Source organism: Balaenoptera borealis (assembly GCF_965194805.1).
Source record: "Balaenoptera borealis genome assembly, chromosome: 10".
Classification (NCBI taxonomy): domain Eukaryota; kingdom Metazoa; phylum Chordata; class Mammalia; order Artiodactyla; family Balaenopteridae; genus Balaenoptera; species Balaenoptera borealis.
In genome coordinates, this window is record NC_138874.1 from 102,683,912 (window position 1) to 102,744,859 (window position 60,948).

At 37.0% G+C, this 60,948-nt stretch overlaps 1 protein-coding gene across 1 annotated transcript; it reads right to left on the reverse strand.

The window, feature by feature from the left end:
* Positions 1 to 12,706: 12,706 nt before the first annotated feature.
* Positions 12,707 to 59,670, reverse strand: CCDC186 (coiled-coil domain containing 186). Its single transcript, XM_082407787.1, has 16 exons — positions 59,450 to 59,670; positions 50,104 to 50,799; positions 45,783 to 45,909; positions 39,279 to 39,407; positions 34,230 to 34,442; positions 33,197 to 33,316; positions 29,724 to 29,828; positions 29,159 to 29,257; positions 28,905 to 28,991; positions 27,168 to 27,310; positions 23,782 to 24,037; positions 22,946 to 23,135; positions 21,676 to 21,756; positions 19,459 to 19,669; positions 18,000 to 18,219; positions 12,707 to 17,315 (listed from the first exon to the last, which is right to left on the reverse strand). Exons 2-16 carry the CDS (start codon positions 50,736 to 50,738, stop codon positions 17,232 to 17,234), a joined length of 2,700 nt encoding a protein of 899 aa, XP_082263913.1. The 5' UTR covers positions 50,739 to 50,799; positions 59,450 to 59,670; the 3' UTR covers positions 12,707 to 17,231.
* Between the last annotated feature and the right edge of the window lie 1,278 nt (positions 59,671 to 60,948).

A 60,948-nucleotide genomic window follows, 5' to 3' on the forward strand; every position in this document is an offset into this window, starting at 1 on the left:
AAGAATGATTTCTGAGATTAAGAAGTTAAAGATTTAGATAGCAGTAGTGTTGTTGGCCCCTCCTGGGAGTGGGCAGTTTGAGAAGTGGATCCGCCAGCCGGAAACGAGATGGCTCGGCAGAGCATTGGGCTCATTCTCTCTAACAAACATCTGCAAAGTGCTGCAGGAATGGTGCCTTTCTTCCAAATGTCCAGCTCTAGGAGACCTGAAAATTCTTCAAAGGTTGGAAAGCTTTTGATATTTTCTGTTTAGGGGTTCGGGCAACAGTAGAGTCACACACTAGGTTATGCTAGTACCAGCCATCCAGGGTCACAGACTTCTCTGGGGGCTGAGTATATGCAAAGACAGGGACTAAAAGCCCAAGTTACAGGAAAGATCTCTCAGGATCCTGCAGACTGGGCTCCCGCCGGGTGATGAGAAAGAAAGGGAGATGCATGCTTCCTAGTGTGTGACGATTGGCTGGTTTCATAACGTTCCTCTGCCACCTAGTGGCAATTAGAGCCTACACGTAAGTCCCACAGAACCTTCTAGGAGTTCCTATGTCAGGGAGGATTATCTACAAGACTTTTATGAATTAACTTTATGTTTTACACAAACGCTTTTCAAAACATCCCTCCTGAGGCTCACCAGAGAGATCAATGAAAACTGACTTCGGGTCTATGCTGGTGTGTGGGGTGATGACCACTTTACCAGGGACACTTTGCCTAAGAACTTGTAGCAGGTAACAGCTTTTTCCTTCATAACAATGTGATCCACAGCACAAACACACACACACACACACACACACACACCATCCTTGCTCTCTTTATCACTAGACACAAGGAGTACCACCATAACTCCCTGACTGGCCTCTACTGTATGTACTGCTTTGGGGATTCTTTTATAAGGATAAGGCCAGTCTTTAATGACTTCATGCCAATTTGCATGACCGCAGTCTTTTGCCTGGTATCTATGACCTTGCACTGTTCTTCCTTGCCTGGAAGAGCCATGTTCAGTGCTGGCGTTCTGAACTCTCTACCACGACAACAGCTTGTTTTTATTCAGTGCTCACACTGCATGAAAGAGTAGATGGTATAGGCTTGTTATCTCTTTTGAATCTCAAGACAATACTACGAGCAAGGTACCTACTCTCACCATCATTGTACCTACGAAGAAACTGAAGCACAAAAAGGTTTGATCAAGTGATCAGACCCAGGTGGTCAGATTCCAAAATGTATACTCTTTAGCTATTTTGCCACAGCTTCCTTCAAGTTCATATCATATCCCCACTGTTGGACTTTTTGATGGTATGAAACTTACCGAATTTTTCAAGCTGATCAAATTGCTTGATTAATAGTCCAAGCTCATCACTACGCACAAATACAAGGTCTCTCAGCATAAAAAGCCTCAGCCTTATTCCAGGAGGTGGGTGTCATATTGGCGTTGCATGTCACATTATGTCGAGGACTTCTTAGCACAGAAGCAGAGGCCTGGAAGTGAATTACACATGTGAAAGATTTGTAGCATATTTCAGACTAGCAAATCTCAGTGTATATTTCCCAGAACCATTCCAAAGGAAGAACTTATAGATGGTGTGAAGGAGTGAAATGAGCCCAGATCCAAAGTCAGGCACCTGAGCCCCTCGTATGCAGTCACATGAATTGGGAAACTAATTTTATTAATCGCTAAAAATCATTTTCAACAAAGCTAAAAAGTAAAATAAACATTGAAATTTAAAATCTTAAGCAAAATGTGACAGCATAAAAAAATACTCCAATTTACACATTTTCAGGCAAACATAACATGGTCTTTTAGTGCTTCGACATGAATAAAATCATTCAGTTTTGTGCCTTTCAATTTTTAAAGCCACTGGAGGTTTTAAGGCCGAGTGTTGCTAACTCTGTCAGATGTTCTTGTCACCTCAGTGTGCTCCTAAATCATTTAAAACTAGTTTTCATTCAGAGAAAGGACATTCTGCTGAGGCTAGAGTAATGAGAATGGTCAAAATTCATAATATTAAAGGGGGCATACTCCACAAAAACTTATGCTCAAGTCATTTGAGGTTGCTTAAAGATTTTTTTTTTCAATTTTCCTTTTTAATAATGATGTACAAGACAGTAATTGATTGCACCCATATGATTAATTCTATAGATCTCTACTTGAATATTTCTATCTTCTCCACATCTTTTACAACAGACGTTTGATTCATGTCGATTAATTAGATCAGAATAAGAAATGTCAATAAGTCAGTGACTGGCAAACTAACTGTACTTGGCCTTGAAATCTTGGGTCTATCTGGGCCATATCTTTATTTTACAATATGTGATGGAATTTTACATGTTGTAATCCTTTCCCATCCAATAAACGTTGAAGCTCAAAGAGCTTTTACCTTGGCTGTTGGCAAATCAATCAACCAAAGTAGTTAATGCAAAAAAATTTTAATATATTGTTGGATTGTTAGCAAAATGTCTGCCAAAGGAGCTTTTCAGTACAGAAAACAAATATTTTTAAAATATAAAAATACATTTGTAAATAGAAGATATGTTTTAAAATATAATTTGAAGCGGTCCTAATACAATATTGTTTTCCATTACACATTAAAATGCAATGACAGGGACTTCCCTGGTGGCACAGTGGAGAAGACTCCGTGCTCCCAAAGCAGGCGGCCCAGGTTCGATCCCTGGTCAGGGAACCAAATCCCACATGCATGCCACAACTAAGAGTTCGCATGCCACAACTAAGGAGCCAGTGAGCCACAAATAAAGAGCCCGCCTGCTGCAACTAAGACCCTGCGCAACCAAATAAATAAATATTAAAAAAAAAAAATGTAGTTAAAAAAAAAATGCAATGACAAAGCTCTGTTTCCTTTCAACTAAAATGTGTCCAGATACCAAAGGGCAGTCCACTGCCTGGACAGCTCTTTGCCTCTGTTGAAGTCAATGTCTTCTCCCATATCCTGCTACAGAAAAAACCGGCAAAAAGCAAGAATCTTTCCTAGAGACTCTACCATTTCTCTAGCAAGAAATACATGCCATTTTTGTGTACTGTAATAATCCAGGAATGGCATATTCTTTTTCAATGACCTGCAGAGCAAACTGTACCTTGGGCTGCACAAATGAATCTGAATTACCCAGGGAAAATGTGACTGGTACAGAGATCTATTGTGATATTGCTTATATGCCTGTGTTAATTTTTCCTTGGCATTGTATAATTTGGTCTTGCAACTGCTTAGGTAAATAGTAGTTAAGAGAACACTGAATAATTTAGAATTCATTCACTTATTTGATAAGTGGTGATTGTGCATTCTCTAGGTGCTGGACTATGCTAGAGCTGAGGGTTCGGGTGACTAGGAATTTGGTGTCCTTGCTGAGAGCCAAAGCTCTGCAGTCAGCTGGCCTGGGTGCAGATTCTGACTCAGCCACTTACTAGCCAGGTGACCTCAAGCATGCTGCTTAAACTTACTTAGCTTATTCATCTCTAAAATTGATATTTTTGCAAGAATCAAACGAGTTAACAAAACAGTACCTGGTTTAGAGTAGGCATCTGCCATTTTCATTAATACAGCAATGGATTAGCACAGGCAGAGAGGAGGCATTCCAGAAAAGTTAGGTGTGAAGTCGCTCCCAGTCCTTGTCAGGGAGGCATTTGTTTGCTAGTTTTATCAGATTTATTGATTTTATTAAAATTTACCTGCTCAAGGCCACAATCAATACCACTGAAACTCTGATCTCTTACAATAGTCCATGTGCCCTGGTGTGATGCATCCACTGAATCGACCATTGTTTGCTCTGCCTGATATAATAGGTGTCTTCTCAAAATGCCATGAAGGACCACCACTTCCCTGGTGGTCCAGTGGTTAAGACTCCATGCTGCCAATGCAGGGGGCCCAGGTTCGATCCCTGGTCAGGGAACTAGATCCCGCATGCCACAACTAAAGAGCCCGCATGCTGCAACAAAGATCCCACATGTCGCCGCAACTAAGACCCGGCGCAGCCAAATAAATAAATGAATGAATAAATATTCAAATCCTCTCCCACAAAGACAAAGCAGAACAATTAAAGCTCTTGTGTTCCCAAAAATTCTAAAAAAAAAAAAAAAAAAAAAAAATGCCATGAAATGCTCCTTGTCCTATCTTACCCCCACTCCTTGCAGTGTCTTTGAGACACAGCAATTGCTCACCACCATAATCTCTCAAAACAGTTCTCCAATTAACTTGCTTGCTTCCTGGAATTACCTGAATTCTCATCATTGGCTCTCATGGTTTTGAGAAAACTATGAGGCCAAATGATGCTCAGAGAGATTGCCAGAAGAGTTTGGATGTGCTAACCAGGCCCTGGCGAGTCTCTTACTGCTCTGTAGGTCCCTGGAGCACAGGCTGGAGCCAATTTGTTGTCATCTTGTTTGCTGGTTTATTTATATTCTGTCCTCGTTTTTCCTCATCCCCACTTCCAACTATGTGCCACTTAAATTGTAGAAAAGCACTGAGTATTTACAGCTCACAGTTTCTTGGTACCGCCATTAGCAACTGAAAGCAGCTCAAGGAAGCACTCCACTTGACATAGGATGACAACTAGTTTGCCAACTAAATTTAAAAGAAAAAAGCTCCTCTCTTCGGGGCAAAATATTTTGAAATAATTTCTCAAACTATTTTGAAGTTACCCTTAATCTGAAGTTACTTGCTTTTTGCTAATATTTTAATCTTTACTAAAATGTTTACTGCTGGTATTCTCAGCACCTAAAACAGCACTGGACATGTGCTTTGTAAATTTTGCTGAATGAATTGAAGTACAATGGGCATGATTATCCATATAAGATTGTTCGGAAAATTATATGATGGGTCTCATGATATGAAGAGGATTCAGTGAACTATATCCAGAGTAGAATTTATTCATTTAATAAATATATATGGTACTTAGTATTTGCCAGGCACTATTATAAGTGATTTATACACAGTAACTAATTTAGCTAATATTTCCTCTCTATAGGGCTGAATAATCAGATCCTAGAAATAAAGTCTGAACAAAAAGAGGTGCATAGATTTCTATGGATATTTTGCAAGAAATGTGTAACATTTTTTCATAGTAATAACACCTTATTACTCATTCTAAAAGGCCCATGTTATATGCTTTATAAAATAAACCCCTTTCATCCTCACAACAAATGTTATGTTGTAAGTGTTCTTACAGGTATAAAAACTGAGGCTCAGAGAGAGCAGATATAGATAGATATAGGTCCAAAACCCAAAGTCACAATGTTAAGAATTTGAACCCAGCTCTGAATTCAAAATTTTTCCATATTTGGAAATCATCTTGTTCCCTTTTTTACTTTCTGCCCTCTTTCTTCCTCACTCCTACTCCCAAGTAGTTTGTAAGCTCTACGCATTGGCAGACAAAACCTGCTCTTTCATTGTAGTACCCCTGTGTCTAGATCGGGCCAGGCATTTATGCGCACTGGAGAAATATTTCTTTGATGGGTGAATAAATGGACTCCAGAGTCCTTGCAGAGGTGCTACACTGCCTTCTGAATACCACCAGTTTCCACTAAAGTAATTTATAACGATTTCCAGACTTATTTTTCCAACTGAAATGTTTATTAGCTAAAGCATATATAGTGTGTTAGGTACCTCCTCCAGACTTTTAGGAACCAGGTGTGCTGAAAGAACATGGGCTTTGAGAAGCCATGCAAAAGGCCAATGGGTACATGAAAAGGTGCTCAACATCACTGATCATCAAGGAAATGCAAATCAAAACCACAATGAGCTATCAACCCACACTTGTTAGAATGGCTTTTATTAAAAGGACAAAAGGGACTTCCCTGGTGGTCCAGTGGTAACGAATCCATTTTACAATGCAGGGGACTGGGTTCGATCCCTGGTCAGGGAACTAAGATCCCATGCTGCGGGGCAACTAAGCCCTTGCGCCGCAACTACTGAGCTCACATGCCTCAATAGAGAGCCTGCATGCAGCAAACTACAGAGCCCACGTGCTCTGGAGCCCGCGAGCCACAACTAGAGAGAGAAAACCCACACACCACAACTAGAGAGAAGCCCTTGCACCACAACAAAGAGCCCGCACGCCGCAACAAAAAGATCCCGCATGACTCAACGAAGATCCTGGGTGCCACAACAAGACCCGATGCAGCCAAAAATAAAAAATAAAATAAAATAATAAATAAATCTTTAAAAAAATTAAAAAAAAATAAAAGGACAAAAGATAAGTATTAGCAAGGATGTGGATGAAAGGGAACACTTGTGCACTGTTGGTGGGAACGTAAGTTGGTGCAGCTACTATGGAAAACAGTATGGAGGTTCCTCAAAAAATTAAAAATAGACCTACCATAGAATCCAGCAATCCCATTTCCGAGTATATATCCAAAGGAAATGAAATCGGCATCCCATGTTCATTGCAGCATTATTCACAAAGCCAAGATATGGAAATAACCCAAATATCCATCAATAGATGAATGGATAAAGAAAATGTAGTATATGTATTCAATGGGATAGTATTCAGCCTTAAAAAAGAAGGAAATCCTTTTCAGAAGGTCATACAACGTATTTCACTCTCACTTTCAGTAGCAGTCTGGGTCCAGTCAGGACACAGAAACAATACAGTACGCTAAACAAAAGCTTAATACAAAGAATTAGTGTGATAAAAGAGTTATTATAAGATATAAGGAAATTCTATATGATACCTTTGGCTGAGGAAGAGAACCCAAGGAAGCACAAACTTGGAAGGGGTTCAGACCACGCTGGAGAAGGTGTGGTTCAGCTAGCAGAGGTGTTAGCTGGTTTGGCCAGGATGGAGCTGGTCTGGAGCTGCTTGGCAAACAATAGGCAGGAGTGCCAGCAGGGGAGCAGGTGGTCAGCAACCAGTGGTGCGGATGTGCACGGGCTATTTTGTGTGTAACTCTCTGGACCACATGTAACTTTGTGTAGCCGTGCAGGGGCTTTGGTTTCCATATCGAGAAGGCCATGGAAAGGTTATCATAAAGTGCTGCAAAGTTGCAGAGGGATGCCTGAGGCAGGCTCCACTGGATGTCCTCTCATGCATAAGGCTGACACCCAGCCCCTGCCAGCAACTTCCAGAAACTTCTTCCTCCTGTAATTTGCTTCTATTGCTCTCTGCCGAGGAAGGTTAACACCATGCTTACTTTAAAGGAGAGATGGTTAAAGGAATTCTCTTGTTGATCACAGGGCAGATATTTCAGAGTGCATTTGGACCTGAGAGGCAATAAGTCAATAACCCACACAACTTCCATCTTCAGAGCTTCCTTAACTCATTTGGTTCCAAGGACCTGTAGAACCATAAGGTATTGGTATTAACTGTTTCGGGCACTATCAGGGTCATCAGTGCCTCTGGAGCAAAGAAAAGCCTGATGAGGTGTGACCTCAGGCAGATCACTTCCTCCCATGAGCCTTTTCCCTCATCTTATAATGAGTGACTGAAGTGAATCAGTGGTTTTCAAATACCAGGCTCCACTGAAGGAAGAAAACAGCGTTTTGCAGAACTAAACTCATGCAGTTGAAAAGTGGAATCTTTCAGCCTTTTTTGAAAAGTGTTAAAACATCCTGTCTTTCATGAAATTATGGTGATAAATTGCAGTTCTTTTTGATTCTCACTTAGCAAAATAAAAGTCTGCAAGCTCAGAATTTTGTTTTTGAAATTTCACTAGCCTGTAGGACCTGAAAGTCTGGTCACTCGGGCCTGGATGCTCTCTCTTGAGCCTTCCTTCATCTCTCAGACCTGAGGTTCCACAGAGCCCTGTGGTCTTTGCTTCTCATCATCCAACCCTAAAACAGGCAGAAGAAAATCTAGAAAAGGTGCTTGCTTCAGCAGCACGTGTTGTAAATTTGCATCCATCACAGAGATTCACATGGCCCCTGCACAGTGATGACTCACCAATAAGTGAAGCATTTCATATTTTTCAGATATTTTGTAAACCCCAGGGTAACCACCAAGACATTTTTTAAAAAAGGGTTAACTCCTAAGCCAGTACTGGAGATATAACTGAATCATACAAACGAATTAATCCAAAAGCAGGCAGAAATTCTAGAAAAGGATGGACAATTTATTTTACATGTGTATCTTGCTTAGCATAATGACTGAGTCTTAGTGGCAGCAAACAGAGCCTGAGTTCTATCAAAACACACATTGAGTCAGGAGCAATGCTTGAGTTATCTATATTGCTTTGAAAGCACCACAGAACCTAAACGAAATATTGACAATGAGCTTTCTTAAACTAAGAGAATGAGTGCCAACCACGTGGCGGGGGTGGCACGTGGTTAGGTGCCCGCTAACCGTCTGCCTTCCTATCTTCAACAGCCCACCAGTGCTTGTGTGTTAGCTAGGGGGTGGCTGGAATCAGAACCCGGGTTAGACCTCCTGACCTCCAGGGGCTACAGGAGGCAAGTCATGTGAACACCTCCCTTTGGCTGGTATTAGTAAAATTCTAAGCCCCACAGTGCTTTTTTTCCCTTTCCTTCCTTCTTCCTACAAAAGGGTGAAACACCCACAGTATGTTCACAGTAGAACCAGGCCCTCAGGACAAAGTCTATGTGACAATGTCAAACAAGTATTAATTTTAAAGCTCCAGCCGTCTGAACACTCCCCCTGCTGACACCTCAGTGGCTGTGCACAAGAGGATGGGGTTGGCTCGAAAATGAGTAACTTGCATTCTTCTCGTTACTTATTTTCATCATGCAGCTGCCGAACCCGCCATCCCACCTTCAGAAATGGCATCAGGCTGCAGGTGTCTGTAGGTTGCACAAAGGTCTGAAGCAAGAATTGAAGTATAGATCTTCTCAGGGAATGCTGCTCAAATGAACATTGGCAATATATCACCTTCTCCTACCTCTTTCCAAACTCAATCTTTTGCAAAAGAAAATTGAACAATAGCATCTTTCCAGATAGTAACTATGTGTGTGTGTGTGTGTGTGTGTGTATAATCTCCACCCCTCCCCCCTCCCTTTCTCTTACTATGCACTCCTATGGTACCAGCATGTGATATGATTCTTAGAATACAATTTTAAAAGTCAACTATAGCAAAAAAGAGTACATACTCATTGAAAAATATTTTGGAAACAAGAATTTAAAGTGAAATATGAAAGTATATCAATCACTCCTCAGGGGAAGCCACTGTTGAGTCTATGTATCCAATCAGAACTTCTCCTTTACATATACACATAGTTGTATATATAACAGTATTTTTTCACTTTGTTGTAAAGGTTATTCTATTAAAGCAACAATTTTTATAATCCACATATATATGCATCCTTCAACAATTTGAATAATAGTTTTTTAAAAAAAAAACAGGAATTACCCCTTTATTTTTAAAGACTTAGCTTATATGTCCACATCTCAGAGCTCTGCAGTTTACAAAGTTCTTCCGCATTCAGTATCCTATTTAGTCCTCAGAAAAATGTTTTATCATCCCCATTTTACAGGTGAGAAAACTGAAGCTCAAAGTGGTAAAGTGACGTGTTTAAGGTTTCACAATCAGTGGCGGGGCAGGGTTGTTCAAGTCCATGTCCAGATCATTTTACAGCCCTCAGCGTTCTCTGGTTCCTTAGATGGAGATGGGGCAGGGAAGGGAGGCTCGGTTACAGTCACCAACAGGGCAGCATGAAAAGGTATACCCGTAGGTAATTCAGAAGCTTAAGGAACACCTATTCATTGCCCAGACTGTCAAGAAAATTATAATATCATCTATCAACTGTGAGTCCCCTGCAAATCTTTACTGAGTTTAAAAGGGAACAAAATGACTGATTTTATTTGTTCTTCTCTGATTGCAGTTAGAGGAAGAGCTTAGTCAAAAGACAATCAGAAAGAGGAAGAAAAGAGGGGCACCAAGTCTCCAACTAAGAGTTTGCTAAATCACACAAACTTGCACATCCATCTTCTTTAATAGATTATTGGTCTTTTGTTTAAACCATATTAGTGCAAAGAAAAAGAATCTAAATATGACTTCAACCCACTCACTGAAGTATTAGTACTTTTGACGTTTGGGAGGCAGCAGAGGATAGTGAAAGGCACCCCAAAACCGGGTTCAAATTCCAGCTCAACAAATCCCTAGCAAGAAGATCCTCAGAACTACTGTGCACCTGTTTCCTACCTCATACGGTTGTCAGAGCCTCCCTCAAAGCAGTTAATTAGTATTTGTTCCCTGCCCCTGCCTTGATATGTTTGTCCTTTAGCTGTGTTCCTTATCATTTCAAAGGGAAAACAAACGTTCTCAAAATGCAAAAGCAATACAGTACATTGTATTTGATTTATTTCTGACCAGAGAGACTAGGTTCTAAATGCTACTGTGTTAAGTAAATACAGCATTGGGTAAACTCCTAAAACACATTAGAGCACCTCGCAGGACAAACCATGTTCATTTATGTAGCTACTTTTCTTATACTGACAAGTGTCCAGAACCAATCAGAGGGGCTTTTAACTTCATTGGGGGATGGATCATGTAGCCAGCTGTATCAGACCATGAGCTCCATGGCCCTCAGGCCATCACTGCAGACCTCACCTTCACTTGAACTTGGTCCTTACCCCAACTCTACCCATCCCCCCAAACCTGATAAGGTCTCTGCTTCTCATCTCCACAGCCTGCAATACAATATGACACCTATTTACCTGTTAATGAGCATTTAAGACAGAGGTTAATCTAGAAAAACATTTCAGTATACTCTGTTTCCTAGGATTGACTGGCGTTTTTTCTTTTTTTGGAAGCTTTAATAGAAGTCAACTTTAAATTACATAATACATTAATAAATTCTTTTAAAAACTGAAACAGTCCTTTAACCCGGCACCCCTACTCCATGCCCCCAACACACAATCACACAAAGTTAATTTCTACTAGGACTTCAGTGTTTAACTCTCTGGAATCCCCTCGTTCAACAAAAAAAATACATACACATATGTCAAGCTGGTACATCTCTAGTTCGACTTATAACTACAAAAAGGTACAAGGTAAGATCAGGAAATCACCATGGAACATCCTCTCTAAACAGCCACGTTACATGGGCCTTGCCTCCTGCAGTACATCATCCACAGCACAGGCAAGCCCGTCTCTGACATGGAGCACTTCCACCAGCGAAACAGTAATTTGACAAGGAACTGAACGTGACAAGGAATGTCGCTGAACTTTCTCTTTTCCCTTTAATCTCTTCCTCACTTGACTGACTTGGTAAATAAAAGCCCATCCAAGCAGGATGCTGAAGGAATCCATGAAGGCTGGAAACTCAGAGACAGCCAAACCAGCTCTGCACAGGTAGAGTTCTGGTTGTTGTTTTGGGTGTGTATAAGTTGTGTGTTGGGGGAGGCAGCAGGTGTGGGCAAAGACAAAAGGAAAGGTCCTCTTCCGCTTTATCCCAAAGCTGTTACTGATATGGAGCGACGTCATGCCTGCAGGTAGAGTGCGATCTTTAAAAACCATCAGCAACATTTGTGCTTCAGAGTATGCACTTTGCAAATAGGTTATTCAGATAGACTGCTTAAACTTCAGAACACCTTTGTGAGACTGTGATATTGGATCACGCAATTTCTCAGAAGGCACCTGGGGCTTGAGCATGTGGAGCACCGTTCTGCCATGAAGTTATGCTTCCAAGCCTCTGCTTTAACTTTTTTTGAAAGTTGGTGCCTTGGAGCTTAGAAGGCATTTAACCACATAAAGAAAAAAGGTAATAAATGTTACAGCCAAGCACACAAAGCCTTTTTACTCATAAATTTTGATAAGACTTAGTCAGTCACTGTTTCAAAATACGATTTCTATAAGAAAGTGGGTTCTGAATTTCAATTAGGAAAGCCAGGAACAGACTCTTCTTGGCCTGCAAGTCCCAGCAGGGTCTCCCTCCAACCCCTCCAGGCTTGCCCCAAATTAACCCAAAAACAAAACACAAAATCCAGGAAGAAGCCAGTTGAGAGCCCAAAGCAACAGCCTCCATTAGCATGGACTCCTAGGGACCTGTTTTTTGGGGGAGATGGGATCTATGGGGGCTCTGGTGGGAATAGAGCTGAAAGTGTTTCATGCGGGCGGGCAGACTAGATCAAGGGCATCAGAGGCAGTGGGCATTTGGGGGTATCTTCCCTGGTCAGACTTCATGAAGAAGAAACTGCCAAAGAAACAATAGCTACTGTGGCAGGTTTAACTGCTATTTCTTGGAACAAGTAAAGCATAAGGATGCTGAAAACACATACACACAATTTCCTGCCCTTGGGCCTCTAATTATTAAAAGCAAAAACTACACAGTGAAATGGATGATGTGGAAAGGTATTCTAGTATTTAATATAGTTCCCAAGTAAATGTAACTAGAAGTTGACTATCAACAAGCTAAGTTTTCTTATTTCAGTGAATCCTAAACTTTCAACAGAACTCTTTTTGCACTGGGTTAAATGGTAGAGATTTTCCTCTCAGGTCTAACATCCTATCCTTTTTTTTGAAGTACAATTAGGGGGCAGACTGGCAAGTCTGACTGGCAAGAAGTATGGCCTTTGGACAATTTAAAGGCTGAAAATTCCTCAGAAATAGAAAACTACTTAAGTGGATGCTTCTTTTAAAAAATAAGAATCAAGTCTCAAATGTAACTTAGGAATTAATGGTGCATCTCTGCAGGGGCAGGGACATCAAGTCTGGTCACACTGTTCTCAGAATCATTAAACCAGCATTAGCACTGGTCAGCCGGAGGCATCCTCCCAAGTTGCTGGTCCTGAAGAAGTGCGCATTCATGCTACACTCATTGATTGAAGCAGACTTTATTAAGAAAAAACAGACTTGGATTTAAGTTTGTTGGAACGGTCTTTTATGACTGCGGGTCACACTGAAGTTAAGAACCGTAAGCCAATACTCTTCCAATAACTCACCCTCTTCTTTTATATATTCCTTTCTCTTGCAAACAAATCTACAAGCCGCCGAACGCAGACTATTAAGGATGTCAGGAAAGCTTCCTCTGTTCTATTAATTTTACCTTTATTCCAAGGATCCTGATTTCAGGGGATTCTTTCCAATAGTAAACTCTTTAAGGAATGTTGCATAATCTGTGTACTTGAACTGTTAAGAGAAATGGAAAACAACACATTGTGATGTGAAATATCCATCATACACGTTACCTTCATGAAATTAATGCCATTTCAATATCTTTTTATTGAACGTATTAGATCTTTATTGTTAAAGCTGGATAATTTGGGCAAGTAAGTTCCATAATTTTGTGGAAAATCTGAATTTATTACTGGCTTGTCAAGTTCAATGAGAAATTTTCACATAGGCATGTATAAAAGGCCTTTTATAAAAGGCCAAATTTTGCTATCAATAATTTAAACAAAAATTTAAAATACAACGTGGCATTCAATTTGCTTACTATTGTTCACTGACTTTTAATGGTAATGAGTAAAGACAAAAATGGAAAGCAAAAATTCTTAATCTGGTTTAAAAAAGAAAATTCAAGCAATCTGAATCAGGTTTTGCCAAGTCTGGAGAATCAGTCTGTTAGCAAGTGGTGTGCGTAAATAAATAATCAAAGATGCCAGTAAAATACAACTTGGTAAATAGGCATTACCTATTTAATAAGTACAATATATACATAAAATTCTCTTGAAAAGATTCATTTTATACAGAAACATATTTACAAAATGAACAGTATAATCAAACTAAAGATTATCTGTACAATGCACACATATATATATATGAACTTTGGAAGGTAAACAAGTTTCATCATAGTCAAAATGGACAGCCATATGCATTTTAAAAAAGAATTTCATTCCAGAAGAAAAATACATCTTTAATATACAATTATATTTTTCATTTATTTTCCTGAAAATTCTTTGTTTGGATTCTCTTTTGATTATCTTCTCTTGTTCAGCCTTGAAAATTTTCAGGTTTCTAGTGCCACCAACTGGTGTTAAAAATTAACAATCTTAGTGTCAAAAAAGAATTGTTTTGTTTTAAAAAGGTTACTGGAAGATAGACCACTGGACTCAGCATCCATAAGGCAAATTAATGATATGGAATAACATGATTGATAAAAATATTTTCACCACGGTAGCATATATAACATTTACAATATTAATGGTTTCTAGTGCTTTTTTCCTTCTACTGGTAAATCTTGGCCTAAAATTATATGTAAAAGTCTTTAGAGTATACTGTAAAACAAAGTTTGGAAATATGCATGACAATGTGATTAGATTCATCTTTATGAGCATCAAGGAGGCATTAATAATTTACTAAAATGGCAAAAATCAAATACCATTTTATAGTCTTTGGATTTTTTTTTCCTTCTTCTTAAAGAATAATTAAACATCAAGCTGTGAAAAAAAGTTAGGAATGTGCAGAACCACCACGAAAACAGCAATCTGCTCTCAGTGTACCTCAGCAAGGATTCATTTCCCAAAGCTTCACGCCACAGTGAGACTTCTGGGTCACATACTTGCACAAGTGAATTAACCCTCTTCCAACATGGGCTGGTTGTGAGCTGCAGAGGCTTAAAGAGCTGCTCCTACTGCCTCCCAGCTGTTTTCACTAGACCATAAGCTCCGTAAAGACAGGAATTGCCCTGTCTGGTCTATCAGTATAATGATGATACCCTGTATGGTGCCTGGCAATAAGAGGTTTCTAATAACTGTGTTTATTACATGAATAAATAACATGTTGGTAGCCTGACAAAATTTAATTTCAAGATAATCTGCTTTAAATGGTTATGGATAGAAAGTTTAAAAAAAAAAAAAAAACCACTTTAAACTCATTCTTCTGCCCAAACCCACCATTTTCAATCCTTAAAACTTATCAGGCTAACGTTTGAAGTGGTATGGGAAAAAGGGAGTCACAGCAAGTATTCACTTTAAAATTAAAACCTAGTGAAGTGTATACATATATATACACACACACACAAAAATCACTTCCTGCTCAAAGAAACCAAAATAGTGCTAACAAAAACAGCATTTGATGTGTTCAATTAATAATAAACACATAAAACAAAATTTCTCCTAGATCTCAAGTTTATCCAGACTATTTTCCTTTTCTAGACACCCCATTCTTCTCTCCATATATTCAGTACAGTAAGGGTAGAAGGCCCTCTAAATGCTTACATCAGAATCTGTTTGTGAATCAGTTTAGAGAGAGGGAGCTGATAAATGCACATTTTTGTACACACTTTGCTCAGTCCTGATCCATATACAAAAGGATATAGTAGAAACTAAAGAGCAAAAGGAAAATAAAGCATTTTCTTCAAGTTTTCCACAGTTCCATACATTTATGGGTGCGAAAAGTAATAATAAGTCAAAATATGGTTTATAATTACATTCTTCTAAAATTGTTTAACCATTAAACTTCTCTAAATGAATGCTGGCACAAATGTTAATATTGGAATGTTTCATTTTCATATGTAATATATGTATGCAAAAAATGTATATTTTTAAGGTGTATAGACATAGAATACTATGGTTCTGACCACTATTTGGTCTCCATTAATAAATTTGTGTCTTGGGAGGAAAAAAACAAATACTGTAGTGTATGAATCTATATCACATAAGAAGCTGTAAAAATTTAGTTATGTTGACTACTCTAAATAGTCTTTGGGAGTATCAATAGTATTGTCAAAAACAACTAGGAAAATAATTCAGATGTGATTGCACTTACCCTCATTTCTTTATTTTGATAAATTATCACTGGTAAAAAGAACAAGATACATTATGGTAAGGCTAAAACTTTTATAGCTATTTTAAATATAAAATGTTTCTGGACTTGTATTTCCATTCTGAAGTGAAAAGATTTTGTTTTTGGATGACAACATATAACTCAATATACAGAAAAAATGCTGCATTGAATTATCTAATCCTTAGTAACTGATCTTTTAAAGCAATGTTGATTTTTAAAAAAAGTTAAAACACATTAAAGGGAAATTGCCACCATAAGCCCCGCCCAACTTTTAAAGCCACACAATTCTTTAAAGGCTTTTAATCCATCACCGCAAAGCTTACTTCTCTTAAGGGGAGAAAGAAGGTTGCGAAAATCCAAAATGAAAATGAGGCTTGCTGCAACATCTGTGTATGTGCCAAGGTATCTACTACAGAAATTATCTGAATATAATGAAATGTGAAAAACCACACACAGAAATTAAAATAAGTGAGAAATTACAAGAGGTGAGAAAAAAATTCAATGACAGAAATACTGATGCTATGACTGTCAACATTTAAGTGTACATCATAAATATTGTAAAAATCCAACAGGATACATAAATTTGGTTCTAAAATTCCTTTGGTTACGGAGATGTAATTATTTTGTATTTTAAATAAATATACCAAACACATCATATCTGGGGACTGTAAGATCACCTCACTATAATATATAATTATACCAACAGTAAAGAATGGTGCACAGATAAAATGGTTAACAGTGCCATATGCTGGATTCTCTTGGGAACTGGTTCTTTATAAATATCTTAAATTTATCTTTATACTTGATGTCAGTAAAACTAAAATATTTCAGTTTCAAAGAATTCATTATTCATCTCTCTGTTCTAATGAGACTAATCCATTTCACATTTTAAAAAATAACTGAAGTCCACAGGAATTCTCTAAATGAGCAGGTTATTTAAAATCATATTTTATGTAACTGGAGATTTAAAAAACTCAACTATTAACTCAATTCGAATCTGAAAAAAATGTACCTAGCACAAATAAGGAAACCTGACAGGGGCATACAATGCCTGATCATTGCTAGTTACCAAAAGCTAGCTTTCCTATTAGCTTCCATTAAAATCAAATGGTTTAAGAACTCACTGGCATCCCTAACACACAAGCAAATGTTATATTAGAATGTCAAAACAAGTTTTTATCACTTCTTTAGTTTTCTTCATGTTGGAGAAATAGCATATTACTGAATGATTAACACCTGTCCTTTCATGCATAATTTTAAAAAGTGAAATCATTTTTGACATTATATATTTTAAAGGGAAGAAATATGGAGAAGGGGTTTTCAAAAGCCCTTGTCATAATGTTCAGCACTTCATATGACTATCAGCAAATTAAATAAGTTGTTCTGATTCAATGACAGGCTGTCACCACACAAAAACAAGTTTCATCAATGCTTACATTCTTACAGTATACACAGCAATGCATTTGTATTGTAAAAAGGTACTTTTTTATACAGATGAAGCAAAACAAATTTTTTACTGGCTGACACACAAAGCAGGGAAAAGTTTCCAACAATACTGGGCAATGGCACCTGCTCCTTGTGTAGCTTTTGTCTGTTTACTGAGGAAGAACTTTGTGTTAGGTTTTCTTCGTCCTCTGTTCTAGCTCATGCTGGTGTTTAATAAGACGTTCTATTTCTGTTCCAAGTGTTTGCAGATTTTCCTTTAACAATTGGAAAAAGAGGGGAAAAAAAACAGAACTACTAAGTATAATAAGTAAAAAGATTCAGTTTGAACTATTTTTGCCTAAATTCTGAACTGAAACGGTGACAGTCTTAAATGCCATGTGAGATAAACTAGGCACATGGCTGTTTTCAGTAAAGTAATCCTGTACACTTCAGAGTCAGACACTCTTTTTACTGAAGCTATAGCAAATTTTAGTGCCTAAAAATATTACCAGATTAAAAAAATTATTTTTTAAATCCATTACTAACCATCAAGGCCCAAACAGCACAGATAGAATAACTGGGTCAGATAATAGCTGCAAAAAATAAAATAAAGCTGGAATACATTAGAAAATAAATGCCTCAATCTTAAAGTCTCAGTAATCAATTATAACTAATTGTAATATATGTCAAAGGCCACCCATTGCAAAGTAAATGACTCAGTAAATGACTCATCTTAGCGTCTATCCAACAGCTAAACTGATTTTCTTGCTGTTTCTTTCTTTCCTGCTAATTTTAAAAATTGTACTTTTCAAAAAGAGAAAAACACAAAATTTTATCTATGGAAAAAATGGCTACCCCGCATTACAGAAATAGTCCATCCATGTGTTGGATCGAACTATGAAAGAGGCACCATTTTTGCCATGTTTATTGGTTGGTAAGTGAATGAGAAATACAAATACCTTCAAAGTAATATTTTTCAATAACGTATCCTCCAAAACAGCCTGTAGTTTTCGGTTGATCTCCAAAGAGAGTTCCAATGTTAATCCACTATCAGCTGGATGGGATGTGTACAAAGATGCCATGATGCCACCCCGTCTACTTAAATGGACTTTGTTAAAATCAGATGCCTCTGAAGAAAGTGTGCCTGATTCTTCTCGTAAAATGTAACTCTGAATTATTCTGCAAAATAAAACGACACTATCAGTTATGGCCTTGCAGAATTACAAACACTGTAACTTGCAAGAGTCGAGTAATCATAAGCTTAAAGATGATTAGCATAAAGTAATTATCTATTAGTTAATAACAGAACTATATTAGAAAATAAAGGGGTTTTCCTTATTCAGATGGTTTCTTAATCCCATTTTTGTTCTAACACGGTATTTAGATTAAAGATACATAAACATTGCTTTTCTATTTTTTCCTTATTACTTTAAATCAAAATATGTGAGCAATTTATTGTTCCAGTTTCAGTTAATATTTTCTATTTTCCTGTCATTAAACTTAAAACTGTGTCTTACTCTTTTTCGTTTAAAAGTCATGGGCAAATTTTTCTCTAAGTCTAAAATTATTTCAAAATAAAAATTTTTAAGTCATGGGTAAAGACCCACAATATTACTTAAATGAATATGGTATCTGTGAGAGGAATTTGGCCCAGCACAGGCTCTGGAGTCAGTCAGAGCTGGGTTTGGATTTCCAACTCTTGGTCTGTCACTTACAGGATGAGTGGTGAGTCTGGAACATTTAGTAATTTGACCTGAGCCCCAGTTAATTAACCTGTCAAATTAGACACAGTGGTCCCCAACCTTTTTGGCACCAGGGACCAGTTTCGTGCAAGACAATTCTTCCACGGCCTGGGGGGGTGGGGTGGGCTGGTTCAGGCAGTAATGCGAGCGATGGGGAGCTTGCATTACCGGGTGTTGGGGACCCCTGAACTAGAGGATTCATTCTCTCCCTGGGTAGTTTTAAGAAATCAATGAGATATTAAGTCACAGGCACAGTGCCTTATATTTATATTTCTCTACTATATTTAGTAGATGCCCAATAATATCTCACTATGTCCTGCCCAACAGGAATGATAATCCACAACCCCATTATCTCTTAAAACCACCGTCTTGAAAATAAAAAGCTAAGTAGAGCACTGTTTTTAAGTCCAAAGGTATTTTAGTATCTTAAAAAATCAGTGTCTACTGAACTCTGTATCACCTTAAAGGAAAGACCTGTGTTTTCTTTCATGTCTGTAGTCCCAAAACCTAGAACATAAATAAGTGATCAACAAAAGATTGGGAACCGAATGTCTTTAGTTTTAAGAACTATTTTTTGAAAGAAAGGCTCTTGATATGATTAATTTTGAACACAATAACTTTACCATGTGAATAATGGTATTTTGAACACAGATTACAGTACCATAATAATACATACTTTGTTTTTTTCCTAATTTCTTCCACCAATTGTTTGATGTGATCCTCCATAAATTCTATCTTTTCATTTTTCCGAGCATGTGCCTTTTGCAGCCTTACTATCCTCTCAATCAGCATGGCCTTGTCTACTTCTGGAAAGTTATCCACAGCTACTGACGACCCAGTATTTTCTGGAGATCGATCTTCTGCACTGCTTCGAGCATTGAGGGACCCTGAAGACAAACAAAATCCACTTATTGTACTTAGTCTGGAGTCAACTCTAATCTCATATATTATTTCTTCTATTATCATTTTCATATATTCAATTTAACAGAGTTGGATACAGAACACAAGTCATACCTGACCTGAGTTCTTGTTTCTGAATACATTGATGATAGAAAAAAGGATCTAGGGCTTCCCTGGTGGCGCAGTGGTTAAGAATCTGCCTGCCAACGCAGGGGACATGGGTTCAAGCCCCGGTCCGGGAAGATCCCACATGCCGCAGAGCAACTAAGCCTGTGCGCCAAAACTACTGAAGCCCGCGCGCCTAGAGCCTGTGCTCCGCAACAAGAGAAGCCACCACAATGAGAAGCCAGTGCACCGCAACAATGAGTAGCCCCTACTCACCGCAACTAGAGAAAGCCTGTGCGCAAAAATGAAGACCCAACGCAGCCATAAATAAGGAAGGGAGGAAGGGAGGGAGGAAGGAAAGGAAGAAGGGTCTAGTATGTCTCTCAGGAATAGAATGAGTAAGTGCAATAGAGAAACGAGAAACTCCAGAAAAGTCAGAAAAACAAGTCTGAAGTGACACCAAAATTAAACTGAGACAGACACAGATAAAGACAGAAGACAGAATATAGCCAGTGGGTTAAGCTCTGGAGCCAGTCTGCCTAGGTTCAAATCTTACTTCTCCACTTTCTAGCTGTGTGACTTTGGACAAGTTAACTCTCTGTATCAAGGTCACTTCATCTCAAAATGTGAATCATAATATGATTTGCCTCATAGGACTGTTATCCTCATTTAAATTAGTTAACATGTCTGAAGTGCATGAACAGTATATATAGTATGCACTAAGTAAATGTTAGCTATTATTTTTACCAATATCATTTGAGAAGAATTTCTAATCCTTTTTAACCTACAAAGACACATTTTTTTCCCAACCCTATTGTGTAGATTTAAGACAAGTAATATATCTTATCCAAGGTCATGCACAAATAAATGGTAGAGCTGGGATCTAAATACCCATGTGTAACCTCAAACCCATGTTCTTTCTACTACACAATTTTCCCACTATTGTAACAGTTGATGATGTTTTTTCCCCTAATGTGCAACTCCTGGGAGGCAGTGTAATGTAGTGGCGTGCAGACTCAAGAGCCTGAGAGTTCTGTTACTGTGGATTTTGGAAAAGTCATGCAAACACTATGAATCTTAAGTTTCCCCATCTGTAAAATGGGAATACAACACTTATTTCACATGGCTGTTCTGTGAGTAAATGATATGTTTAAAACATTTAGCACGGTTCCTGGCATTCCAAAAATGGTAAATATGCTGATATTTTGCCAATTATCATTTTCACAGTGCTATCAATCATAATTTTATAGACTTAAGTTTTGCTTTAGACTATAGGTATATTTACCATGAGAAAAGCAAAAAGATTTAAAAATACACACACACACACACAAACATATATATATAAAATCTGATATATAATGATGACCATTTCATTAGCTCTCAGGTGTTAAAAGTAATATAAAATTAAAAGAAAAAGAAAGAGCATACTATACCAAATCTCTCTATAGATGGATACAAATCTGAATTTTAAAATGGAAGAGTAAACTGTTGCACAGAATAAAGAAGCAGGTAAGGAAAAGGAGGTAGGGAGACAGATGGTATAGAACCCCATGACAAACTTGAAACCCTGTCTAATGATTAAACTTAAACATTTAACTGGAAATATTTTTTACAACATAATTATGTACAACTACTACTTTTTATAATTCAAAATTAAAGAAAAGCATATCGATACTTTTTAAAACAAAAAATCCTATTTCTTTTCCTTTTTTTTTTGGCTGTGCTGCGGCTTGTGGGATCTTAGTTCCCTGACCAGGGATTGAACCCGCACCCTCGGTAGTGAAAGCACAGAGCCCTAACCACTGGACCACCAGGGAATTCCCGAAAAATGCTATTTCTTTTTATAATCAATCACTAAAAAACAACTGTAAAACCATTAGTTTTTCACCTGATGAACTAGAACGACTTCCCATGCTGCTGACTTCTTTATCATAGCTTCCATTCTCAACCTGATCTAACTTTCTTCGTGCTGCAGGAAAAAGAAATGGATTACTTGTGACAACTGTCATGACCATTGGCCTCCACTATCTCTAATTTTAATCGCTAAAATCACTTAGGCCAAAATGGCATAAACAACAAGAGAAATTTCTTGAATATGTACTTTCGAAAGGAGGGCTGTAGGGTCATTCATATAAAACGACATCTAGAAATGTACAGGTCATATACAAAACATATGGAAACAACATTATGATAACAACTGATACTGGCATCACTTAGGTACACAGAACCTAACTTTTGGAGTCCTGAAAGATTTCGAAGAGCTCTACAGTACCAAAAATTTCCCCCAAATTTCCCTTCAATCATATCTATGAAAACAAACTAAATTCTTATGGCAAATATCTGAATATACTTATATTAAGTAAATGCTAAGTCTCTTTTACCATATTACTATATTTCACCCTATTTTAATACAAATAAAGCAGTGGGGAATAGTAGAGAATAGGATGTCAGAATACATCTCTTATTCATCTTTGTATCCAATCACATAGCACAGACTCCCAATTTGTATGAATTTTTAAATGTAAGAAATCTGGGTTCCAGTTCTAGATGTTAATTGTTGTGTTCAGGTAATTTATAACCTTTCTGGATCTGTTTCCCCTAAGATTAAGGGTGAGGGTTCAATGATTTCTAAGTGGGAGGTCTACAAGGTGGGGGCAGGTACCCTAGATGCTGCACAAAACAACTCACAGACAAGGGTAGGGAGAAAATATCAGAACTCTATTTATACTTATATTTAATCTAATCTTTTTAAATTTGTATTTTTCATGTTTTTCTAATGTGCATAAACTAGAGTAATACATGTTTAAAATTTACAAATAACTAGTTACAAATTGGAGAACAAATACTTAAATACTTTTTTATTGACAGCAGTATGTGATCAACAAAGTCTAGACACTACTGCCCTGGTAAGGTACTTTCCCAATTATTACATTTCATGGTTCTGTGAATAAATGTCTTTTAACATGGAACATGCTATAAACTATTCATGGAACTACAAGAAGGTCAGCCATGTGGTTTATTAACATTAATACATTAAAAAGAACATACAGCTCTAATCAATGTGGGAGAAACTGAAGTAAAATATATTTTTTCTGTAAATCCTTAACAATGAGAAGAAACAAAAACATTCAAGGTCTAAGTGTAGAAGAATTTTATACCTTGCTGAAGTTGTTTGGTAAGATCCTTGACACTAGAGGCATGTTTACGTCTTTGAGTTACTAACTCATCTTTTAATTCTTCAACCTGGGTACTCAATGCTTTAACTTCGGTTTGTCTACAAGTGAGTTCAGCTTGCAGAGTCTGGACTTCCTCTTTTCGCAGTTCTTCTTCTTTTAACAATCTACTTTCCTAAATATTAAATACGATAAAAAATACCAACTTTAATATCTGTTTCAATTACTGCTCACAGTTTAAAACCTTAAAAATACAAGGTCTTTCACAGTAAATTCTTCTGTCATCACTCCTTATCAGGTTTTGTTTACTGAGCTCCTCAAATTCTTTATACAGTAACGCAGGGGGATATATTAATGCATCTGCCATTCTATACATGTAAAACAACATGTGATACAGGTCTCTGTATTTTTTTTTTTCAGGTCTCTATGTCTGGACTAAAGTCTCAAATAATTTTTATGAGTAACCTGAAGATACTCTCACTACTTGGAAATATTAAACCATTTTTAAGCTATAAAAATATAGAAATTTAAAGTCCTTTTAAGAAATATATAGTAAATCCAGTTAGGAATGACAAAAACCCTGGTTTTCTTACTTTCAGAAGTGAAGTATTTCTTCCTAACCATGTTAGGGAAACATTTTTATTATAAACTGCATAAGTTGAAAGGAAAAACTGACATTTCTCATAGGATTTGAAATTATCAGAAAGTCAGTGCCAAAAAAAAGAGTTTAATCAACTACCATTAAGTTTATGCTTTTAGGGAAATTTAATTTGTGCTTCTTGCTATGTTGCTTTAAAAGTTAAATGTACACTTATACTTACCAAATTAATATTTGTCTGTTTCATGTGTTCACATTGGCTTTGTAACTGACTTTCACTACAGGAAAGTTTATCAAACTGTGACTGCAAAGAATTAGATTCAGACTGAAGTTGTGCATTCTTACTAGTGAGCTTTTCTGTAAACAGTAGTAGCTCAGATTCTCTTTTCCTACTGCCTTCGATGTCTTTTTGTAGGTCATTAATCAAAGAATTAAGACTCTCCACTTCTTCCTTCAAATTTTCAATTTCTTGTTTACCTCTAAAAAACAAAGTTTATATTTAAGAAAAAAATTAAACTATTAAAAGACATTAATGGTTTGAGAATTTTCATTGAATGAAATGCTTTATGAAGGTACTTTTATTCATTCATCCAAATATTTATTTGGATTACTATGCATGCCTAATATATGCTAGGAACTAAGAGCTGGGAATATACATAAGCAAGACTGACATGGCCCCTGCTTTCAAAGAGCTTTTAGGCAACTAGTGTGAAAAACCATTTTTGATGATGAAAGCACAGAGTGGGTCACCTAAGCTAGTGTAAGTGATGAGTAAACTAATATTTAAAGGGTTAGCAAACTTTTCCTATAAAAGGCCCACACAGTAAACAATGTAGGCTTCTGGAGCACATGGCCTTTGTTGCAACTGTTTAACTCTGCCACTGTAGTGTGAAAGCAGCCACACATAATACATAAAGGAATGAGAGTGGCTATGTTCCCAAAAAAAAGTTTATTGACAAACAGAGGCAGTGAGCTGGATTTGGCTTCTGGGCCATAGTTAGCTAATTCCTGAGCTAAAGGAAAAGTAACAGTGAGTAGGAAAACAAAATATGTTCCAGGTAGAGGAAAGAATATGTGCAAAGCTGGGAAGGGAACAAGAGAATGACTTCTTGTTGGTACTAACAAACAGATGTTCAATACTGATGAGGATAAGGACAGTACTATATCCTAGCACTTAACACAGGGCTCGGCACCTAGGAGACAATTAATTAACATTTGTTAACCAACTATTGCTGAAATACAGAATAAAGAAGGAGAAGGCACAGAGGGAGAAGCAAGGTTACTAATGATCTTCCAAGCCATGTTAAGCCATCTGAACTCACTAGGCAATCCTTAAGGCAATGGGAAATCATTGAGAGGTTTGAGATTTCCTTTTTAAAAAAGATTATGCTAACCACAATGTAGGAAACAGACTAAAAGGAAAGTAAGCAAAAAAACAAAACAAAACAGTTTGGAAGCCGTGGCAGTTTGCCAGATGAGAGCTGATAATGGCTTGGACAATGGTAGTAGCAGTGGGGATGTAAACAGTAAATGGACTTGAAAGATATGAAAGAGTTGGCAGCAAAAATATTTTGTGACTGGTTACATGTGTGAGGGAAAGGAAAGAAGAGCCAAGGGTAACCCCCAGGTTCCTGGGTTGGAAAATCATGTGAATGTCACACTCATCATTCATCTCAGGAACATCAGAGAAGCACATTTGTGGACAAGATATATGAATCAGTATTGGACATATTATAAGTTTGAGGTGTCTTTGATACTTGTGTATCTGGAGCTCAGCAAAAAGGGCTGACGATAATTAACTTGAAGGTCCTGCAGCACACTACTGGAAGAGTTAGGATCACCCAGGGTTATAATAAAATAAGAACAAAAAACAGCTTTATGACGTAAAGAGAAGGCTGCCAAGAAGACAGAAAAGATTGGCCAGAAAGTGGGGAGGAACACCAGGAAAGCACAAGGAAATGAAGCCAAAAGAACGGAGCATGTCAAGAAAGGTAATGGGCTTAGTGTGTCCATACTGAAAATTCAAGCAAGGCTTAACCTGGGAAGTATCTACTATATTTAAGGATGCATTAGCAGTTTGTAATGGAATGCTGGGGAATAAGAATAAATGGAGAGGAACAGAAGAACAAAGCATGTGAAGAAATGGAGAACGAGCATAGAGGATTCTATAAAGACATTTCTGGTTGTGAAGAAAGGGAGAAAGGAGATCATAGGAGTTTTGATGTCTTTAAGATATAATATTTAAACATAGAAAGAAGAAAAGTCAGTAAAAAGAGGGAGGTAAGAGATAAAGGATAAAGAAGGAATAATAAGGAAAGTCCCTGAGAAGGCAGAAGAGCATGGGATCCACAGTAGGAGTAGAGACCACAATTTGATTCAGAAAGAATAGGAAAATTTCTTCCATAATAACAGAAGGAAAAGAAAAATGACTGCAGATGCAGGCAAGTTCATAGGACTGATAGCAAGAGGTTGAGAGAAGTGTCACCTGACAGCTCCCTTTTTTTCTGTGAAGTAAGAGGTAATCGCCTGACAAGAGTAAAGAGCAAGGTGAGAGGGAAGATCAGAAGTGTGAAGAAAGCAGTAAGGTTTGGAATAATGCTAAGAAGATGGGGAGAAGGCTCTGACTAAGGACATACGGTAGGACTGGAGGTGCATTAGTATTCCCAGTTGAGGTTGCTAACCATGAATTTATAGCAGCACCAATCTGGATGACGTTGAGATTTCTTCAGCAACACTCAGCAGCCTGGGTGTTGGTAGGGTATGAAAAAGAAGGTATTTGATCCAGCCTGAATCCAGGCTCTCTCAGGTAATGTCGTAAGTAGAATTTAGCTAAATGGTTTTATAAGAAGCCAAGGAATAGGACTTCCCTGGTGGTGCAGTGGTTAAGAATCCGCCTGCCAATGCAGGGGACACAGGTTCGAGCCCTGCTCTGGGAAGATCCCACATGCCGCGGAGCAACTAAGCCTGTGCGCCACAACTACTGAGCCTGAACTCTAGAGCCCAGGAGCCACAACCACTGAGTCCATGCGCCACAACTACTGAAGTCCGCATGCCTAGAGCCCGTGCTCTGCAACAAGAGAAGCCACCACAATGAGAAGCACGCACACCGCAACAAAGAGTAGCTCCTGCTCACCGCAACTAGAGAAAGCCCGTGTGTAGCAACAAAGACCCAAAGCAGCCCCCCAAAAATAAATAAAATAAATTTATTAAAAAAAAAGAAAAGAAGCCAAGGAATAATGTTACCTCCTGACCTTGAGCTACATACATGCAAAGATATAGACACAGATACATATCTACCTTCTAAAAGAAAAACTACTGTGTATAAGTAATAGAATTTGAAAGCTAAGGAACGGATAAAAAACTGCAATCCATTCTGTCTTATAAATAACTACTGCCAATGTTTAGGGAATATAAACTTTGAGTTTTAGAAGCCGTGATGGGAACTCCAAAGATAACCCCAAATAAGTTCAAATGAAGACAGGAATTAAAAATTTTTTATCTAGTAAAATATAAAATTATTTTTAGTGCACCAATTGCATTTAAAAACAGAAATGAGATAGAATCAAAAAGCCTGTTGATTAGCATAAACAGAAGTTGCTCATTTTATACCTTTGATGCTGCTCCTGTATCTGATCTGCAATTTTCACTTTGTCCAATAAATTCTGAATTTCAGCTTTTTGGCGATTAATAATTTCTTTATATTTTGATAATTCATCTTCTGTTCTCAATCGTTCATCTTCTAGACATTTTACCTATCAAATAATCATAATCAAGTTAAACTACCAACAATATTTTCTTGTTCTTTATTAGCTATTTCAGACAGTGGTTATATATTAATAATCTAAGCTAAATTCTGAAGCAATAATAATTAACATGAAGAAAATATAATAGGAAGTTAACAGTCTTGGGTTTCAGTTTCAGATTTCTCATGATTTAGTCATGGGAGTTTTAGCATGCCACTTCATTTTTGCTGAATCTCCACTTTCTCATCTGAAAAGAGGATGTACCTTCCCTATCTACCTCAAAGTACTGGCATGAAGAACAAATAGGTACATGAAAGACACTTTAAAAATTATTAAGTGATCGCAAATTCAAGGTGGTTACCTAAAAGTCTATTTCTAAATAAATGAAAGATATATAATGATAACATATTTCACACTTAATTAAAAGGGAAAATATTATTACAATGAGAACCATAACATTGGAAAATATTTAAGAGGTTGTTAGAAATTAAAACTGTATACAAGGGACTTCCTTGGTGGTCCAGTGGTTAAGAATCCGCCTTCCAATGCAGGGGATGTGGGTTCGATCCCTGGTCGGGGAACTAGGATCCCCCATGCCGCAGGACACGTAAGCCCATGCACCACAACTACTTAGCCTGCGTGCTCTAGAGTTCATGTGCCACAACTAAGAGAGCCCGCGTGCTGCAACTACTGAGCCCACATGCCACAAGTAGAGAGAAGCCTTCGCGCCGCAACGAAGAGCCCATGTGCCACAACAGAAGATCCTGCATGATGCAACAAAGATCCTGTGTGCTGCAACTAAGACCCAACGCAGTCAAATAAATAAATAAATAAATAAATAAATAAGCAAACATTAAAAAAAAAAAACTGTATATAAGACTATTAAATATACCTAGGAGAAACGTAAAGGCTTTCTATTATTTTCTTTCTTCTTTTCTTTTTTCATTAATTAATTAATTAATCAATTAATTAATTTTTGGCTGCATTGGGTCTTCACTGCTGCGTGCAGGCTTTCTCTACTTTCTCTAGTTGCAGCAAGCGGGGCTACTCTTCGTTGCGGTGCGCGGGCTTCTCATTGTGGTGGCTTCTCTTTGTTGCGGAGCACAGGCTCTAGGCACGCAGGCTCAGTAGTTGTGGCACGCAGGCTCAGTAGTTGTGGCTAACGGGCTCTAGAGCACAGGCTCAGCAGCTGTGGCGCACGGGCTTAGTTGCTCTGCGGCATGTGGGATCTTCCCAGTCCAGGGCTCGAATCTGTGTCCCCTGCATTGGCAGGCGGATTCTTAACCACTGCGCCACCAGGGCAGTCCCTATTATTTTCTGACACAGCTCTAAAGCCCATGTAACAGAGGACCAAGGATAACTTACAGATAAAGCAAATGTGCTGTGAAACAGGAATGTTTGGCAAACACTTTAAAGGGACTGAAATGGAAGACACTTTTATTTCTCTAAGAGTCAATTTTGTTGCTAGGGAATTGACATGCTACTCTTTGATTCTGGAATATTTCTATATAAATATCCTTTCCCCAAGATTTAAAAATCAGAATGAGTACAAAATTAAAGATATTTACCCTTCCTCTGGAGTCACGACTAAAGACTGAATTACCTTTGTTCTCAGTGTTCGTAGCTCATCCATGCCCTCCTTAAATGTCCTCTTCAGATCTTCTAGTTCCTTTATTTTGGCATGATGCATCTTTAAAAAAGTTTAAAAGAAACCACAAATCATTATATGCTAAACCAGATCTAAAATTTATTACTTGCTCCTTCCAGAAGGCCTTAAAAGTAGCTGGCAATAAGTACTTGTTGCTTCTCTCCTCTATATTATACCATCCAAGGTATACAAAGAACAAAGCTACTCACTTCTAGCTGGTCAGATTTTTCTTGCATTTGTTTTTCAAGTTCTCCTTTTGTGACTCTAAGCTTGGCATCAAGTTCATTTGATTTAATTTCTTCTGATTCCTAATGGGAAAGAAATGACAAAAGTATGACAATTTTTAAAGTTTTATGTTTTGAAATGTGAAGAAGGCTTTTGCAATTAAGTTTCCTCATCGTGACATACATAGCTCATGTATGTAAAATTGATGACTGTATTCAAAGATTTTAAATATGTCAATTTTGCACCAACTAGAAGAGCATACTTAACATATATAACATCATAGAGTGGGCTTTTTTTTTAAGTTATACCTTTTCTTGTACTCTTCATTCTTCTAACGTTTTCTAGTGTTTTTATTTGGTTAAAAACTTCTCTAGTAAGATCTCGATTTAAGCTGCAAGTACTTTAACATAGGAAATAGCCCGTATTTAATTTAGCTGCCCTACCAAATCTATTCCACACTTCGAATATTGTAGATACAAAAATTTATGAAACAAGAGTACTGATATCTGGCATAATTTGTTACTAATCTATTCAAAAATTTAAGCATACCTGATATGTTTTTATCATATCCTGACAATTTTTCCGAATTTGATCTGCTTCTTCCTTTGCTTGAGTTAATTTTGTTGTTGTTTCTTTGAGTTTATCTTTGGTTTCCTGCATTGACAAAAAGACAATGTGAGATGACAGAAAATATATATTGGTCTCTGTCCCCAGTTCCTGGCACAGAGCTCCTAAAACCCTTGTAATTTTTTAAGTGATAAAAACATTAGGAGCATCTCTTGTTCTAATACTGGTCTTTAACCTCTGTTCCTGTCACAGAGCTCCTGAAATCCTCATAATTTCCCAAGTGATAGGAGTGTCTTTTGTTCTAATGAGGTGACTCTGACTGGACTCCTGGATGGCTTCTGGATGACAGCTGGTCCCCAGAAAGACCAAGCCATGGTTAGAAGCTTGGAATTTTCAACCCTGTCCCCCATTCCCTTGAGAAGGCAGAAGGGTAAAAATGGAGTTAATGATCAATCTCAAGCCTATGTGATGAAGCCTCCGCAAAAAAACAAAAGTATGAGGCTTGGGGAGCTTCCAGATGGTGCACACATCCAATATCGGGAAGGTGACAAACCCTAACTCCAGAGGGACAGAAGCTCCTGCACTTGGGACCTTCCCAGACCTTACCTTATGTATCTCCTTACCTGACTGTTCATCTGACCCTTTTTAATGTCCTTTAATAAACTGGTAAAGGTATGTAACTGTACTCATTCCCCGAGTTCTGTGTGGTACTGTAGCAAATTTTTGAACCCAAGGCGGGGGGGTTGTTAGAACCTCCAATCTATAGCCAGTTGATCAGACGCACAGGTGATAACCTGGGCTTGGGACTGGTGCCTGAAGTGGGAGGTGGGGGAAGTCTTGTAGAATTGAGCCTTTAACCTGTGGGATCTGACACTATCTCCGGATCGATAGTGTCAAAACTGAGTTAAGTTGTAGGCCACTCAGCTGGTATCACAGAGAATTGCTTGTTGTGGGGAAAAGCCTTCACACATTGGTAACCAGAAGTGACAGAAGTGAAGTGTTCTGTGTAAAAGTAAAACAGACACAAAAGGAAGAAACCCACAGTAGGGAGAACTGGATTTTTCCCTACACTGAAGGAAAACTGGGTTTCTCCTTTACAGACAGCAACAAGGTTGGCATAGTGATGTGATGAATGGTGAGAATAATGACCAGACAGTAGAGAAAGTTCTTGTCTTAGCACTGCCACTGGAGTCAGATACTATTCTAGTAATAACATTTTATGCTTCTGACAAAAAACTAAATGTGGCCTGAACAGTTAATTGATAGTCATTAAATAAAGTTAAATTTGATAGAGTTTTCATCAAATCACTAGAAGTTACTAACCTGAAAAGACAAAAAGAGCAAAGTGTTTAAGCAGTTCTTTGTAGACCCACATAAAAGACAATTCTTTGGTTTATGGCCAAGGTACCTATTCAAAACTTTTTTACAGATTCATGCTGCAATTTGGTTTCTGTTCCCAACTACTCTCCTAAAATAACAATTCTGAAGGTCTGCAGGGACTACTTTCTCATCAAATCCAATTGCTTTTTCTCATTTCTTATTCTTGACTTACCTGTTCCAGTTCTGATTACTCCTGACTCTTTGAATAGCCTTCCTATGTTTACAAGACAACATACTCCTGTTTTTGCCCACTTCATCATTGCCTTCGCTGTCTCCTTGACTAGCTAGACTTCCTGTGGTGACTGTCCAAGTACAGCCCTAACCTGTAGCTCCAACGTTCTCCTTCAGAGTACCCATCCAGTCCCATAATTTGGGCTATCATGTGGATTTCAAATGAGAGTTTAGGTATCATCTCCTCCTAGTAGCTTCCCTTCAGAAAGGGGCAGAAGCTGCTATTCTGCCTTCCCATAGATAGAATCCAGGGAATTCCTAGATTGTAACACCTGATACATTGTCCAGTAGCTTACATGCTTCCCCCATTGAGGATACAGCTTCTGGATAACACCTAGCTCAGCAGTCGCCACATATTAATTGTTCACGTAATAAATGTTGAATTAACAAAGGAATACCTAACATAAACCTTGTGTCTAGTTAGGCTGGTTTTCCCAAACACCAAATATTCATCTCCCTTTTCTCTCTTATCTTGCTGTTCCTCCACTTGGAATGCCTTTCCTGTCATCTCTTAATGTAAACTGCATCTATCCTTCACACACCGCTTCTTATACGTCATTTTGTTTTTGGATAAACCTACCACACACTTAAGTGCCTACTTACATACTTTCAGTTGCAGGTCTTTTAAAAATAATTTGACTTACATTAAAACTGTGTTATTTTTAAAATATAAACATTTGAAGGCTTTTTCAAACATTGTTTTTTTTTCAAATATTGTTTTTTAAAATATGAGAATATTAGCTCAACAAGAAGGAGGAGAGAGAGAGAGAACAGAACTTTATCTGTTTTCTCCCCCACTTCTATATCATCAATAACTAAAACAGAGCCTGATACATAGTAGGTACTCACTTCATTTATTCAAAACATAGCAATTGAGAGATTCCTGTGTCAAATACAATTTTAAATGGTTTGTAGCCCTGTGTGAGCCCTAAGGATTGTTGCCCCTACTCCTTCTGGCAGTTCTTTCTCTGCCCATATAGTTTCCTAACACTCATTTGCTGATCAGCGATTAGGTCAGAAACTTACCATTCTCTAACCTATCTTTGACCACTGTCAACACAGACACCTCTCCCTACAGTTTTCTCTGATATTATAATGTACAAATATCCAAAGGTTAACAGTTCTACCAACTTAGGATTATTTAAAGAGATGCCAATGATAATTTAAACAATATCATTAAGCCTATTTTTGAAAATGTGGTAACTGTTATAAATAACATGGCTTTGTTTAAATAATATTTCAAAGTTTTTTTTTTTTTACTTCACATTCTATCATCTTCAGATTTTTATTACTGCTTATACCAGTTCAGTTAGTGCTTAAAATTATGGCATCAGGTACCAGCCTTTATCACCACTTTTTATTATATTGTTTAATAATATGATATTCATTATACACAATACCAACAGAATTATATTCATAATAAACAGATAAGGAAACTTTTCTTTATTATGTTTATATTTAAATAAAAATTCATATTTCTTGATTATAAGAATTGTATCACTAATAATTTTTTAAGAATTTCCAGAGTTTACTTTCAATTTTGATAACCTACATATTCTCCTCTTCCTCCTGAACCTGACAATGTTTAATATAAAATACAGCACACTAAAAATGCTTAAAGAACAAAGTCATTGGGGGGTTAAAAACAATGAATGATAAAACAACATTCTATCCAATTTAATATGTAAATCATGCAAGGAAATATCTTTTCACAATCACCAAATATTCAGGCCCAAGCTATCCTACTACAGGAGTCACTAAGCTTTATGCCTCATTAATAACTATTACTGCACGTGCTCTTAAAACTGATTCTAATAATTTTTCCACTGTATTACAGTACTCACCTTGTGTGAATCCATTTCTGCTTTTAATTTGTTTTGTGCCCATTTTACTTTAATGATGTGAGAGTTGATATCTTCCTTTAATTTGTCTATTTCTCTGACGAGTCTAGTAGTTTCACCTTCCTAAAATAATATCACTAGGTCATATTTTTCATTTAAACAACCAACCAATCATTTGTGTATCTTTTATATCTCAAGATAATCAATGCAATAACACTATAATTCAGGGCTAGCACATTATGGCCTATAAACTGACTTAAAGTTCAAATCATAAGAGGACAGTAAAAGCCTAAAACCAATTAATAGACATAAGATGATTAACATTTATATTTTAACCAACTAGTACGCTGCGAGTATAAGCATACCTTTCTGATTCTTCTCAACTGGCTGACATTAAGGTGAAATATGAATTAAATTGGTTTTGCCAGAATTCTTGAGAACAATGACAACATTCCTGAACTAAAAGTTAATTAATAAAAAATAACATTGATTACCAAGAAATGATAACCTACTGGACACAAGACCACGCCATGAGGATGCTAGTTAATAGCAAGGACTCTGAATAGCACACTAATTAAATCTCCTTGGACAGCATGTAAGAACATGTTTTTCTACAAGTAAAATATAAATTCTATTCTATGATGTGTAAGTGTTACATTAAGATTCTGGTCAAAGTATACTTCTGGCTCAAAAACTACTCACATTTTGACACACCATCTATATCTTTTACTAAAATAAAATCTTCCTTTGAAGCACAAAGTCATTTCTTCAACATGCAGATTTTAAAAGAAAGTTTTTAAAAAGATCTGTCTAATAAACAACGTGTCAGTTTCTCATCTTTTCATAGGAAAAACATTCTGCAGCTAAGTAACAAGATATTGGAATTATTAAAGCATTCACATTCTTTGAAGGTAAACTAAGAAAAACAACTTTATGTTTAACAGTGGTTTAACCATGTTAAGTTATGATTATCTGATTAAATAAGGAAAAGCAAAGAGAATAAGCTTCAAATAAGATACAATATCAAAAGTTATACCTTTGTTTCATACAGCTGGTGCAACCGTCCTTTCTCCTGAGAAAGTTGCTTAATTTTGTTAGTGTTTTTCTCATATTCTTTGTTTGCATCTCTAAGTTTTTTTTCAAGTATCTCTTTTTCCTTTCGAAGGTCTAAAGATTCCTTCTCACCTCTTACATACTTCATTACCATTGCTTCTTTTTCCTGGCGTGCCTCCTCACATTTCTTGTTGGCCTTTGAAAAAAATATCTAGCATTAATAAAACATATTTTTCAAATAAAAATTAATTAAAACAAATAACATTTTCCTATAATATCACCAATGTATTTTTTGGTCTTTTACACAAGATTTTCAGGACCTGTGTCATGAAATTTTAAAAAAGAGAAATGATACAATGAACAAATTAATATCACTAATATTTGCTTCTTCCCTTTCCTATTCCTCTTCCTTTAGCTAATATGGTTGCTGTTTTCTGTTTACTCCTTCAGATCACTTTTCCACTCTTTCCCAGCCCACCCTGTGCTCTGGGAAAGTGACCATCAGGGACCATATCAACAAGTTTCTTTGCCCTCATACTTCCAGTTGGGTTTGGCCAACAGGAGGCACTAAGCAGAAGATTAGGAGGGTAGGCAGAGAATGAGATCTGGCTCCTCCAGAATCACACACTGTTCCTGTCAGATGACCTCTCTATGCAACTACCTTCTCTGGGTTGTACTACCTGCACCGTTTCCTTATTCCTTTAGCCCAAAGAGTGATAGTGGCTCCTCCAGCAGCCCCAAGATCCTGCATTTTCCCAGGCTGGACTCCCTAAATCTCACCCATACCTTTGTAAAGAGTCCTTTTATGAAATTCTCCCCAAATCACCAGCTTCTGTTTTCTGTCAGGATCCTGACTCTATGGCTGACAATTTCTAAAATCTATAATCTTAGCTCCCTCACAAAAAAGTAAGTAATATGCTAATTAGTGATCGCTGAGTTCCTCTGTATGAAAAGTATTTGGCATTTTAATAAGAAATACCTAATTGGATTAGGTGTGACATCTATCTATATACTAACTTAAAATTCTCTGTAACTATAAGCTGGTACTCCATACTGTGAAATTTCATACAATGAAAACTTCTACAGATAGCCCTTCATTTAAGTAAATTCATAGTTTGCAAATATGATGAAGCACATACTTATTTTACAGAAGATGGATCCTTAAACTTTAAGGATCTTCAATGGCATCTAGTGGTAAACTCCAACTAACACTATAACTGAATTGAAGTAGGTTTAGCATTAGGATAATGTGGGAAAACCTCCTATGCTCTGATGAAAAGTGACTGACAAAAAATGTTTCATGAAGTTCTGCTACAGCTGATAAGCACATCTAGTAACCACTCAAAATACTATACATATAAGCACTTTGAAAAATCATCCAATTGGGATTTTTTCCCCCCCATTGAAATAGCCTACTAATTTTCAAGAGAAATTAAAGAAAACACTGGAATAGGGATGGCAGAGATCCCTGAGGATTTGATGACATGCTTGTGGACAAATGATTGACAAAACCGTGATGGAACTGGCTGACAGAATTAGCTAGATTTTTAGATAATTGAACAACTGTACTTAGAAAAAGTCAACTAATGGTAATGTCAACTTTAAAAGAAGTCCAGTTCCATGATAACTTAATGCTTAGATAATGGATTAGCTTTTGGGAACACAATGAAGAATAAGCCATGGTAAGTCCTGGAAGAGCTCACTACCTAGTAAGAACAACACATAAACGAAGATTATAAAACAAATAATTTCTAGTGGATGAATGTACAAAGTTCTTTGAAAATACAAAAATACTAACAGTCCCTGGGAAGGGTTGGCATGAAGGGTGAAAGATGCTATTTGTACTTGAACTAGGTGCTATACTTGAGCTAGACATTGAAGGATTAAGTAAAGGGATCAGTCAAGGAAAGGAATTCAAGGTAGAGTGGTTATCATGCACAAATGCCTAAAAGTATAAAATAGCATGATACATTTAGAGGACATTAAATTATTCTGTAGTGCTTAAACTTGGTGTGTTGATTGCAGTGGAGAGGAAGTAGTTACAAAACAGAAAAGGAGGTAGAGATCAGATCCTGAAAGGAAGAAGGACTTCTCTTGTCATGCTAATGATTTGAGATTTTATCCTAAAGGCAAAGAGAAGCCAAAGAAGGATTTAATAAAAGGTGTTTTAAATTTTATTAAATTAAATTGTGTTTTAAAAAGACACCTGGTAGCAACATGGAAACTTCATTGAAGTTAAGAGATAAGAAACAGAAAAAAGATAATTATAATACATGAGATAACATATTATAAGGTTCTTAACTACAGCAGGGAATGTGCACCAGAATGTCCTGTTACTCAGAGTCATCCCTGAAACAGCTGCAAAAGAATAACCTGGGGTGGGACTTCCCTGGTGATCCAGTGGAAAAGAATCTGCCTTCCACTGCAGGTGACACAGGTTCGATCCCTGGTCGGGGAACTAAGATCCCACATGCTGCAGGGCAACTAAGCCCGTGCGCCACAACTACTGAGCCCGCGTGCCGCAAACTTCACAGCCCACGCGCTGTGGAGCCCTCGCGCCACAACTAGAGAGGAGCCCGCGCACCGCAACGAAGAGTCCACGTGTCGCAACTAAGACACGACACAGCCAAAAATAAATAAATAAATTAAAATTTAAATAAATAAATAAATAAAACAAATGGATTTATTTAAAAAAAAAAAAAAAGAATAACCTGGGGTGCTAAAAGTTCACATTTTCTATATCCCACCCCAGATAATGGCAGCACCTACTTCATAGATTGTTGGGAGTATTAAATGAGATAATTAAGTGACTACTCTTTAAGCTTCTATTGAAAGTCCATTATGGCACAGATAGAGGAAGAGGAGTCAGTAAAAGTCTTCGGATTTGACTAGTTTAAGATGTTTATCATTGACTTGGATGAAGATATGAGTAACATAATTGATAGGATTCAATAGTCAGCTAAAATTAAGATAAACTGTAGAAGTAGTTCTGCTTCTCCAAGTATGGCAGATGAACCCTCCCCATTCAAAACACCAAACATTTTAGATGAAATACAACAAATGTTTTTTTAATGCACAGTTGAGCTCACAAGAAAGTATGGGAAATTTCAGGGCCAAAAAATCTAAGCAGCAGCAGGAATCCAGAATGCTTCGTTAGGGCTGAATACTTACCAATACAAGGTCATGTGGGGCTGAGGGAGACATGCTATAAAGTCCCTAAGAATTTATAACTAACTCTACCCTCCTGTAAATTTGAGGTTCAGATACATTCTACATATCTGTTCTCAGAAATGGAGAAACCTCAAACTGGAAAATTAAACTGGGGAGTGTACACATGTGTGTGCAGGAACATGTGCACACTCATGCTAGGAAGCTATTTCTAAATAAAACTCACCAGGTTTGGTGACTCTAGGTGAAGGGTAAACAAGTGTTCATTTTACTATTCTTTTACCTTTTCTACAGGCTTAAAAATTCTCAAATCAAAAAGTTGAGAGGAAAAGTTAGGGGAGAAAAGGAATGAAGCCAATCTAGAAACAACTGAATGGAACAATCTCCAAAATCTACATAATAATACCCACCTCTTAGGGTTATCCTGAATATTAAATAAGTGAATACTTGTAAACCATTTTCAGCTACTATTATTAACCTCACCTACACTCATCATTAGAGAGGAAACAGATACAGAGTAGTGAGTGTAGTATGTTGCCATTTGTTTAAAAACAGGGGGGAGGATGGGAGGAAGAAAGGAAATATATACATGCTTGTCCATGCAACAAGTATTCTGAGAAGGATATACAGGAAACTGGCATCAATGGCTGCCTCTGGGAAGGGCGTGGAGTGGGAGAAAAAGTTTGGAAGAAGACATGTTTTACTGTTTGAATTGTTACTGTGCACATTTTACTATCATTTTGTTTTTATTTTAAAATATAATTCCAAAGAATATATATAAGTATTTAAATTTATTTATTTATTTATTTATTTATTTATTTATTTATTTATTTATGGCTGCGTTTGGTCTTTGTTGTTGCGTGCGGACTTTAGACGCCGCGAGCAGGGGCTACTCTTCATTGCGGTGCACGGGCTTCTCATTGCAGTGGCTTCTCTTGTTGCGGAGCACAGGCTCTAGGTGCGCAGGCTTCAACAGTTGTGGCATATGGGCTAAGAGTTGTGGCTCATGGGCTCTAGAGCGCAGGCTCAGTAGTTGTGGAGCATGGGCTTAGTTGCTCCGAGGCATGTGGGATCTTCCCGGACCAGGGCTTGAAGCCATGTCCCCTGCATTGGCAGGTGGATTCTTAACCACTGCGCCACCAGGGAAGTCCCCAAGAATACACACACACACACACATTTTTTCTCTTATGAATTTATTTATTTCTGGCTGCGTTGGGTCTTCGTTGCTGTGTGCGAGCTTTTCTCTAGTTGCGGAGAGAGGGGGCTACTCTTTGTTGCGGTACCTGGGTTTCTCATTGCAGTGGCTTCTCTTGTTGCAGAGCACGGGCTCTAGGTGCACAGGCTTCAGTAGTTGTGGCTCGGAGGCTCTAGAGCGCAGGCTCTGTAGTTGTGGCGCATGGGCTTATTTGCTCTGCAGCATGTGGGATCTTCCCGGCCCAGGGATTGAACCCGTGTCCCCTGTGTTGGCAGGCGGATTCTTAACCATTGCGCCACCAGGCAAGTCCCCAAGAATATATATATTTTTAAAGCTCACTAGGTTATTCTAATGAAGCTATGTTTGGGTCCACTATAACCAACAACTTCTTAATGTCTTATCTTCTACATTTTTCTTTAATTAGTATAAAAGGTTTGAGAACTGATAGTGTAAGTTTTAAATATATAACATTTCTAATGCTCAGGGTCAGCATATTGTAAAGAATCACAGGAATAAAGGTTGAAGTTTTTTGTAGTTAGCATGCATTTATGTATTGCTTTAGCATTTTTTAAATCCTAATCCTAATACACACTAATGTCCAAAATTGTCTAAAAGGGTTACTTAATAAACAAAAAATCATCAGAAAGTTAATAATGACTTGAAAAATACCTGTTCCATCCGATGGGCCATCTCTTTGTGTAACTGCTGAATTGCATTTTTAGTTGCAGTGTCTTGAGCTAGTACTTTATCTTTGGAAGCTTGAACTTCTTTATTAAGTTCCTCTATTCTTGATTCTAACTGTAAAGAAAATTATTTCCAGATTATTTTTATAGTTATAACAAACAGACCACCAATATTTCAAATAAATATAAACAATGTAAACAAGCATAAAGATGGCAATGAATATACTTCAGCCATAGAAATCAAAAGTAAATGTTAGCAATGTTCTGATATATCAATAGAATTAAGTCAGGATAAATCTGAAGCAGATTCTGATAAGATGGATGATAAGCTCTAGAGTAATTACCAATGAAATAACTCAGAAAATATCATGAAAAAAATTTTAATGTTACATATTTACTTAATGCAAAATAAAGCAGTAAATGAGGCACAGGGAAACAAAACAGAAACATACAGAAAGACATATAGAAAATATAGACATATAGAAAATTTTAAAATGGTAGACAAAAATCCAACTGTCAACAGTCACGTTAAATGAGAGTAAATAATCATATCAAAAGGCAGAGATCTTCAGACTGGAATAGAAAACAAGATCCAGACTGGAATAAAAAACAAAATGTTGTTTACAAAGGTACTTTAGGGAATTCCCTGGCAGTCCAGTGGTTAGGACTCTGTGCTTTCACTGCCGAGGGCGCAGGTTCAATCCCTGGTTGGAGAACTAAGATCCCACAAGCCACGCGGCACAGCCAAAAAAAAAAAAAAAAAAAAGGTACTTTAGATTCATCTCATAATGATAAAAGGGTCAATCCAGCAGAAAGGTATGACAATTATAAATATACATGCACCTAATAATATAGCACCAAAATACATGAATCAATAACTGACAGAAATGAAGAAGGAAGTGGACAATTCAATAATAATAGTTGGAGACTTCAATACCTCACTTTTAGTAATGAAAAGCACTAGAAAGAAGATTAACAAGGAAATAGGAGACTTGAACACAACTATGTAACAACTAAATCTAACACATCTATACAACATTCCATTCAGCAACAGCAGAAAACACCTTCTCCTCAAGTGCACATGAAATATTCTTCAGGACAGAACCTATGCTAGGTCTTAAAACAAATCTCAATCAATTTAAAACACTGAAATCGTACAAAGTATCTTCCTTCGACAACCATAATGGAATGAAATTAGAACTCAGTAACACAGAGAGAAACTTGACAATTCATAAATACGTAAAAATTAAACATCTAAATAACCAAGGGAGAAATCAAAGAGAAATTAGAAAATAAGGTGACAAAAATAAAGATACAACATATTTATGGGATGCATCTAAAGCAGTGTTTAGAGGGAAATTTGTAGTTATAAACATCAATATTGAAAAACAAGAAAGGTCTCAAATCAAAACTAAACTTTCATCTTAAGACACTGGGGAAAAAAAAAAGAGCAAACTAAATCTAAAGCTGGTAAGAAAAAGGAAACAATGAACATTAGAGAGGAAAGTAATGAAATAGAGAATAAGAAAATGGAGAAAAATCAACAAAACAAAAAATGCTTCTTTGAAACGATCAACAAAACTGACAAACCTTTAGCTAGACTGATCCCAAGAATCAAAATGAAAGAGGGACATACTGACCTTACAGAAATAAAAAGAATTATGAATAAATATTATGCACAATTTAACTTAGATTAAATGCACAATTCCTAGAAAGACACAAACTACCAAAACTGGCTCAAGAAGAAATAGAAAATCTGTATAGACCTACACAGGCATATCTCAAGAGATATTGCAGGTTCAGTCCAGACCACTGTAATAAAGCAAGTATCGCAATAAAGCAAGTCACACAAACTTTTTGGTTTCCCAGTGCATATTAAAGTTATGTATACACTATATTGTAGTCTATTAAGTGTGCAATAGCATTATGTCTAAAAAAAACTGTACATACCTTAATTAAAAAATACTTTATTGCTAAAAAATGCTAATCACCATCTGACAACACAGGTTGCCACGAATCTTCAATTTGTAAAAACCACAATATCTTATGAAGTGCAATAAAGTGAAGTGCAATTTAAAAAAAGGCATGCCTGTAATAAGAGATTAAATTAGTAACAAAAAAAAATTTAAAACTACCCACAAAGAAAAATTCAGGTCCAGGTGACTACATAGGTATATTCTACCAAACATTTAAATAATTAATACTAATTCTTCACAAATTGTCCCCCCCAAAAAGAAGGAACACTTCCCAGCTCAATCTATGAGGTGAGTACTACGCTGCACCAAAACCAAACAAAGACATCACAAGAAAAGAAAGCTACAAGAGCAATAGCTCTTATGAATATAGGCAGAAAAATTCTCAACAAAATACTAGCAAAACAATTCTGCAATATATAAGAAGCATTATACTCCATGACCAAAAGGGATTTATCACAGTAAAGCTAGGTTGGTTTAATATCCAAAAATCAATTAATGTAATACACCATATCAACAGAACAAAAAACACATAATCATCTCAACAGATGTAGAAAAAGCATTTGATAAAATTCAACACTCTTTCATGATAAAAATACTCAACAAACTAGGAATAAAAAGGAACTTCTTCAACCTGATAGCATGTATGAAAAGCCGACAGCTAACACCGTACTTAGTGGTGAAAGACAATGCTTCAGAAATAAGAGAAGGATATCCACTCTTGCCACTTCTACTCAACATTGTATTGGAGGGTCCAGCCAGGGCAATCAGGCAGGAGATGAAATAAAAAGCACTCAGATGAGAAAGGAAGAAGTAAAACTCTCTACATGCAAGATGACATGATTTTATATATGGAAAATCCTAAGAAATTCACCAAAAAATTTTAGAACTAATAAACAAGTGCAGCCAAGTTACAGAATATAACAAAACTGTTGTGACTTCCATGGTGGTGCAGTGGTTAAGAATCCACCTGTCAATGCAGGGGACATGGGTTCAAGCTCTGGTCCGGGAAGATCCCACATGCCGCGGAACAACTAAGCCCATGCGCCACAACTTCTGAGCCTGTGCTCTAGAGCCCACGACCCACAACTACTGAAGCCTGCGCACCTAGAGCCCATGCTCCACAACAAGAGAAGCCACCGCAATGAGAAGCCCGCGCACCACAACGAAGAGTAGCCCCTGCTTGCCACAACTAGAGAAAGCCCATGTGCAGCAACAAAGAGTCAATGCAGCAAAAAAAAAAAAAGGTTTCTATACACTTGTAATTAACAATCTGAAAATGAATTAAGGAAACAACTCCATTTACAATAGCATCAAAAAGAATAAACTACCTAGGAATAATTTTAATGAAGGCTGCAAAACTTACTCCGAAAACTACAGAACACTTTAGAAAGAAATTAAAGATCTAAATAAATGGGAGGATATCCCTTGTTTGTGAATTGAAAAACATACTACTGTTAAGATGGCAATATTCTCCGAATGAAGTCTACAGATTCAATGCAATCCCTAACAAACCCAGTTGGCTTCACTGTAGAATGACAAGTTGATAGTAAGATTCATATGGAAATACAAGAAACTGAGAATAGACTACCTTGGAAAAGAAGAACAAAATTTGAGAACTCACACTTCCCAATGTCAAAACTTACTGCAAAACAACAGAAATCAAGATAGTGTGGTATTAGCGTAATGAAAGACAAATAGATCAGTGAAACAGAACTGAGAGTCTAGAAATAAGTTGATGTATTAATTGGTTTTCAACAGGGATGCTAAGACCATTCAATAGAGGAAGAATAGTCTTTTTAATAAATGGTTCTGGGACAAATGGATAGCCATATACAAAAGAATGAAGTTGTATATCATACAACATAAAAAAAATTAATTCAAAAAGAATCAAGATCTAAATATAAAAGCCTAATTATAAAACTCTTAGAGGAAAATATAGCAGTAAATCTTCATGATTGTGGATTTGGCAATGAAGTCTTACATATGACACCAACTGCACAAGCAATAAAAGAAAAAATAGATAAAATTGGACATCATCAAAATTTAAAACTTTTGTCCTTCTAAGTACACTATCAAGAAAGTGAAGACAAATCCACAGAATGGGAGGAAATATTTGCAAATCATATATCTGATAAAGGTTTATAATCCAGAATATAAAAAGAACTATCACCACTCAACAATAAAAAAGTTTAAAAATGGGTAGAGAAAATACTTCCCTAGAAGTATCTATTTAAGATATACGAATGGCCAAGAAGCACAGGAAAAGATGTGTAATTTCACTGGTGATTAAGGAAATGCATATCAAAATCACGAGATACCATTTCACAACCATTAGGATGGCTATAATAAAGAAGTCCAATAATAACAAGCATTGGCAAGGATGTGAAGAAATTGAAACCCTCATACACTGCTGGTAGGAATATAAAATGGTGCAGCCACTTTGGAAAACAGTCTGCCAGCTCCTCAGTAAGTTAAACATAGAGTTATCATTTGATCCAAGAATTCCACTCCTAGGTAGACACCCAAAAGAAAAGAAAGCATATGTCCACACAAAAACTTCTACATCGCAGCATTATTAATAATAGCCAGAAAGTGCAAACAACCCAAATATCCATCAGATGATGAAAGGATAAATAAAATGTTGTATACCTACACAACAGAATATCACTTGGCCATTAATTTAAGTACTGATACAAGCTACAATTTGATTGAAACCTTGAAAACATTACACTAAGTGAAAGAAGCCAGATATTATATGATTCCATTTATATGAAGGAAAAGGACACATATTATAGGATTCCATTTATATGAAATGTTCAGAATTGGCAAATATATAGAGAGACAGAAAGTAGATTAGTTGTTCCCTAGAGCTGGGGGGAGATAACTGCAAGGGGTTGGAGGGAAATGAGGAGTGACTACTAATGGGTTCAGAGTTTTTTGTATGATAAAATATTCTAAAATTGTGACAAACCCTGCACAACTAAAAACCACTGAACTGTATACTGAAATGAGTGAATTATATGGTATGTGAATTATATCTCAATAAAGCTGTTATAAAAAATCCTAAATATTAGTTTACATATAGTACATGTGTACTAATTTTCCTTATGACAAAATTATTTAGAGCAACACTGTCTAATAGAAATATAAGCCACAATTTTTTAGTAGCCACATTTTAAAAAGCCAAAAGAAACAGGTGAAATAAATGTTTTATTAAACCCTATAAATATCATTTCAACATGTAATCAACATGAAAAACTGAGCCATTTTATCTTTTTTTGTACTAAGTCTTCGAATTTAAGTGTGTATTTCACACTTACATCACCTCTTAATTTGGACTAGCCACCTTTTAGTGCTCAATAGCACTATGGCTAGTGGCTGCCATATTAACTGGTGCAGATTCAGAGGTAAGATTAGGAAAGAAAACTCTGCTATACCGGCTAGCAAAAGAATGGTGAATCGAATTTTCTCTTGTAAAAAGGCACAACCACTAACAAGCTCGTGAAAAGAACAGCTCTGGTTCACCTCCATCTATTTAGTCTGAAGTTTCTGGTCATCAGCAGTGACCTGCCTAGCAAAATACAGATTCAGCCTACTATTAAGGCACCCTCACACTTTAAAATTCTAAGTTTGGTCTGCATGCAGTAGCCCTTTCCACACAAAAATCAGGATTAAATATGTAAAATTTTACAAATATGGTCACCTTCCAACTATGTAAAGGTTCATTAAGTATACCAAGGCATAGATAAGTGAAACTTGGTTTTTTATTATATTACTACCAGCTGTTTACTTTTATTTTCATTATATAGCTTTCTGTGAAAGATGAGGCAAAAAGAAAGACTTTTAAGGCTACAATGTTTCTAATCCTTCCCACAGAAGAAAGAGCAGCTCAGAAAGATAAAGAGCAGCTGAACCAGTCTTGAATATGAACTTTGTCAATCCAAGCATCACAGTACATTTAAAAAAAAAAAAAAAAGAAAAAAAAAAAGAAACAAAGAAAACAAAGATGAACTTTGTCAATCCAAGCATCACAGTACATTAAAAAAAAAGAAAAAAAAAAAGAAACAAAGAAAGAAAAGGAAAGGCTGGGGAAGCTAGCTCACCAGATAAAATCTGAAGAGAGCCAGTCTTCAGTATAGTTCACAAAATACTGAGAATGGAAACATATTAAACTATAAGCTTGAAAACATTCTAATGCCAGATATAAACTTTTAGGTATATACTGCTTCTTCTGAAACAATCTATTTGACTGCCAAACAAACAGTCTTTCCCGCTCAGATTTCTATTATATATAGAATACAGTCACACATATCACATAGAAATATTAATTTATATAAAACAAAAAGATCAGACTATGATTCCCAGTTCATAAAAGAGAATGCTTCACATACCAAGCAATCTTCTGCATTTAAAGTATGATTTAACTTACAGAACTTCAATTTACACACAAATATTCAGGAACGTATTTATTTTATATATTGAAGAACAGACTTTAAAGATTTTTGTCTTTTTACCTGTTTAATTGTGTTCATATGCTGCTTCTCTGTTTCTGTTCTTTTTTTTAGTTCTTCTCTTAAATTGTCTTTTTCTGAACAAATGTCTAAGATAAGTTCCTGATGCTTCTTATTTTCTTTAATTAACCTAAATATAAAAAGGGCAGTATCAGTAAAACATAATTAAAAATGACAATGTGTAATATAATCTGTTTGCAGACTGGGGTGTAGATACCTATGAGTAAGAAATGAAAATTCCCAAGTAATCCTTTTGTAATGATATATTATACTTTACAAAACATTCTCTGGCCAGTCAGGCTATTAACTTTTTCCTAGAAATTTGTATATTTCAAATTAAGAGAAATATAATCAGATAAAGAAAACCACACTCTTTTAAGTTTATGTCTACAGGCATATGAATTACCTAGTTCATCCCTTCAGCATATGAATTACCTAGTTCATCCCTTCAGCACTGGAATCCCTTCAGGTCAGTCAGTGGCAACCAGGGGCAACTTTTCCCCTCCAGGCATCTGTCTGGAGAAATTGTTTGGTAGCCGCTCCAGCGGTGAGGGCTGCTACTGGCTTCTTGTGCATAGAGGCAGGGACGCTGCTAAACATCCCACAATGCACAGGACAGCCCCGGCGCCAACAAAAAATGATCTGCCCCCATGTGTCAATAGTGCTGTGGTTAAGAAATCTTGCTTTAGATTTTTAGACTATTTTAATGATATTCTTATAGTTACAAAAGTAGTCAATGTAAAATAATAAAGTTTAAGCAGAAATTTCATTTTGAGTTCCCTAGAAAAATATAAATAAAACCTTAAAAATTACCTGTAAAAGTACTCAGAACTATAAAGTAAGATACCTAAGAGGGTTAACAGCTAATATTTTAGGATTACTAGCAACAGCTATTATTTGACATTTATTGCACAATTACTATTTACTAAGTTTAGCTTTAAATGCATTACTTAACACTCAGGTCTATAAACTAATAAGTCTACAAAATTATTATTATTATGCTTTATGAATTTGAAAACAAATCAAAACTGAAGCCTAGAACTTATTCCAGGTTATATAGCTAGTAAGTGGTTGAACTGAGATTTGGACCCAGGTCTAATTCCTTGCCACCTTCTCCTTTGAAGATGCCTCATTTACTCAACAAATGCTCACTGGGTACCTACTATGTACCTATATTAGTCTATATATTGGGGGTACATCAGCAAACTGTCCCTGCCCTCATGATGCTTACATTCTAACAGAGAAATTAAACAATAAATAGATATATAATGAAATACCAAGTTGTGATTAAGGTCTATTAAGAAAACTAAAGGAGGGCAAGAGGACAGGGAGAGTGACTTGAGCTGTGACTGTACATAAGGTAATCAGGATAGACCTCTCTGAGGACAGGAATGCAGTGAGGAGGAAAGTCATGAAAATGCTTGGGAAAAGAGAAAAATGTGTAGCATGCAAGTTTCTTCAAGCCTTTTATGGCATAGGGGTTTAACTCTGATTATGTACATGATTAAGGTGTACACTCAATTTGTTGCAAAAAACAACCTGAAACACAAGAATCCTGACTATACCTCAAAAGTAAACAATTTAGGGAGGGAGAAGTGAAGAACAGCAAGCCCTGAAATTGTTATTCTTACATGCCAAATGCACATCCTATACACAAATAACTGTTCTTAATTAAGAATTCTCGTTGGGACCTTGGACAATAATATTGGTGTTAGAAAACAGAGGAATGGATGTATAAACAAAGCCATTTGGAAATAGATGCATTCATGAAAATTTAAGCCAAAGGAACTGAAAGGTAGTTTTCTTTACAGAAAATTAAATGAAGGCAAAAGAAAAAAAATGAGTTGTTTTAGAGCTAACCTTAATCACAAAGCATTTTATTTGAAATTTAAAATATTACATGTATAACAAAAAATTAACTTAGATTTAAAATAATATCTGACATTTTTATAATGCTTTAATGTCCTCAAAACAATCCCATCAGGTAAGTACTGTCCCCCTCATAAAGATGAAAAACTCTGTCTTGGAGAGGTTGATGTAACTAAGGAAACAGAGCTTGCAAGTGGCAGTGGGAATCTTCCAACTCTGGGCTTCTGACCAGAACTGTGCTTATCCCAGTCTACCATGTGGCCACTGTTCTGACATGATGGAGCAAAAAAAGAGGAATTAATTTTCTACTGTATTCCTAATGCTTTTAGATAAATTTATTAATAACATGTATCTTGTTCATTTCAGATAACCACATTAAAAAATCCACTGAAGCCAGACTAATTGGGTTCAGATTTTAACTTTGCCGTTTAGTAGCATGTGACCTGAAGCAAGTTACTTAACCTCTCTGTGCTTCAAGTACCTCATCTGTAAAATGGGAATAATAATAGTTCATACCACATAGGGTTGTTGTGAGGATTCCATGAGTTAATACATGTAAAGTGCCAGGCACATAATTAACAGCATTTAAGTGTTCCTGCTATTATTATTAAATCTGTAACATCTTATAATTTACAAGAGAAGCTTGAAAGTGGTTAAGACTCCAAATCTAAGGAAAGTAGAAAGAGGCATCAAGGATGATCTCAAAGGGAAGGTCTAAGAGATAAGTACAGATAGCAGGAAAATGAGGAAGTTACCCAAAAAGCAAGAATGGCAGAAACACTGATGGTTCAAGTATAAAATCACAGTTTTTTCAATAACAGCAGCATTCCAGTAAAGTTATGAGCAGGAGTAGCTGACATTGGTTTTTGGATAGTATTAAGAAAGGCATTGGATTCACAAGAGATATTTGTACACTCATGTTAACAGCAGCATTATTCATACCAGCCAAAAGTTAGAAGCAACCCAAATGTCCACTGATAGATAAACAGATAAACAAAATGTGGTATGTATACATACAATGGAATATTATTCAACCCTAAAAAGGAAGGAAGCTCTGACACAGGCTACCATATGGATGAACCTTGAGGACATCTGCTAAGTGAAATAAGCCAGTCACAAAATGGCAAATAGTATCAAAAGCAGTTAAACTCTTAGAAACAAAGTAGAATGGTGGTTACCAGGGGCTGGGGCAGGGGGAAACAGGGAGTTGTTGTTTAATAGGTATAGAATTTCGGATTTGTAAGATGAAAAAGCTATGGAGATAGGTTGTACAATAATGTGAATATACTTAACACTACCAAACTGTACAAATTTTAAAGTGGTTAAGATGGTAAATTTTATGTTATGTGTATTTTATCACAGTTGAAAAATAAAAAAACAGAAAAAAGAAGGGCTCTGGATGCTGAGATTAAAATTCATTGGGTAAACCAATGAAGGGTGAGCTGGCATGGGGAAGACTGATCTACTGATAATCTGGAAGAGTAAATACTAGAAGCAAGGAGATCATTAAAAGCCAATTGCATATCAAACAATATTTGGATTATGGTATATTTTCCTTTGTCATCCTCCTCTAGAGTGTAGATTTCCTCCTCCCCTTTCTCTATACACACCCCCATTCCAAAAATTTTTTTAAAAAGAGAATCCGTCTGTATTTTAGTGAAGGCTAGAAAGTTTTATTTTCCTTTATTAAAGGTTATAGGAGTACCTAAACATATGCATCACTTACATATATAAATTTAAAACAAAAGGTGATATAATATTATTAGGAAAAGATAAAATGAAATTAAACTGTGGTTAAAATAGAAATTAACTCCACAAATCCAAGAGAAGTCTAAAACTAACTATGTTCTTATTTACTGAATGACACTAAACCAATTCTTCTGTTCTCCTAATTTTAATTTTTTAAACCAATGAATTTACAGTGGGAATTTTAAGAAAATTTTTTGAATTTTATAACTTGTCATTCCTTTTGAATTTATCTTAGTTCTGACATTATGCTTTACATTCTTTCAAAACTGAAAAATTTGAAAGAATATAATTTGTCTTTACAAATCTTTCTAGATCTTTAATAAACTTATACTTTAATAAAACATTTATTCTTTTAAACTTATACACTAAGACATATGTAAAACAAATTTTGAATCATATTCAAAACAGTGCCTTTATACATAGATACATATATGTTGCTATATATGTTAACGTATTTGACATAGGTAAATTATGTATAACTCTCATAAAAACACTGTTTACCTATTATTTCTAAAATAATGAAAATAAAATACCACATTCTAAAAAAAAGTTATATATCAAATAACTAGGCAAACTTGACATCTGCTCAACTACCACGTACATGGCTGTATTGTGGAAATAAAAGTAGATAAAATGATACCTTCCTTTAAAGAATTCAATCTTTAATCCCTGTGAAAAAAATAACCTGAAAGAATAAAACACTTACTTCTTTATGGTATGCTCCTGCTGCAAATGCTTATCTTGCACACACTTTTCAAACATAACTAATGCATTTTCTCCCTTATTCATTCCATTTGGTAGTCGGTGTTCTTTTGCAAACTCAGTAGATAAGAGCTCAGATTCTATTTCTTCCAACAAATCCTCTGATGTTGAAACATTCTTCATTTTTGAAATAAGTTTCTTGGTGCAGTCTGTATCATAAGGACTTTCTGAATAAGTCTTTTGATTAGCTGCTTCTGAAAATGTAGATGACCTTAATTCCGCCAATATTTGTGTTACTGTTTGTTCTGCTTCATTTGTTTTCAAAACTTGCTTTGTAAAATCTCCACCAGGAAAATTAGCTATTTGTTCAGAATCTTCTGGGCGTATGTCTGTTTTAGCACAGGAATCCTCACCTCCACCATGATTTGGAATATAATGTTCCTGTGTTTCAATTTGATTATTGTGTTCATTAGGCTGACATAAAGTTTTATCAAAGTTTAATGACAACAGTTTGGACTCATTTTCTAAGCTGCTGTTTTCATCACCAGAAAACGAATTGCATGAGTCTTCCTTTATTTCAGATGTTTTCTCAATATTTTGATCAGAGGAAATGGAGGCTATGTGCTCTGTTTCTGACATGCTGACTGGCACGGATTCACTTTGCACCTCTTCAAAGCTGTTCCTGATCTTTGTTTTACATCTGAGAAAGTCAAAACATAAACTTTTTAAAAAAAAAAAGTTTTTTTTAAACCAAGACCCCATATATATTTGCACACATTCCATGATGTGGAAAAACTAAGGCCGCACATTTTACCACTAATAATTCTTTAAAAATTCTTTCCTTGGCGGGGGGTGGGGGGGTGGGGTGGGGAAGAATGTAACAGCTGACCCATGTGAGCCACAACCAGTCAGGTGCTACAAAGGCTCATTCTCTTTTCTCCTTCAGTCCAGTCCTACAACTTCACTTTAGTTGCAGTTTGGCATTCCCCAATCACCCCCATAAGATGCTGGGTATGGAATGATACTAATAACAGGAAGATTAGTGCCCAAGAATTGTTTAGAATTCCTTCAGCTCCACAAAGGGAAAAAGACTATCTAAAGAATTTGTAAGAAACTATTGGGGAAATAAGATAGCAATGAAAACACTAGGCAAGAAATTACAAATCAAGATAATAAAACAATGTACATTAACAATGATGAATATTTACTGCAAAAGGAAAACTAAACAATAACAAAACACAGCTACCTATATCCCAGACACCCAGAGCTGAGCTGAAAGAAGTCAGGGTGTAAAGGAGTCCTGACAGGAATTCATTTTTCACCCAGGGATGCAGGAAGTATCATGGCGATTTCCAAACATTCTCATCAAGAACACAAAATGTTCAGTACAACTGAGATGGACCTCATATGCATTGCTTAGGTCATAAAAGAAACATTTACAAAACTAATTCAACAATGTTAAAATATATTTTATGCCATTTATGAGGGTTACTAATCTAGCTATTTTCTGAAAATTAGTCAACTTTAAAAATTATCCTGAGACAGAAAAATATAAAACATTCCAGCAATCTTGATGAAGAAGAATTGTCAACTTTTGTCAGATATCAACCAAGCATGTACTGGAGTCATGTGAGGTTGGATAAAAAAGTGGGCATATCATAGTTTTGAAAGAAACTAGGGAAGAAACACTTCCAGATGTAAGGTGTAAATGGAAAACAGAAAGATTAATATTTGAATAAAAGAAAGATACATGTTTACGTTGTTGGTCTGTGGTGGAGGTGGTGGTCAGAGGATGGTGAAAATGGGTAAGAGAAGATGGTCAGGTAGAATCCTCAGAATGATATGCAGGAGTGAAGGTTGTTAAGAAGGACGATAAATCATGACAGACTTGTATACTTGATTATACTATAGAATTTCTAGCACATACTAGGTTTTCAAATATTTGTGGAATTAAAGCAAAGAAGTAATATGAGAAAAGCAGTATTTGAGGACTAGGAACGCAAAAAATGGGAAGAATAATTCTAAGAAAGGAAAAGAAGACCAGCTTGTTTGTTAAATACTCTGGCATCGACTAATACAGACGTTGGCCTTAATACTATAAATTATCTACCTGTATGACATATTTCCAAACAATCAAACAAATTATCATTATTATCTTGCTGCATATATTGCATACTAAGACAAAGTCCACACTAGCAATAAAGGTTTGGTTTAGGCAATACAAATAAATGCGGTAACAAAAAGCCTTGTGAGTATGCTGTATTCCAAATCTAGAACAAAGTAAAATAATTCTCAAACAGGGACATTAGCCACCTACATTACCTTCCTCAAAGTAACTAATTTTAAGATACAACTTGTGAATGTGTTGCTGCTGAATTTGAAATCTTAATTTAGAAACATCATAACTAGTCAATGTTATGTGATATCTACTGAAGTCAAATTCAGAGCTGACCAAATGTAATGGAAAGCAGATAAAGAATCTATTTAAAAGAGAATGAGTCTATGAAGGCATTGTGACTCTTCAGCATAGATAGCAAGTGAAAAAAACCTCTCATTTGAGAACTCTTAAGGCTCTTGCCTGTGTACCATGCTTTGCCAACAGAAAAGCATTACGCAAACAATCGTTATCTTCTCATCCAGCTTTCATATTCCCCAGGGTTCAGTCCTCAACTTTATTTTCCTTCCCAGAATTCATCCACTTTGATAACTTAAACCAAAAACTCATAGTTGATGCCCACTTTAATTATTTTCATTCCTGTGCTCTTGAGTTACAGATAATGAATTATCTCTTTGCCTTCACTCTATCTCTACATAAAATAAAATCTCGAATGAATACAGGCATTTCCAATGGCTCAACTCAAAAATGGCTAATTCCAAAATCATAACAATAGCTCCTAAAATTGAGTACCCCCAGATAATCTTTTTTTAATTTCTGTCAATGGTATCATTTTTCTTAGTCATGCCTCCTTCCTTTCCTTTAGCCTCATATTCTTTTACTAATTTCATGTCTCCTGCAATTATACCCTCCTTTCTACTGTCACTGTCCCCAACCTGCAACCCAACCCAGGCCTGATAACTTCCTACCTGGAACACTTGAATTGTTGGTTTCTCAGTCTCACTCCATTCCTCCCTCCTGTGTCACCCAATCCAGAGAAGGGGTTGAAGAGTATACTACATTGGCTCTGCCAAAGGGGAACAGGAGCTGCCCTATGAAGCGAGTCCTCAATGGCACAAGGGTCCAGGGAGCTACAAACACTGCCCCCCAAAAATCCACACATACCACCTCCAGAGACCACCATCAAATACAACCAGATGGACAAGAGTAAGGCCAGAGCCATCTCTTCCCTCTTTAAAGTTTCAGAGAGTGAGAACTCTGCCTCCACTGGCTGGTTTTCTTCCCCCAACTCCAAAAGGGCTAGTTAGAGAAAGGAGAGGGAACATATTTTAGAGCCAAATTACACCTCTTCTTCTTTAATCCAAGCAGCTGGGAACTAACAGCTTCAACATTTCTTTAGGGAGATGATAGAGTTTATGATTAACATTTTTTGTTGCTTTTGTTTTGTAAGCGATTGAAACCTGTCTTAATTTCTGGAATAAGTTTTTTCCGGTTATCAAAAGTGGCAGCAGAAGAGTTATGACATCAAACCAAGACATTATTGAAGGACTGCACCTCAGAGGGAACTGGAGGGGATGCGAGCATTTCATGTTTATACCTCAGAGTTGCAATTCCTCAATAAACCAGTTGTAGTATTTTTCCAATCTTATCTCTCAACACATTCCTAAAATCCTAGTACTTCACTATAGTATTATACTTTGCCAGTCCCTGACCAGTCTATTCAAGATTCCTCCAAACAATGTGCACATTAACATTTCCATGGCTTTGCTCTAATCTAGAACGTTCTTCCCTTCAGTCTATCCAGAGCCTAATTATATTTAAAGGACATATTCTAAGGCCACATCTTCCTTCAAATTTTCCCTCATGGGAAGAACAAAAATAATCTCTCATGTAAATGAAAACATACTTCATTTATACTCATCAGGTACATAGTGGCAGCCTTCCTTGTGACATTTCTTTTTTTTGTTTTTCTGTTTTGTTTTGTTTTTGTTTTTTCTTGTGACATTTCTGAACAGCCTTTTAAATGATCTCTTGCAAAGAAGAGGAACCACACTCTGAACTGAATCAAACTTCTTAAATCTCAAGCAATAGAATAGTAATAATAAATAGATAAATAAATCTAACAAAGATATTCTCTACTACCTTTACAGTCATTCTTGCAAAGGTTGTTCAGTGGTTCTCAGTGAGGGTGGGATTGGGTTTACACAATGAGCTGGGGGCGACTGAAGGGCATTTAGAGGGTGGGAACCAGGTTGTAAGAAGACTTGTCATGTGTAAGACAGTACAGAACAACAAAAAGGTCTCATTCTGCTGGATATTCATCTAGGTAAAAAAAAAAAAAACGGTTTTCATAATTACCTCAGCTTAGACTGTTTTACATATTATCCTCCTGTAAATTAAAGAAGGCTTAGTTCAACCTCAAAAGACAAGCACTTTCTATACTGTTGCTCAGTAATATGCCCATGACCTTTGAAAAAACTCTTCAGATGAACTGGCATCTGAGAATCACTTAACTTGCAAACATAGTTTTCTGATGCTGAAATGAATACTGATTGGAGGCAAAAGGAAAAGGAGAGAAGTTAAAGAAGATTTATGTGTATATATGTAAAAAGCCATCACTAAAGAGTAAATAACTGTACAAGAATGGCGTGGGGAGGGGAGCCATGATGAGCTTGATTGTCCACGATTAACCAGGGAAAAAAAGAGTCAGCTGAGTCCTCTTGTGGGCCTCCAGTTGGCAATGCTGATGTAGGCCAATTTGGCTGCTGTCCAAGTTTTTTCTTGGGGGTGGGGGTAAAGGGGATAGTTATCATTAAAGCTACTGAGGATGGAATAGCCTAGAAGTAGATTAAAGGGGTAGGACATAAAACTAGACATTTGTTTACAAGATTGTTTTAATTAAGAAGTGCTTGTATAAATCAAATTCACACTCATGTATATAGATATAGCAACTACAATTATAGATTACAATATCTGTTGCTTTTTTGAGGTAAGGAGTAACACAGGTTATTTGACTTTTTAGCAACTCTTACTCATTAGGGGAAATTACTGTATTTAAATTTAGCAGTCACAAAATTCCTCTTAATTCAAGTACTTTTTTCCTCCCGAGAGTTGTTTCTGTTTCTGACACAGTACTACAGGACCAATTCACACTTCAAAATTGTTTCAGTGGAGTGAGAAGTGGTTTCGCTCTTACTGGAGCTCATCAGCTGTAGGCAACTGGTCGAGAAACATTTACTTGCCTTAAAGCCAACCATTATCCACCTTGGATTTTATTTCTTAATCAAAGAACTAGCAATTCTACAAAATTATTTCCATACAAAAGTCTTATAAACGAAAACACTGTCTTTAACAGCTTTTAGTACTATTTCTTGTTTCTCAGTAATTAGCAGTATAAACAACAAAAGAACTTAAGCTTATTCAATAAATGCAAATACAAATGAATCCAATCCACAGATATTTGGTAATAGATTATCAAACATACAAGCCTCATACAAAAGTACCAAGCCAGAAATACATTTCTAAACTAGATATTAAGTCATTCATTCACCAAATATGTATTGAGCATGTATTATGTTCAGGTACTGTTCTATGTGTTGGGAACACAGCAGTGAATAAAACAGATATCTCTTCTGGAGTTTACACTCTGGTGTAGTGGACCAACATATAAAATCTATGTTAAATCTTTTGCTCTTTGTGTTTACAGTATTTTAATTTGAAGGTTTGTCAGCGTTCCATCAGAAGCTATATAAGATATGCATGAGTGTTTAAGTCCAACAGAAACATGTGACTCAGTTCAGCATAAATGTTACTTACAACAAACTACAAATTTTAAACTTACAAACTGTACCAAGTCTCAAATAATACCAGCTATAGCTTCTCAAATAATGTCCATTAAGATAAGCAAGTTGAGCCTGTGAGGGCACTCCTGTTCTTCAATATAATGGTTTACTGTCCTTTGAAGGAAAAGTAAGTACATCCAAAGGTCTTTTACACACTCCCCGAATACACTCTGAAAGCAGCATGAACAAAATAATGACCTATCTTCCTGACCAGTTCTAACAAGGTTCTAAAATGGCTACTAAAATCAGAAGCAATTAAAAACTGAGCTGGTTATTTCAAAGAACTCTAGTTTTATCAAAAGGAAGATATATTTGTAAAGTAGTCACATTGTAACTAAGCTTTTGGGTAAAATTTAATATACCGAGTTTCCTTTATGTGAAACAGTATCACTTGCTCTTAAAAGTTGTCTTTAGTCCACTAGGTTAAAAAGTATATTATATGAGGCCAAGGCCAATTATCCCTGTAGGGATTTGTTTAGTTTTGCAACCAAGGGTTAGGGCATTATGAATTTTACAGTGCGTACACTATATCACCAAAAAAAAAAAAAAAAAAGATGTTGAAAAGACTCAGGGCAACAGATGCAGCAGGATACCCCACCTCCACCCCAAATAGTACCAAATCCTGTGACACGAAAACAGAATACATTACAGTCTATCAAGATTCCAGGAAAAAGAAGATAAGTAGCCACATCATATATCACATTATCAAGTATATGTCACGTTATCAGTTTTGTATCTTAGATCCATGCAATTTTATATATCTCTAATAGTAAGTTTTAAAACAGAAAAAATTTTAATACAGAAATCTCAGTTTGAAGCTACTTGTACAGAGCTCACCAAATGAACTTTAAAAAGTCTAAGAAAACATGAAAAGTATTTTCAGCTAATTTCCCCCCCAAATCTGAAAGCTAAAAAAAAAGGGGGGGGGGCGGAATTGACCTATAGCTCCCTTTTCAAAAAGGAAGGCTAATAACTTAAAAAAAAAAATTAAGTTTTAAGTCTGCCTTATATTATATTAAGAAGTTCTGGTTAATGTTTACATTTTGAAGCCACCTTTGGCCTGGGCTTGGTTAATTTGGTACAATGTAGTTTACCAAAAAATTAAATTATTCATTAGCTACTACATAATCATCCCTGAAGTAGACTAACAGTTCATGTGCCTTAATGACTGACAACTATACTCACAATCCAATCAGTACTTTGCTGGGTTTTATTTCCACTTTGTGTCTATTGCCCCTTCATGCCAATACTTTTTCTTTTGTTTACTTCTTAGCCCAAATAGATTTTTTAAATCTCAGTAGCTGAGAAATAAAGTTCAAAGGTGACATTTGCAATAATATAATATTACAGGGTTAATTTGCAAACTTAAATTATCTATGCTCCCAAGGTTGCCCTGAAACGACATTGAGCATAACATTCCCAACACTGCAAGCTGTGTGACATGTTTATGAGAAATTCAAGAATCAGCTTTAATTATTTAAAGCTAGAGATAAGGGATAAAAGACCGACCTAAATTTTACTAAAAGAAAAGAAACAGAACTTCAGGTTAAGGAGTCCTACTTTAACATGAAACTGTCAAATGAATTTGAAAAACTAGCACAAATTAGGGAAAGATGATTCCCTTCAAAGGGAAAGATGATTTTTCTAAATCTCTAAATAAAGGCTGCTTCAACCTATTATCTCTTCCTAAAGAGTGAGTATACTTCACTGTTTTACCTTCATTCCAGGATGTCAGCATGTAGCTGTAAACAGATGGTTTTAAACTGAATATAATAAGTAATCATTATCAGCTATGCTGTCACTGTACAGCATCAAAGAACAACTCTTTAGTTTATGGTTGAAGGAACTAAAAGGTTAAAGAGTGGTTACTGTGCTACACCACTCCTTTCCTGTTAGCAACAAACAAGACTCTGAAATACCAATGAAACGCTAAGGAATCTCCACTGTTTAAAGGAACCTCTGAGTTTATATCCAGGTATTATGAATTAGACAAGGTCTTAAAAAGAATAAAACCAATATAAACACAATTCAGGCATTTCCAGGTAGAATCTTCAGTAATTATATATGCTTGCCTATTACAATGTAATAAGAAGTTTTAATTCTTTATACTGCAAGATTTGTTAATCACTCAATACTGTCACTGAATTTAAAATAACAGGAAAAGATCAAAAAGGAAGGAAAAAAAAAAAAAGAACGAGGCCAATCATCACTGTTTTCTATTTGTGTAATGATGGATAAAGAATTGGAAAGTAGCTGTACAGAGACCAGCAGACTTTATACACAAGCAGATAGTTCAGTTTTACCATCAATATCTCTTGAACCTTAACGTTTCCCACACACTGCAAATATGATGGTGCAGTTAGTAGTTGGGAAGGCTACACCCACAACTACCATACCTAAACACTTAATAGATTTTTTCTTTTTGAGTGACTATCAACACACCTCTTGAAACACTTCCACTGATTTGCCACACATTTTCCTTAGAAAAACTCCCAACCTATCATTTCGAAAAAAATAACAAAGCTAGGAAGCAAAGGTACCTTACACACGCATACACAGAGAAAACTGCCAAACGCCTGGGGCTGCATGGCCTTCTAAACAACGCTCCTAGGTAACAAGATTATCATGTCAAAGGTAATCCAAATGTTCCAAATCCAGGCCTCTTTCCTCTAAACAATATCAAAATGTAAATATTAGCTCAAGTTATTAAACTGTTAACAGCCAAGCAATAATTACACCTGTTCCCCAAGACTGCTACTAGGGAACATGTAGAAGGGGTTTTACCATTTTACAAGTTTGATACAGGCTCAAATTTGAAACATGACCCTTACCAACCAAGGTTTATCAAATGCCTTGATGTCCTTGGAAAAAAGGCAACATAAACCCCAAGAACGATTTCTCTCATATCCACAATTCCAAAGAATCGCCTTTAAATTACTTAAAATCACAGTAATGGAAGTGTTTGGAAGAGAGTTTAAAAAGTCGCTAACAGTCAACATAAAACACGAACACAGTGAACTTGGAGACGAAAGGAGAAGTAGGCGACTGAGTCTATGGGGGATGGCCGAGCAGGTAGGGCTTAGCTACAGTTCGCATTAGGAGACGGGGCAAGCGGCCCAAGTTCCGCCGCCCTCTAGGCACCGCTCTGGAGGCGCGGCCCTCACGGCCCCCGGCGACCCCTCGGCCGCCTCCTGTCCCGGCGCCCGGGACTGAGGGAGGGAGGCAGGGAGAGGAGGGGATTCCGAAATCCTTCCCCCAGCGCTCGCCTCGCTCCCTCGAGAAGCCAGGCAGGGAGCCACCCCGGGACCTGCAGGACGGCGCGGAAGGTGGGCAGCCCGCCGCGCCGCCACCGCGACTCCCCGGCCCGCCCCGGGCATCCCTCAGGCACTTACCCCACTTCTTCGAGCCTTAGGCCACACCCCTAAAGAGGCCATTGGAATTCCCGCTTAGGGGCCAACTTCTCCATAACGGGGTCCAGCAGACCAGGAAGTGCGGGGGACGGAGGGGGGGGGGGGCAGCGGTGAGGAACAGGGCCGACACCACGCTCCCTCAGCTGCGGCTTCCCCAAGCCCCCGCGGAGCTGACACATCAACAAAGATGGCGGCGACACTGAAGCCGGCCCCGCTACAGCTGAGGGGGCGGGGCTCCCTGGAGGAGCCAATCATCGCGGCGCGGGCCGCGTGACGCGACGCCCCTTGGTGCCTGGGTAACCTGTCTGCAGTGGGCGGGGCCGGCGCAGCGCTGTCTCCTACCTCTGGAGCGCCCGGCACGACAGTTAGACTTTCTGGGCACCCACTCCCCGCCCCCCCGCCATCCCCGGCCGACCCGACGAACCGGCTCTCCTGCCTGTAGTCCCGGCCTACCTCTCACGCCCCTCCCCGGCCCAAGCAGGTTATTGCTTCCTGTAGGACGCGCTCCTTGGGGATGATCCCTCTGAACTCTTTGGCCCTTACTCATCATAGTCAGGGACATAAAGTTATAAAAATGAGAATTCAAAATTGTGACTTACAAGCTTTGATGCGTAAGTCTTGCACCTGACGTGGGCGGCGTCAGCAGGAGCAGCCTACCTGCCCGTCAGACAGTTCATCTCTGGGAGAGGTTCTGGGGGTTTCCAGAACACCGCGTTCGAGTCCACCGCGTGGCCCCTACTGCCATTGTTTAATAATAAACTGTTGGTGCCTTCGTCTCCTGTACTGCACTGTGGGCCTTGAGCGCTGGAAGTGTCCTCATCCCAGCGCGCAGCGTGGGGGTTGACATGCTGGAGCTGCTCAATAATTAGCAAAAAACTTTAAAAAGTGTACTGGGGGCGGGGGTGGGTGGGTGGGTGAGTGGAGGATGTGTATTCAATATAGTTGCCTAATCGCGTCCTGAGAAGGTGAAAAGTTTCAGTCTGGAGAGTTTGCAAACCTACTCTGTCCAGTTAAGTGCTGTTCTTTAAGATTTCTTACGTACAACTCCAGAGTGAATATACTTGATTCTGACAAGTCAATTCAAGAGTTTATAAAGCAAAACTTCTTTTTCGGTTAAACTTCTTTGATACTAACTGCTGGCAAAAAAAAAACAAAAAACAAAAAAAACACCAAAAACAAAAAGAAAAACCCAAAAAACAAAACCAAAAACAAACCCCACTTTAAAAAATTCAACATTTTGTAACTCTGTTCCTCTTTCCTTTCAACAGGAAATGGCACCTCCCTCCTTAAATGAAGATACTGATTAAAGCACATGCTGCAGTGAAAGTGTGACAGTAAAGAAATTATTTGGCTTTTTTTGTTGTTGTTGGCTGTGTTGGGTCTTCGTTGCTGCGCTCGGGCTTTCTCTAGTTGCAGCGAGTAGGGGCTACTCTTCCTTGCCGCGCGTGGACTTCTCATTGCGGTGGCTTCTCTTGTTGTGG

What these genes read in the sequence shown, in the direction of transcription:
- CCDC186 (XM_082407787.1), bottom strand. Translation starts at nt 50,738, where the DNA reads ATGTCAGAAACAGAGCACATAGCCTCCATTTCCTCTGATCAAAATATT. An exon ending in ACCAGCTGTATGAAACAAAG is followed by an intron (nt 33,317 to 34,229) that starts GTATAACTTTTG and finishes ATATTATTTTAG; the next exon opens with GAAGGTGAAACTACTAGACT. An exon ending in AAAAATCTGACCAGCTAGAA is followed by an intron (nt 28,992 to 29,158) that starts GTGAGTAGCTTT and finishes ACTTTTTTAAAG; the next exon opens with ATGCATCATGCCAAAATAAA.